Consider the following 72,089-nt stretch of genomic DNA (forward strand, 5'->3'; position numbering starts at 1 on the left):
CCGGGTGTATCCGCCACTGGTAGAATCAATCCTTTATAGTGACCTGGAGTAAAGTGATTATGTGATTTAAGGGTATTGCATGAATGGAAGATACTGCTTCTGTTCCAAGTGTAAAGATAATCATAGATGTTGGTTGGAACAGCAAATTCACGATGGGGTTAGCAATGCCATGTTTCGAAAAGAAATTGGAGTAGAATCAATCCTTTGCAGTGACCTTGAATAGAGTGATTATGTGATTTGAAGGCACTGTATAAATGGAAGACATTGCTTCTGTTCCAAGTGTGAAAAGCATCCTAGATGTTCATTAGGACCGGAAATTCGCGAACGGTTTGCTATGTCAGAGTTTGAAGATTTCAGTAGAATCTGTTATAGTGACCTTGGGTGAATGTACAACTTTGGGTGATTGCAGGAACGTAAAATACTGTTTTTGTGCCAAGTGTGAAGACCATCATGCATGCTGTTTTTGTGACTAAATCATTTTTAAAAGGAAAAACCAACTCACACTACGAATTCACAATATTCAGCGTGAGATTAACTAGGTCTCATTTCATGATCACGACCACTAAGAGAAATGAATGCACGCTATTGGTACATGATAAAGACTGTAAAATTTCACTCTTAGGTGACTAGTTGTACTAGTGTACAGTTGATAAAGAACAGCATATGTGATGCTTTCCTCTAAGAAATTAATCAAAGTGGAAGAACAGCATTTCATTTTGATCAAAATAACGTAATAGACATGATGTCACTTGCAATACTGGTCTTGCGGAGGAATTTACGCGCCTTTTGTAGTGTAACATTCACTGAAACAAACACCTGATTGCAACTAATAGATACAATCCCTCATGTGCACGTAATGAGCCCTATTTCATTCATTATGTCACTAACAGTTGCTATAAAAAAAGAAGAAAAAAATCACCCTACATATTATTTAAAAAAAATCTATCGTTCTACTCCTGATAAAACCAAAATATGGGAGAGGGGGAATCCGTAACTAGTAATTTCAACTTCATTGATTATTTCTCATGTAAAATGCAATAGTGGAAAGAAAACTTCACAGGTTTAATTGATGAATAAGCTTAATTTCACCGATTTTGTGATTGATAAAAATGCAACCCTGGAAAACACGCTTAAAGTATAATAAATTACTGAATTGTTACTTTTAACAAAACCCCCAACTGTCGAAGAAAGACTGTAATGAAAAAGCAGTGCAGTATCTATATGATTAACCACGCATCAATAGCCAAAAAGAAGCATAGGCTACAATTGAAATTTTAATTCCCTAATTATGTGTCAGGTGAGAGAAATTTTTTACCTGTTAAACGGAACCTTTGCACAATTCTAATGAATCAAAATGGACTCTTCACAAAGTTACGACTGACCGAATCGAGCCTGTCAAAAAATTATTTATTTACTATTGTATTAAAGTCAACTGACAAACAAAGCATATGACGTCAGGAATAGGAGAATGTGGTCACCAATAAATTGAGCGTGAGAGAAAAAAAAAGGCAAAAAAAAAAGTAATTATAATAATAATTTTTAAAAAACATCGAACATTTAGCTTCGAAATTTCACAAACTATCGATTTTTCGCAAAAGATTTTCGGAATTTAGTAAAATCAAATCGTGAAAAATCGTATACAGACCTCTGATAATTTCATTTGCGAATGCAGGTTTCGTTTTTGGAGCTCCCCCGGTGCATGTAAATCAGATACAATGACATAAAACGAAATTTATTACTTTTGATAAAAGTCAGTTTTTTATTTGACCTTCAGAAATCCCCTTATCGCTTTCAACTTCTTTCTCTCTCGTAAACTTAGCAACTTTGCAATTTTAACAGTACAACGAATTAAAGAAATAAATTTCCCAACAGAAATTGGCAACACGGGATTCATTATTTCTCGACAAGGTATCTCACTTCCTGCAAATAAAAATTCGGCAGAAATACGAAAGCGGCCATAACCGAGCTTAAACAGAAATGGTGGGAAAGATTGAATCGATAAATTTTTATGGTGTTCGGAAGGAAGTTATCCGAGTGCGCCCCTCCGATTCGTTTTCGCATTTTTTGTGCTTTCTGTGTTGGAGAGATATACGAGCAGATTCGTTCAAGGTCCGACCGTTACGAGCTGGGAAAAGAATTTCATGAAATTTCATTTTCTGCAAGATGTGAAAAATATTGAAGTAGCGGAACCTTTTTATATCCCGCGGAAAAGAGATTCCATTAAATCGACATTAAGGAGATATGCTGTTACGGTTGATAATAGAGAAGGTGAACTGCGCTAAGGCCCGATTTAAGGCGATTTGAGGCCTAAGATTTGGTAAGGTCATGTAGTAGATTTGGAAGAGCGAGTTCGTTTTCTCATGGTAGTCCTGGATTGAAGAAATGGAGAAAGAAAATAATAATAATAAAAAAAACTTCCAGCACCCATCACTCATTGGAATTTTTATGTCTTGAATTCAAATTATGCTTCATTCCCACGAATGGGGGTAGGGCTTTACCACTGAGAAGAGATAAAACGGAGGGAGTGAAGACTTTTATTCGTGAAGCCAAGATCCCAAGTCACGTGATATATTTTAAAGCAAAGCATTGGAAGGAATCAAATTTCTTTCGCTTGTTTCACGCAAAAGGTGCCAATCATTCATCGTTGTTGAGTCACGTGACTTGGAGTCTTTGGGTCAGCTTTTGCTTAGCCACTAATTCAACTTGCTCCCTCCATTTACTAATTCCTGCTCTTAGGACCTTACTCGTTAAATTTCCCATTTCTATAAATGAAAATTGAATGGAAATGACTTTGCACCCAGCATATTATGTCTGCTGATTTTCTGGAATAGGTAATACGAGGCATATCCATAAAAAAGATGATTAGGATGCGGTAATAAAGATAAAGATTTTATAGCCGAGATCCACCAGTACACTAATCATAAAAATTAGTTACAGCGTATAACGTTATGTGCTTTTATTTCTTATCAATCTTAAATGATCGGAATTAGTAATCTAAAAATTTTGTATTTAGATGAAGCTTTGCTTTTTAAGTTCATCTATGTTCATGTGTTTCCTGAAAAAACGTAGTTTTGTATCCCCCCCCCTTTCCTTTTCAATAGGGACTTCTTTTCCTAATTTAGACCTTGAATGAACGCAAACGGTTGTGAAAATCAACATCAACTTTGGTCAAGTGAGGATAATAGGCAATTTGTGATTGCTCAATAAAAGAAACACATTCTCACTCAACTACTATTTACATCACACACACGAGGAACATTACAATCTCTTAGGCTAAATATATCCTGTAAAATATTATCAATTATTTTAATCTTTTTTTTTCTGATTTCTGTGCTAAAAGAATATACGGGCAGATTCATTCGTTAAGAGCTAAGAAACGAATTTAATAAAATTTCTTTTCTGCAAAATATGAAAAATATTGCATTATTTTGTATCTTGGGAAAAAGAAATTCTATTAAACCACTCAACAGATACAAGCTGTTACAGTTAATAATTTTAAAGATGAATTACGCTAAGACTCGATTAAGTCGGCTTAAGATCTTCTAAGGTCTGTAAGGTGATGTAGTATTGAAAAAGAGCTTTTGCTGCTCATAGTAGTTCTGGAAAATAGGAAAAGAGGGAGAAACGAGTGATCTACCTTGTAAATTAACTATGAATTATTTTTTATTAAAAGGTATGTTTCTTAAAATTCAATTTGAATCTTCTTTAAGACAATCGTTAATTTTTCTGTTAGATTTTCAGTCAGCAACACAAAATATCCCTTGTATACGAAATACACAAACATAAATTACTTGAATACATCTTTTTAAAAAACTATCAGCAACAATTATAAATTTGTCTTCATGCAGTTAATAACAAATCTTTACTAATAATAAAGCGGAAAGTCTCTCTGTCTGGATGTCTGTAGGATGTCTGTGACGCGCATAGCGCATAGACCGTTCGGCCGATTTTCGTGAAATTTGGCACAACGTTATTTTGCAGCATGGGAGTGTGCACTTCGAAGCGATTTTTCGAAATTTTCCGGAGCAAAATTATCATAAGATGGACGAGTAAATTACAAAATTATTATGACGTGGAATGGGAGAGCGAATGAACATAGCCAATTGGCGAGAAATTCGTAATCCATTATTTGTAAATATCCAGGCGAACCGAATGACCTTTTAATTTTCAACTACGGGCAAAGCCGTGCGGATACCACTAGTTCCTTTCATAAATGGGATCATCCAGGCTCGTAAACCTTTACTTATACCTCACGCGCCCCAACTTTTTCTTCACCTTACACTGACCCCTTGAAGACCGGCATGGGCCCCTGGCAGTTCATGTGTACTACTTTGGAAACCACTGGTTTAAATAAGAGATAAAATGGAGGGCGGAAAGACATTCATTTGTGTAACACGTGACAGATTTCAAAGCAAAGCATTGGAAGAAATCTGGTTTCTTTCGCTAGTTTCACGCAAAATGTGGCAACCATTCGTCATTATTAAGTCACATGACTTGAGATCTTTGCCCAAGCTTTTGCTAAGCCAACTTGCTCCCTCCATTGGACTTGCTACCTCCATTTATAATTCCTGCTCTACGGTTTAAATAATGATATAGAAAAGGAGACTACTAGCGCGCGCGAGGCAAAGGAAACTATAAACAATCCTTGATTTGTCAAAGAGGGGGGTTGGGGGCTCTTGCTGGTGCATGTGGTTCTGGGAACTAGATTTGGAAATTTTGCACGTTGACAGTGAAATCAGGTGCATAAGTAAAGACAGAGCCCGATCATTCTGATATTGGACATGAGTCACATTTCTATTTCAGGCCCCGCCCCTCCCTCCGCGGAGGGGCCCAAAATATTTGAAGACACTGGCACACAAAATTCATTCTGTGCTCTCCCCACTCAATCCCCCCTTATGCTATTAAAGAAGTAATAAAATATTTCGATACTTGCGTATTAACACAGCTGTGCTAAATTTGGTGGTACCTCATATCATAATATAGTATAAAGAAACATTTAAAAAGTAGAAGAGATAATACATTTTAATTATATAAGATGGGGTTAAAATTTGCCCGTAAAAGTAAACATAAAAATTATGTATGATATAACTTTTAATAGTAAATACAGACTAAACTGGGAATGGGTTTTGGGATTTGGAAAAGATATCAAATTTTTAAGGGGAAATTTTATCAACAAATAAGAAATTTTTTCTTTGTCTAGGCATTTGCAAAAGTATCAATGATATCATTGTACTCTAGATTCTGAGAGAAATTATCATTTATTTTTAATTACTATGATAAATTAAGGGGATTTTGGGTCCCCTGAAATCTAAGAGGAGGGGCCCTGTGCCCCACGTGCCCCTGCGGTAATCAGGCTCTGAGTAAAGACATTATTATTATTGTTACTTTTATGTGATCACTGCAACCTTGAAAAGTGCATCACATGACAAAATCCAGTGGGGCAATGTTATTAAAATAGTTTATTAACTTCAACGGGAAATGGAAGTTTTTTAGAGGAGAAAAACTAACTCGTCCGCAATGTTTTGATTTCTCCCACACCAGAGTATCGAATCATCTAACGGCACAGATGGAAGAGTAGAGCGATCCCGTCGCACCAACAGAAACACGTGCGAGACGAAGAAAAAAAATCTTGAAGAGGAGAAAAAAAAATCTTGTGTGTCGTCTACGATTTTATTTATCCTCCTATCGCATACTTCCGGCCTTAACGTTAAGAAAAAAAAACGAGAAAGAAGAAAAAAAAGCCCTCCCCCCTCCCAGTCAGAGCCTTTAGTGAAAGTTCCTTGCTCCAAGATCCTCCAAGAAATCTTCGAGACGCCGCATCATGAATTGGGGTGGAAAATGTGTCCGTTTTTCCTCGAGAAAACTTTTTGATTGCGTGTAGGTGCTTTTGTTGTGTTCGATTTTGTTCTCTTCCTCCCTCTAACGGTTTCCACGGCCTCACTTTCCTGTTTTCGGTGGTCCTAGGAGGATGTGTGGGCCCTGTGAAAGTTGGGTACCGTTTGCTTTTAGTTTCGACCGGTTGTTTACCTCATAGTTTAAAAGTTGTTTACTGGTCCTTATTTACGATCTTGGCTGGTTACAGCGGACGTTAACCTCTATTAGAAACATGAGATTTTTTTTATTAGTATTTCAGACAACAGCCATAAATTATAAAGCTCTTGATTGTGACATTTGATGTTCCGACTGTTCGAATAACGGTTTTGGATCGTCTGGAAGTTAACATAACGTTGTATTCGATGGGTCTTTCCAAACAATTGGCCTTTCGATTATTCGATTTTTCAGACAAATAATCATAATCCTGGCAGTTTGGATGATATTCTTTGACCAAAACAAAAACCAGCCGAAAGTTTCAATCACAATTGGTTTTGGAAAATGCATTAGGGGCATGTGCCCACTTGATAATTTTATTTGTGTGACTACAGTTACATATGTACACTAACTTCATTTAATTGCTTATGATTTTTTTATAATGCTCAAAAATACATTAAAATGTATTTACTTGAAACTTGTTAAGCAGCGTGCTTTCTAATGCCATGAATCCCATGACTCGGTATTTTTTGCACTCACGCCTTTTTAAGCACTTTTATTATACTTGACCTGATTGTGACGGAGAAATCTGAGGTCTGGTTTTGCTTATATGTCTGCAACTAGACCACTTAAAGACTTCGGGATTTCACAAAATGATTTGATTAATCTTAAGCTACAACTTAACGCTGAAAAATTAAAATTTTAAAATAAAATTATTACTTCAGTTAGGATGGAAAACAGCAAATTTCATGTAATCTCCCTATTAAATGTTTACGTATAAAATTCATTGTTACAACTTTTGTTGCCTCGCAGCAGCAATGTTAAAAGCAATCATAATGAAAATTTTGAATCAAGACTTCTCTGAGGCAAGCATGACATTAGCAAGCACAAATCCTAGAGAGGAACAAGGATTAAATTTTAGTGATAACTGCTTAAGGTTTTACACACGTATATAGTTTTTTAAAACTTTTAGTAACGAACATTTATATGAAAAAAAAGGTGAAGTTTCGTGATGGTAAAATTATTCTATTTCTGAAATACATTTATACTGAAAAGAATAAAATAACAGAATGTTTTAAAAAAATACTAAGCACTTTTCATAATGCACTCTAAAGGACTAAATAACTTTTCTGGGTTCAGAAAGAACAATTTAAAAATTCCTGTAGTTTTCGAAAATTCCAAGAAAATGACACCACAAACGAGGAAAAATGCGGTTCTAGTCATTTCAAAGAAACTTTCCCAATAAGAAAAATATGCATGTTTCAACACTCAAAGTTATGTTTGAAAGCTAGGTAATGATAAGAGAGAGAGAAAGAAATTCTCTTCATGACTTGAGCCGTACTTTTCTTCGTTTGTGGTGTCATTTTCTTAAAATTTTCGAAAGCTACAGGAATTCTTAAATTATCCTTTCTGGACCCAGAAAAGTTATTTTGTCCTTTTGAGTGCATTATGAAAAGTGCTTAATATTTTTTTTTTTTAAATCTGTTATTCCACTTTAGTACCAGGTTTTCCTGTCCAGTTTAAAACAAATGATGCATTAATGCATTAAGACAAAAAAAAAAAAAAAAAAAAAAAAACCTCGAAATCGAAATGGATCTGAAAATCTATTGTTTTGTTATTAGGAGCCATTCATTAATTACGTAAGGATGATTTTGGCAAATTTTTACCCCACCCCCATTCAAGAGTACGTAAGATTTTTCAGATCTCTCCCCCGTATTCTTATGTAAGATTTCATTCGTCTTTCAGAATAATAAAATAACGCATTTTACATCACTGTTATCGTTATTAAATTCACTATACATTATTAAATTAATTTTAAAAACCTTTTTGTGTGAAGAAATATTTACAAAAAAGCTGGAATTTAAACGGAATGTTTTTTTGGCATTTTTTTTATATGAGGAGATACTAATTAAAAATAAAACATGCCATACATAGTGCGATTTTTCATTATATTTTACACTACTCATTCTTTTTAAAACAAGTAAAAAACAGCTAATCCTAATACGTTTTTTACCTTAAAGACGTTAGCAAAATATGATCCATGCCAAACCACTTGACCACGCGATTTCTAAGAAAACATTTGCTTGGAAAATATTACGTAAGAATGAGTTTGACCCCTTCTAAGTAAGGGTATGTTGGGAATTTTTCAGCCCCCCCCCCTCCCTCCCGGGACCCTTACGTAATTATTCAATTGTCCCTTATGATTAACTATATTTTTTAGAAATATTACTTTTTGATATCGACTATTTTTTCCCACTTACCATTTGCCTAGATTGCGACATCCAGATACAAATAGTATGTATTATTAACAGGTTATCAGGATGCCGGTATATGCCTGTTGTTCTGCCGTAGCCCCTGCTTGGAACGATATCTAATAACTTAGACTGCATATATGCACATATATGTTAAAATAAAAATTCAATATTTAGAGAAAAATTTTGGATAAGTTTGTGTAATATAATACATTTTCTCCCCCCCCCCATCTTTTTTTTTTTTTGATTAAATTAATTCTTGAAAAATCTAGAAAATTCCAAAACAACCACCAGTCCTTATCATCACACCTTCAGCGAAGATAATCCCTTTCCTGTTTAGAATCGGATATCCGGCCATCCGCAAAGCTGAGATAGGAAAGGAAACTAAGACGTCCGGGTACAAATCCAAGAAAAGAATTTGCGTCCTGCGCCATTCGTAAAAATCTTTATTTGGCTGATTACTCGAAATTCTTCAATTTTTATCCTAAATATATTTCAACCAAACTTTCTAGATTAGATTCCTGATTTTCTGCTGACATTTCTGCAGCATGTCCACGAAATACTGGTATCACTGGACAATCTTGATTAGTTAGGAATTTATACAATGGCTCTCGCACAAAAATATCCAAAATTGATTCCTTACAGTCAAATTTGCTTGTAATGTCATCTATAAGTATTGCGAGCAGAAAGAAATACATCAGCTGGGAAAAATAGGCATGCAAATATTTTTTTAATTAACCCTGAGAACAATGATAATTTGATGATATTTATACAAGATTAAAAAAAAAAAAAGTTGCATATTCTTTGAAAATTTATATTTGTCAGATTCTAAAAAGTAAGTCAATTGTCACAATTCGCTCGAAGAGTTTCATATTTTCATATTCCCACAATCATACCAACACGATGATTCATTTAAAATTAACACATGAATGTTAATTTTGTAAAACGTTATAAACAACGATGCGAGCGATTTGTAATCACCTAACTTGAGGATAAGGAGATCATTAAAAGTATAGGAAGTTAAATACAGTTTATTGAATGTGGTGTTACAGTGTTGCAAATAATAACTTAAAACGATTGGCGTCAAAATAAGAAACACTATAAAAATAAACTGAAAATATAACTGAATTAAAATATAACTGAAAACTAATATGTATAATTAATATGAGGAATTTTTAATATAGTATCTCATACGAAAGGTGACTAAAGAAATTAAGAACGTTTATTTTTGTTATACTATAAGCAGTTGGCAAAATGGAAAGTTCATTGCTTTTCATTTTTTCGTTTTCTGGCATGTGAATATGATTAATTCCGTATGCGACAAAGTGAGATTTTTAATGAGAAATGTTAAGTGATTACATACTGAAGCTATGCTACCAAAACATTTTTTTTTTCTTTCTCAGAACTGTATTATTAGCAATCTAAACATGAGAAAATATTGAACAAACGATTTAAAAATGCTAAAAACAAAATTAATTATTATGATAATTTTGGTTAAATATACATTATGTTTTCTTTAATAAATTAATATTGTGTTGCAAGCTTAATGCAACGAACACCAACAACAGGCACAAATTTGTAACAACAATTTTCAGTTTCTGTAGCAAATTAATTTTTTACTACTTTAGATTTTTTACAATCTGAAGTCAACTGAAAAGTCATTTATAAGTTGATCTTAGCGTATTTGAAAGAGTGAGAGAAGTTAGCGATTGCATTAAAATTTATCACACTAATGCTAACTATATACATTTTAATTCAGCTTTTGATCATTTTTATTTTACTTTCTAGAGTACCTCACACTACGCCCTGGATAGATACGCCAAAAGTAATGGATGGGGGTTCTCTTTTGTCCAGAAACCCCGCAGAGAAAGTGCCTCTCAAGTCGACGAGTTCTTCGAAGGGAGTGGTCACAGCCTGATAGAGCATATCTTGACCAGCAGTTCTTGTCAAAGTCTTCTACTGGAGGGTACGAAAAAATCCCAAGCTACTATGAATCAAAACGCCACAACAGTTGAAACATCTATGATGTCATCACCTGTTTACACAGATGCGCGGCCTCAGCAAGAGAACTATCCATGTGCTAACAGAACAGACCTCATGGATCATGTTTCTGTTCAAGAAGATTCCGCGCGGCAGCAAAATGTGCTCGGTTTCGCAGAAATCGGTGATTCCCAAGAAATATCTGGGTTTTTGGACAGTCTTACACCGCCTTACCAGAGCCCTGTCCCCATAAAGAATGAAATAAACATCATGTCCATGGACTCTGACGCATTTTCCAGTCCCTCCTCACAACAATTAACGTCACTGATGGACGTTAGTTTGCCAGATCAGGTTGTAGTCAAGAGAGAGATTGACGATAGGTTGTGTCAAACTTACAATAAGCCTGATTTTGAAGTCAACAAACTCTCCCCTACATTCGCCAAATCGTGCCAACAGTACGAAAACTGCAACAAGCAAGCTCAACAGTATGACAACTGTAACGTCAAAATGTCCCATGCACTCACAAACGTGTCTTCTTCCACAATACAGAACACTTATATGGGACACTTTGCAATGTCCAGGTTAATCATGCCTTTGACGCCGCCCAGTTCAGAACCTGGTAGTGACTCTGTCGATTCAGTGAACATAAGGACGACACCACCCCCACCGTACGCACCTGGTTCTTTACTACCAGCACTCGTTATAGATACCAGGGAAGGCATGGGACTAACGTCCAGGACTTATAACAGAAGAAATAACCCTGAACTGGAAAAGAGGAGAACTCATCGATGCGTATTCCCAGGTGTGTATCAAGAGAACCCCACCCCCCTACTAATTGTTTATTTTAGAGAGGATCGCAAAAAACAATCTTTACTCAACTGGAGACCTTATAATAATTTTGGCACTCCTGATTGGTCAGTTCACGCAAATGTGACAGCCATGTTTTTTCCCCATCCAACGTATTGAACAAATTGTGTTCCTCGGAAGTTCTAAGTTCATGTTTGAATGTTCCAAATTCCCTACCTCTCCTCGAATAATGTCTGGGAAACATGTTTTGTTTCGAAATGAAGCAATAATTAGAGCGTGCAAAACAAGACGGATGGTGTTTTCACGCGGTAGTCACACACACACGCACAATCAGCATTTTTCCAAATTTTTACATGATCTCTAGCAAAGTAAACGTTATTTACATGCGAGAGGATCACTTTAACCTCTGCAAATGGTTATACGAGTTAGAGTGTATTGATTTTTTCTTTTATAGTAAAATAAAGCAGAAACTTATTCCGTTAAAAACTTTAAACAAGCAACAAGAACGCTGCAACAATTTTATGACATATTTAACATCAATTTATGATAAAATAAATACAGATGAATGTTTAATACGGGAAGAATTCCTCCCTCGCCACCCCAAAAGAGGACCCAAAATGGCCTATACACTCACAAATGTGTCTTTTTCCACAATGCAGAACACTTACATGGGACACTATGCAATGTCCAGGTTAATCATGCCTTTAAAACCGCACAATTCAGAACATTGTAGTGATTCTGTCGATTCGGTGAACATAAGTACGGCACCACCCTCACCATACGCAATTGGGTCTTTATTACCAGCACTTGTTATTGACAATCACTAATAGATAAAGATAAAAATGACCTTATAAAGGGTTAAGAAAGAACAGTATAGTTCTCCGGTTCAAAACATTACCATAAATGCTTAATTAAATATTTTCAATATTTCAAAGCACTTAAGATATTTTTTTTCTTCTAAAACCAAGCTTAACCAAAAAATAATCACTAATAGATAAAGATAAAAATAGCCGTATAAAGGGTTAAGAAAGAACAATATAGTTCTGGTTCAAACCATTATTTATCATGAAATAAAAGATGGTTTATGAGCATGAAAATTTTATGAGGTTTAAGTTTTACTGCTCGTAAAAAGCGGTAATTTCAACCACTGACTGTTACCTCTTCAAGAATGTAATGAATGAATGTCCTCTTCAATGAAAAACGACAATGAATTTTTTCAACAGAGGAGAAAGATCAGAGCCTGATTAAACTCTGAAGTGAGGGAAACGCAGTTTCTTTTTAGGACTCCTACCCCCGCCACACCTTTTTGTTTAACGATTTTTTTTCTTCTGAATTCTGCGCACATTGAAACACAACTCTCTCTCTAAATAAGTCCAGAAAAATTTAGATTGAAGTTTATTCTCCTCCGACCCAGACTTACAACATATAGACATAGAGAATTTTCTGTAGTTGCATTGCTATTCCACGGTTATTTGTGGAATCAGATTCATCATGGTCTCGTTATGTAAGTTCAAATATTTGAGCTGTTTTCGACTGAAGTACTGGAGAAAAGCGTGGATGTCTTCCGGTTTAACAAAAAGTTACTAAAGCATTTTCTCTTGCCTTAGCAAAATATTCATTACGTTATTAAAAGCAGGAAGAATAAAAATATGTCCTGTAAAAAATGATCCAATACCGAAAAAATCCTTGAATGTTTAAAAAAAAAAATAATTTAAAAATAAAGGAAACATAAAACTAAAGTGTAGAAAAAGAATAAAGAGAGAAAAAAAGAACCCTGGAATAAAAAACATCGCCAAAAAATCTCAAAATATACTCTAAAACAGAACTGTTATCCAAATATATCCATAGTATGCAGATTATTTTGAGCCACTTCAAACTGCCATTAATAAATGGACTTAAGTGGATCGAATGAATTGATTTCTTAGGAACTCGAATTAAAAAACTAAATGTTATTTTTATTTATTTATTTATTTATTTATTTATTTTTTTTTTTTTTGTAATTTATTTATATTACTTTCTTTTATTAAACCGCGTAACACTAAATGTCGCTAATTTTGTTCCATACAGCTGAACATTGGTTCCCAGTATTAATGTAACGATACGAAATGTAAGTGAAAAATACCCACCTCCCTGTATATAAATTTATTAGGGTGCTTGCTCCCCTTGCACGCGGTGCACCTTAAGTTGGCTGCGTCATTCAGTCAGCTGCTTCGACGACTGCTTGACATTGGGCAGCGAGATTGGCTATGTCATGAAATTTAACTATAGACTTGGCAACCTTTTGAAATGGATACTAGGCAATAATCCAACCGGTGTCAGACCATAAAAGTTCCGGATGACAGATTCGAATGCAGTTTAATAATGTAGATATCAATTAATATGCCTCTGTTAATTAAAGATCTACCGAAACGTGACTAGGCAAAATTACTTCTCCTGAATATTTTGAATCCGAAAGTATCAGTCGGGATGTTGGACAGAGTAATTCGTCTGTGTGACTGTATGCATGTGTCATATAATTGAGTAACTATTGACAGCCAGTTAATTTCACGAATGACCAATGATGTAAATCTTTTAATACCTAAAGCAAATGCTTTGAATATGTTTCTTGATATTCTAACAACGTTTTTCACAGTAATAAAAAAAATAATTTCTCCCAAATTTCAACATTTTTGATATTTCCGAAAATATTTGCAGAGAATACCTATAGTATGATTTAAAAAATAATGTTCTATTCATTTTAAACTAAGCACCTGCAATTAGTATAAACTAACGAAAAAAATTCCTTTTTCTTATTCATTGTATCATTAAAGTTAACCATTTTCTGCATTAAAATATTTTTATTTTCTAATTTTTAAGGTTGTCAAAAAGTTTATACTAAAAGCTCTCATCTAAAAGCGCATGAAAGGATTCATACGGGTGAGTAATGTTTTCAACATATATATTTTCTTTAAAAAATATGTACAATAAAACCTGTAAAGTTGACCACCCTTGTAAGTTGACCACCTGTCTAAGTTGACCGCTTTTTTTTTCAGATACAGAATTAGATCTTATCATATAATTCAACCTCTATAAGTTGACCACCTGCTTAAGTTGACCACTAAAGTAGTGCACCGCTAGTGGTCAACTTACACAGGTTTCACTGTACTATTGTATATTTTGCATTTGGGAGACTTTTTTCTTCATTTCATTCATCAATGGTATTCATCAATGCCATTTTTACCTGTAAAATAGACTTCCTTTTTTTTTTTAATTAGTGTTTTTTTCCCCCACATTGATACTAAAACACACTGAAATCCTGCTACACCGAGCTTCAAGGGAAATCACATTTTGTTCGTTGTGTCAAGAATTTTCTTGTAATGTATTTGAAGTAATGTAATGGCAATTAAAATGAGTCTGAACATTTATTTCTTTAAAACAGACATTTCGTAGTATTGATATTCGCTATGATGAGACTTTACTGTCGAATAAACAAAGAAAATCTGCACACATTTTAATATTAATTTGATGGTTGTTTCGTCGTCGAATCCTATTTGAGTGAACTATTTTTTAGCATATCATTTGCATATTGTACATGCCATAGAATTCAGGGCTAAGTAAAAGTAAGACCCTAGGACCATAATAATTTGGAGGCCCCCTGAAGACACCATAGCGGAATGCAGTGGTTGATTTACAGGTTGATTTACTAGGCGCCCGTCAGATTGCATTTCTGGGGGACCGCTTTCTCTATCACAGAACTATGTTATTCATTAATCATGTGCGTTTATCAGTGACGCAGCGAAGGGGGGGGGGATTTGGGGATGAAACACACCCCAGAGTCATTGGTTCTAATATAAATGCAAATTCTTCTTCACTCCAAAAAGTATTTTTCATAAAAAAAAAAAAAAAAAACCCTCCAGAAGGTATTTTTGATCAAAACACCCCTCCAGAAGGAATTTTACCCCCCCCCCCCTTCAGAAAGTATTTCTGGCTGCACTAGTAGCATTTAGAAATGACATGGTAAATTCGCAACTGGTGGAATTAATAAAAGTTCTCATATAAGGAAGTTTTTTCTCTGATTAACAAATCATTATTTTAAAAATGCTTGTACTTCTTGTATTTTGTAATGCCATGCATAATTCTTTAAGTAATTTGGGGTCTCTTAGGAAGATGGGGCCCCAAGCCCAAATCAGGCCCTGATAGAATTCGTAAGTTTCGAAGAAAGAAACCGAGCGAAAAAATTAAAATCCGCATCGCTGTAAAGGAAGTTCCCTGCCGAGAGTGAAAGACGTCCAATTGTCCCGAATTTCAAGGTCAAGGGTAAAAATGGACCTTGGGCAATGGCATCCAACTTTCTTCTCGCAGCTTGACAAAAGGAATTCTGCATCCCCTCCGTGTAGGAGAATGTCCCCTTCGTACAAAAATAGTTGTCGAATTTCTTGCCCCAAACGTTTCAACGACGATGCATCGCATAATGATCAAAATTACATTGAACAGGAAAAACTGCAAAAAAAGTTATTTTTCAAATGAATGTTGTAAATCTGAAATCATATTTTAACTAAAAAATCGCCCGTCAAGGTATGACGGGTGAAAATTGCTTCTACGTTTGAACGAAAGAATTGCCTGCTTGGTGACATTTTGATTTTAACTCCATTAGATAGCGTTCATTGTTGACCCCTTTTTCATTTCTTTATTCTCCCAGGCTTACCAGTAAAAAAAGTCAAGTTACCGGACCCAGTTCAGCCTTATCGAAATACAGCATTTCTCTGCATGTCAAACATTGCCAAAAATATTATCAAATTTTCTGACCGTGTTTCATTGTTAATGATGTCAGGAGCGTTACTCGATCAGTGAATCCGCTATATTATATATGAGGATGACTTCAAGTTCAGTCAAGTCCCGATAATCTGAAATCATCAGGACTGACATCAGCTCGGATTACTGAAAACTCAGATTATGCAGGCAAAGTCGAAAAGAAACACCAATTATCATTATTATTTATGCAGTACGAAAAGAGCAAATGTAATCTTAATAAAAGAATATTGTTAAAAAATTCAAACACATTAACCCCTTGTTATACCGCGTTTGTTGGGAGACAACAAAAGAGCACGATATATCTGAAACACTATATAACCATAGTCATAAATAAAAGATTCAATTAACGTAATAATGACATGTGTATGTACAAAAATATTAGTTTGTTATCATATTGAAACGATTTTCTTATTAAAAATAAACGAAAATAAGTCTACAATGTAAAATAATTTGTATATTTTTGTTGTTACGTATACGAATCGAAAGTTGCGGCTTAAACTTCAACGAATTAAGTGCATAGAAATTATGCTAGTTTTGTTCATTGATTAAAAATAGAAGAAAATACTGAAGTATAACTGTATTATTATTATTGTTATTATTTTGTTAAATGTAAAGTAATAGTTTTTAAAAATATATACAGCTTATCAGGAGACAAAGGAAAAACGTGATATATCCAAATGAGCGAAGAAAAAAAAGGCTATGTATTTTAAAGGAGACAAAATGAAAAGGAAAAGCATATTCTAAATATCTAAATGAAATTATTTAAATATCTTTGGTATAAGAAATTCTTAAGTTGGATGTTATTCAAAGAATCATTCAATATTAACGTATCTAAGTTCAAAATAACAATACAGGGTACAGCAAAAAACTCAGACATAGATTGCATCATCGAATGGAAGTAAACTAATTTCTTTTTAATGAGTGTCTTTATTTATTTTTGTCTCTCACTTTATTAGAAACTAATTTACAATGTATCAGGGCCGGATTAAGCCAGCGCGGGGCCCGTAGCAAATATTTCCAATGGGGCCCCCGTTTTTGTATGATAGAGCACTTCTTCATGGAGACGGGAGTTGCACTTATAACACGCATGAATACATAAATGAGGATATAATTTTAGAGCTTTACGAAGGTTATGACCCCCTTATATTGCCCCTCGTCTTCCCGTTGCTACACGTTTTTAACATTTATTTTCAAAAAACGCAATTTTTGGACGATATAAAAGGGAGGGGGGTCCGGGGGTTACCACCGGAAAATTTTCGATATTTCAATTCTAAAAACTCAATTTGGAAGATTCGGAGGCCATTATTTGGAGAAACTGAAGTCAAAGAACGCGATTACATCCTATCTTAGGTAAGATCAAAGGAAAAAATTTGGGTTCACAGCGACCCTCTCTCCAGGCAGTTTTTTAAAATTGAAGCCTTAAATAAAACCGTAGATTATCTTTAATGATATTGTAGAGAGAGGGTATAGGGGTTCAAGGAGGTCCCATTGGAAAATTTTCAAATTTATTATCTAATATTAATCTAAAAATACAATTTTAAGCAAAAATTCTCGAAATTACATACAGTAAAACCTGTCTACAACGATACAGTTGGGACCTAAAAAAATATTGCTATAGACAAGTTATCGTTATAGACAGTTTGATTATTCATGCTAACATTTTTCTGGGACCAAGGACAATATCGTTATAGACAGGTTTATTGTTATAGACAGTATCGTTATATACAGGTTTCACTGTACTCTGAAAGGGTATTTTTTACGTTCTCTGGTGATTTTGGAGCGGAGTTCACGAAAGCCATCCCCTGGAAATTTCTCGAAAGTGAAGTTGTGAAAACGTGACGGACATTTTAGACTATCGTTAACAATGTTGGATGAGGAGAGGTACACTCCCATAGAATATTTTCGAAAGTATAGTCCAAAATACGCATTTGTTGGCTACCTTATTAGACGACGTTATAGGAAGGGATGGGACTCGTGATTACACCTATGGAAATTTTTTGAAACTTTCCAGAAAGCAGTTTTAGCTGGGTTTCGATTATGTTAAACAATTTTCTTCATGAATTTCAAGTTCGAATAAAAAAGTTTTCTGGTACCTTTGATAATGCAAAAAAAAAAAAGGGATAGATTCGGGGCATGGGCGGCAGCTTTCTAGTTCCCTCCCACTCAGAGGAAAAAATTAAAAATGATATTTAAATTCTTTCTTCTACACATAATTTTTTTAGTTCATCAAAAAAATAATGGTCTCTTAACAATTTATTTATTTCGCTCAGCCTAAGTGTGAAGTCTCAGAATCTTTTTCTTTTCTTCTATCATGATCTCTTAATTTTGTTCATTGTTGTTTACGGTGGCGGATCTACGGGCTCGTGTCGCGGGCGGAAAATTTTGAGGATGACAAATTGACATGAAGTTAAATAACCAAAGAGAGTTTAAGGATGACTAATAATTACCTTTTCAGGACTCCATTTTTGAAAACTTTAAGAAAAAAGCCACTTTCAAACAATATGGATAATAACCCTTCCCCTCTCTTGTCTAACATCTCCAAAAAGAGCTTTAAAATGTGGTTTTAGGATTTGTGCTTTAAGAGTTTTAGCATCCTCCTTCTCCTGCTATCAACAAAAATTGCTTAAATTTGAGTTTTTAGACCCGAAATTCCGGAGAAAGCCCTTGAACCATCTCGATTTCAAAATTTCCAAAAAAACCCGTATCCCCCCCCCCCCGATAACGTCTCCAGTGATAATCTAAAACCGCAATTTGAAACTTGAAATCAGAATTGTTTCTGGGGGAGTTCAGACCCTCATCCCTTTCTCTAATCTTCCCACATAGCTTGAAATTTTGTTTTCAGCTATACCATGGGTCGATCCCTCAAACCCTTTCCTCCCAAAGATAGCCTGAAATTGACTTCAGTTTTCAACACAATTTCAGGAAAGAACCCCTTCCCCTTTCCTCTATTGTTATCAAACAACCTAAATTTTTCTCTTTTTAGGCTTGAAGAACGAATCTAGAGAAAAACCCAATTCTCAGTTCTCCAAACATTGCCTAAAATTATAATTTTTAGGTCAGTTTTTAAAATATTCTGACTCACGGAGCTTTTTCTTCTTCTACTAAGAAAGATCAACTAAAATTGCGTTTTTAAGACTTCAATTGAGTGAAATTTCTGGAAAGCAATCCATCGAAAAAATAAGATTTTTAATTTACCTGAGCATTTAGAAAAGCTAGATCTTGATAAAAAGAGAAATATAGAGAGAAATTTAAACGGGTTCAAGTACGGAAAGTAGTTTTTTTTCCCTGGAATTTTTTCTCATGGCGCTGGGCCCGTAGCATTTGCTACTTCTGCTCTATGGCCAATCCAGCCCTGCAATGTATATCCTGGATTATTATATTGTTCTTCGGTTTTCTTACTATTTTAAGCATAAGACTTGCTATTATTTTAAAGTTGTTTAACCAAGAAGAACGACAGTTCGTTTGCTTGTTGTGCCTCAGAAAACAGTATTTGTTGCAGTATGCCATTTTAAATGTCTTGGAAATGATAGTCGACGTCTAGGAAGTATACAAAAACGAGCAGTGAACATTTCCGTAAATCGTTAGGCCATCCAAAAGTGAGTTCCAGAAATCCTTATGTTTCCACGGGAGAAGTTGTTCGTGAGATGGGAATTTGTGACTGATAAGTGTGACTAAGAGCAAAAACAGAGCACTGACAGAAGCTTTACGAGTTCCAAAAAGTTCAGTTATTCTGAAGAAAACAAATTTACATGACTTCAAACATGCCAGAAACGTTCGAGGCGGGCTGCAAGTCCGCGCTGGGAAGAGATACCTTTCACTGATTTTCCGTTCAACCAACGCATAACTCCCAGAACGATATGATTTGGTCTGTAAACACTCCAAGCACCTTAGAAAAAATAAAACATCGTCAAAATTCAAATCGATTGATTAAAGGTAAAAGACTTGCGGCCTTCGGCTTAAAGTTTCAATAAGCAGTTGCACATCTGTTGTATCACTGCAAAAGGCGGCCAGTAGGAAACTAATTAAATTTATTGATTGCTAAAGGTCTACTAATATTCTTCTTCTTTGTGCTTTGTTAATTTATTTATATTTAAAAAAAGTTACATGGAAAATTGCTTGTCCTGGTTTTTTCGACGCACCCTGGTTTAAAACAACCTTGAATTCTGAAAAGCTTGTGACTTTCTTTTGAAAATTAAAATCTATCATTGAAGCTTTTCAAAATTTAGATTATCGTTTTAAAGTCTCAATTACTTCGTAATCAGTATCTCCCCAGTAAGCAAAATATCTTGCCTCAGTATTGCATAAAGGTTGACATGCAAGAAAAATCATCTTGCATTAATGCTGCCTCAATATTGTTATGTTACTCCCTTTATGCTGTCAGCAGGCTGCCACAATATTGACTGACAAGGTGTATGCAGCATAATACCAGGAAAATATCAAGGTAGACTGCTTTTGTAATATTGCATACGTATTGATATGACAGGATAATATCAAGATGTTGTCATGATAGCATGAAATCAAGGTCTAGGCAAGATGATCTTGCTTTTGTAATCTTGCATACGTATTGATATGACAGGATAATATCAAGATGTTGTTATGACAGCATGAAATCAAGGTATAGGCAAGATGATCTTGCTTTTGTAATATTGCATACGTATTGATATGACAGGAAAATGTCAGGATACATTGACATGACAGTATGAAATCAGCACGTTTTCAAGGTGTTTTATCCATTTATTTATTTGTATTATTTTCACTTTAAACTCGAGAAGTTTCATTCTTTAATTATTTCTGTTATTCTTCAAGATAGTTTTCTAGCCTGAGAATATTTTCTTAAAGCTGACATCTGATCGGAAATTCATGCAAAGGTATTAATAGTACTCGCAATTTAATTTAAAAAATGAAAGTTTCTTCATTTTGCACGCGTAATGAACTTGACTTATTTTTTAAATTCATGCTTCTAATTGTATTATAAAGACATAAAATGCCTAGTTAGGAATAATTGCGGAAATTTTTATATAGCATATTTAAGAGTAAAGATAGCAAAATAATAAATAAATAAATAAATACAATAAAGTACATTTTCAAATGGATGTCAGCATTGAAAATATCCCATGGACAAAACATATGAATTTATCTTAAAGAATAACATAAATAACCATTGAATAAAATTAATCTTACGTGAGATTGAAGTGATAATACGAAATTCTGGGCTTCGTGTCCTTTGTTTCAAAGTCTAGGGAAGAAAAAAAGTTATTTTCGGCCATTTCTAACATTGATCGCACATCGTCTTCGATATGACTTGTTTTGTACTGTATTGATAAACAAATGCAGTTATCAGTCATTCATAAGTTTTTCCTAAAACAATACTATTCCACACTAATAACTAAGCAACCAACTTAACGAAGCCTAAAAGAATGCAACGCCACGTGCAACTCCTCTGAACCGACTGAATCAAAGGTCGAAGTAGGAAGATGTGCCAGCAATGCGAGGGACGCTGGGTCGAAAGAACTGTCCGCATGTGCAAGTATCAACGAAGGTCCATCTGTTCTATTGTGTACTAATTACCTTGACGGCGACAGCATGAAATCAATATCATCTTGACGGCGTCAACATGTGTGCAATGTTGTTATGCAAGCTTTATGTAGTATGAAACACATCAATATTGACGCCAGCAGTATAATATCAAGATTTGTCAAGGTTGATGCAAGAAATTTTGCTAGTAGGGTTACTTCACCTTCTGGTACAATCAGCGATGATTCATTAGAACTTGAGAAAAAGAAAAAACGACAAAAAGATAAGAATGAAGGACAGTTTTTAAAAAATTGGTATTTGACCATTTTTCCTAATACTCTCTTTGTTGAATTTAAATTAAGGTAAACGATTTATACACAAAAACACAGGTACCCCATCAAGAAACTGAGGTAACCTAAATCAAGCACTTTTTTGGGAGTTCTCTGCAATTAAATCTAACAATTTTAGCCGTTGGCTAAAATAAGTTCCAATTCAGGGTAACAAAAACATGTGCTTAAAACACGCGGGGCCCGATTAAGATATCAGGGTGACGTAGGCCAAACGCTTTTTCAGGGCCATTAAAGCCCACAATTTTAGTCATTAGCTGAAACCGGGGTTTTTCAATTTGAGAAGAACCCTAAAAAGCACCACGGCCTAGTTGGCCTAGCAGTAATCAGGCCCGTCCTACATAATAGGTGCCTTAGGCCATGGCCTTGTTGACCTATTCAGTAATCAGGACCTGCTTAAAACAGTCCTTATTTTCTGTTTTTTTATTTGTAAGATTTCTATACATTTCCAGTTTTTATGTATAAAAAAATAAAGCCTTAAAAATTATGGATGAAGTTAAAAAATATAAGGAAAGTACTAATATTTTTAAAAAAACTGCTAGGGATATTGACGACAAGAGCAGTGGAATGCGGATATTCAGCCAACTCGTTCCCAATACTAGCTCGCATCAGATTTGCGCATCTGTCAAGTTACCATTTCGAACAAATGAAGGGCTCGGAGGGGTGCCTCGGAACGTGGTCGAACAGAAAGAACATAATACAATGAATAGCAATGTGTATGAGAGGAGATGAAAGGGGTTTTGTTACACACGGTATCGCTTGGAAGGAAACGAAGTTTGAAAGGTCCATTCTTTTGACATTCTATATTATGTCCTGGAATTTATGTTCCTCTGGAGGTGCGCTGAAAAGAACGATGCTGTACGTGGACTACAGCAGTACTACTGCTTTTAGATTAATTTAATAAATTTAAGAATAAGTACCCAAAAGCTATTGAATAATATTCTTTTGATGAGAAGGTCTTGATTAATCAGCAAAATTTGTGCTTGTCTGTACACGCGTACAAAGAACTGGAAAATGTACCTAACGTAATAGAGTGATTCTCATGAAAATAGTTCAAATCATGTCGGAAATTTTTGAATTTTGAGAATCAATATTAATAACTTACGCCAATCAGTGGCGCAGGGGGAGGGGGGTGAAAACACCCCTCAGAGCCATTAGTTTTAACATAAATGCAAATTCCAATACAGTAGTTTATGCATATGACAGGGCTGTAATGATTTAAAAAAAAAACTCCTTCAGAAGGTATTTTTGATAAAAAAATCCTCTTCAGAAGGTATTTTTGATCGAAAAAAACCCGTTCAGAATATATTTTTCATCAAAAAAACCCTCCCGAAGGTATTTTTCATCAATCCCCCCCCCCCAGAAGGTATTTTTCATCAACAAATCCTCTCCAGAAGGTATTCCTGGCTGCGCTAGTGCTGTCGATTAATAATACATTTTCAAATTGTTCTCCATTCATTTGTATACAGTAAATTATCAATGGTTTGCACATAAGTAATATCTGTAGAGTTTTTAAATATTTTACTACTTCGTGTAGCAGAGTGGAGAAATAAGCCTTTAAAATATTGTTCCAATAACAAAGAAAATCACATTTACAGAACAAGCATAATAGGAACAATTCAAATTAACTATCAGGGAAAAAAAGAATAACACTCACTTTGTGGCTGTAACAGATTAAATGTTGGGAAATAAATCTAAAATAACTTTTGTATAGGTTATTTTTTTTTAAGTTGCAATTTAACTGATAATTTATATTGCTGCATTTTTAATCACGATTTTGAATCGCATTTTCAGGCTTAATCATTTGAAGCTAGGCCGGCTAATATTTTCCTTCAAGTTCCAAAAAAATAAATTAAAAAAAAAAAGGTTGAATAAATAAAATTTTAAAACCCTTCATAAATTACTTATGCACAAACCAGTGATAACTGATTATACACAATTAAATGGAGAATCAATAAAAAAAAAAGTATGATTAACTAATGGTAATTTTTAAAATTGATAAAAATGTCGAAAGTTGCAAATGATTTGCACTATTTTGATAAGAATGAGCCAATCACAGAAAAGATATAATTTTTGCTAAAATCACAAAACCAGTAAAGCATTAATATCCTGATGACTCATAAGAAGATCTAATGACAAAAGGAAATAGAAATAACAAATGAGATTCTTTCATTATGATTTAGACATACATAAACCTAATTTAGGAAAAAAAATCGTCTAAAATATTGCTGAAAAGTTTCGGAACTAACTGTGCAAAAAAATTCTAAGGACTGAGAGAAAAATTCAAACTTCTCGGAAACAAGTCTTAAAATATTAATTACAAAACCGCATAAATTAATTTCAAGATCTAAAGGAAAAATTATAATGTCTAATGGTGTAATCCAAAAATAATGGTAAAGAGAAACTAATGACTGAGAAAAATATCTTATTGGCTGCCTAATCATAATAGAAGTCTTAACTTGATGAAGTTTTCTAAGAAATAAACGAAAAATTTTGAATGTGATTTTGATGAATGAGAAGAAAATCCAAACGGCTGAAGCTTAATTCCGGATGATTAAAATAAAGGTAGCAACTAATAGTTGAAAAGGGAAACTTTTTAAAACTAAAACCAAAAGGAGTTTGAAACTTTGAACAGATATTTGAAAGGTGGGAGTGAGTCGAGAGACACATACGCGTAGTTGCTGCAAAATGCGTTTTGATTATTGTCAATAAAGTTTCTAATAACTGAGCGAATAACATCCCAATTAATAGGGCCTTTACAAAACAGTTAATTTCTAACTCTTGACAAGTGGGACCAGAGGCGTACACAGAAATTTTGGGGCACGACACAAATGACTTTTAGGTTTTGGGGACCCCTCAATATTGTTTACCCCTACGTCCCTACATACCCCTAATTTCAAAAATCTTGGGTCCTCTTCAGGCTTCAGCCAGCTTGGGCCAACAGGTGTTTCTTCTCCTCCCTTGTGCACGCCCCTGAGTGGAACACTTGCAATCTGATATTGGGTATTGGGATGAATCATGGATATCAATTAAGTAAAAATAAATTTTATAAGTTGCCATGCTAATAAAAAAGCAGGCCCAGTTGTTTTCCAAAGGTGTCCCACTGAATGTTCATACCATTCCTTCAGGATAGCCGAAGCAGCCATGAAAAGGACACGAACAAAAGATATTATGAAGAATCCCGCTCTTTTGTGTGTCGCCGGTGATAAACGAGCCCTAGATGATGTAAGACCGTCCTTGCCTGGTCCTCGAATAGAATGCAACAGATCATCCCCCTTTTGACCACAATGGGTACTTGATCTTAATGGCCCACCTGAAAAAGGGTTCTTCACTTGTCTTCTCACAATGTGTCTTGTCTCACTGTTGCTTCTTCCGCTTCTTTTGCGCCTGTCTGTGGGAAGCAGCGGGAAAAGATGCTCCTGTCAAGACGCATTCAATGGATGGGGGCCAAATGACTGGAGCCCAAGGAAAATCGGCTTTATATCTAAATGTTCCTTTTGCTGGTAAACATCATGAGTCAAAATGGCTTTTCGTAGTTATATGTAGCAGATTTAGTACACTGTCGTGCACTCAGGCCTGTCCTTACACATTTTTTCAGGAAGGACTCATTTACTTAATGTAAGGTAAACACACCAGAAGTGGTCAGTGTTTAACAGTGCTTCAGTAGCGGCCACTTCAAGGTTTATATTTGAAAAAATAGGATTCCACGTTTCCCAATGGATTCAAACGTGCAGGAGGGCATACCCTCCACATTTGATGCACTTTTGAACCCATTGGGAGGTCTGGAATCCTATTTTTTTTTCAAATATAAACCTTGAAGTGGCCGCTACTGAAGCACTGTCCCCTACTGGTGTGTTTTCCTTACAAATTGTATTGAAAAAACACACGCAAACACACACGTAAGTACATTAATTTCTCACTGCGATTTCCCTGACATCACTAAATGAAGGGTTTGAGTCTTATTTAGTATAGTATACTAACATACTGATGTAAATTGAGTTTGGTTGCACTGTTTCGATCGAAGAACAAGATAAGAACCACACACCTTTATAACCGAGGTCAAATGATTAAAGACACTTTAATAATCATTAAATAGTGATTTTTAATTAGTTTTTGCAAATCATTCGTGAAGAAAGGGGTCTCTTGTTTTGTCATAGAACTTCACCAGGTATACGTCACTATTACTGCTTCTTGACAGTAAACTTCTCCTCGTAAAGCTTCGCTTTCATTACAGCTTTCGATTTCAAAAACCCTGGACCCCACAGTACGCGGAATCCTTGGTTTTATATTTGAAGTACTTGTAAGAACTAGTTATATCCCTCCTTTACCATTCTAGCTGATCTCGTCCTCCTGAAAATTCAATCAATGGTATTTCAATTTGTAAAAGAAGGCAAAATGCTAAACATTTCGAAAACGAGAGGCGTTTAACACCAAAGTTATGCTACTTTTTGTTTCTGCTATTGCGTAGTATTGCTTATTATACTACATGTCAAGTAGTGTATTTTGTGACGTTGCTCTGATTTTTGTTTAATTTTTTCTTTTTTCTTCTTTTTTTCGTCTCATTTATTATTTTGATCGGGGTGCTGCTTTTTACGCTAAAACACTAGTGCATGTGTTGCTTTTAAACTTTTCTCGACAGTGATAATTTTATGTAAACCTTGATGTCATTTTTATTCTAGTACTACGTTTACTAAGTTTAGTTTGTAAGGGCTCTCCTGATAATGACTAAATTTTCAATGTGAAAAACCGTTTTTTGCACGTTTCTGTATTTTAATTCTGTTTTAGAATTCGACTTTTTCTTTCTTTTTTTTTTAATTTGTTTTTCCACATGAGGTGAAGGGGTGGGATTCAAGGAATCTTCCACGGTAATGTTTTCAAAAGTAAAGCTCAAAAATTCAAAAATTTTGACGAATTTTTCCAAAATTTTTTCTTCAATGTTGTTGGAAAGAGGGGGTTCAGAGAGTTGTCCCTGGAATACTTTTGGAATTAAGTGGTAAATTTACAGTTGTAGTCTATTTTTTGGGAAGGGGGAGGAATGTTTGGTGGTTTTCTCCCGGATTTTTTTTTTTGAATTTGCAAGCCTTGGAGGGTGAAGGGGGGGGGGGCGATTGCCCCTGCCTGTGGATCCACCTCTCTGTTTAGTAAATAAGCAAAGTTTTTTTTTCTTTCTTAATTAAAATGCTGAGAAAAGAAGGATCTACAGGCACATAAAATAATAATAATAATAATAATATTTTAAAAAAAAAGAAAAAAAATTGCCAAAAAGAGATAATTTTGACTGGCAAAATTGTGGACAATTGTTAAACGCTGCTAAAAATGATAGATTTCAAGCAATATAAAGGTATTTTTGTCCGAATTTTGCGCTTTAAACTTTTGGAGTTTTTTAATGTGAAAGCACTATTTTTCGCGAAAATGAAGATATTGGTGATTTTGCGATCAGAAAATTTTGCGGGTTTTATATGAACTAAACCGAGAGTAGATTGTATGATTGATAAAGTTGAAATCTTTCGCGAGGCTTAAATTTTCGCAATTACAACGGGCTCGCGAAGATGACAGCTTCGCGAAAATAGGTACTTTTACAGCACTTTACTAAAGTTTATTAGAAAAATGGAAAAGATTTTAAGAGGGATTCTCAGTAGGGAGAGGAGGTTGTAGCCGGAAAGGAAGCTTAAAATATTTACACACAAAAATAATCATTCATTTTCCGCTTACCTCTAATGCATTTCTTCCTGAAATGTCACAAAACGCTTTGGGGTTGTCTTTGACTCGCCATAATCAAAATAAGAATCGTTTCGCACACGATTCAAGAACAAAGCCTCAACTTGTCTCTTGCAGCAATGCACAAAAAAAAAAAAAAAAAAAAAAAAAAAAAAAAAACTGCACAGCTACAGAACCGTTTGCAAAATCCCTTTTTTAATTCGAAGATGTTAGCCGAAATTCTGTAGAAAATTTTATCATATGTGTGTGACTGCCCATGCCTCTTTTCCTTCGTATATTATAATCAACATTTTTGTGTAACCAGCTCTTGGTCTAACATAAGGAGAATCTACCACTTCTCCACGCTCCACGTTTCATTGCAAAGCGTTAATTTAAAAGGTAGCATTTAAAAATGATAATGATAATAATAATTATAATAATAATAATTTAGGTAAAATTTTCATTAAGTACTTATTAACTGCTATATTTCCCCCCAAAAGGTGTTATTGACGGAGAGTGTAAAGTGGTGTTAGTCACAAAACGCTGCGTTTCATATCTCGGTGAATATTGGTCGTACTAATTTCAAACTTTTTGTGTTGGAATTGTTTTTCAATGGAGAATATTTCCCTGAACATCAGTTAGAGGACCTGGGGCCAGTATAAAAATTTAATTTTTTTAACTCATTTTTATTTTCACTTCAAATGCTCAATATCTTAACTCTGCATCTTATTTTGAACATTTTTGCAATTGGAAGTATGCATCTAGGACTAACGGTTTTGCGAAAATAGAGGTCTTGCCCGGCAAAATGGAACACCCTCTATATACATATATGTGTGTGTGTGTGTTCATATTTGTGTATCAAACCTACAAGCTCCTTTATTTTACATTCATGTCACATGTCACCTTGTAAGAAAAAAACGGAAGTTCCTAATTCATGCCTCCATCCTTTTCCCAAGGAAAAAAATTGAGCCCCGATTTACGTTTTTTTTTCGTGGCAACCGCACCCACTAGACGCGACACGTGCCGGCATGTTGCAAAGTGGATCCGTCCCTTTCCTCCAGAGAACGTTCAGAGGCAAAAGAATGGGCAAACCGCTATCAATTTTACGGCTCTGAGGCAAGAAACACAAATCCGTCGCGACAACCATTCAGAGTCTTCCGGTTCTGAGCTTTGAGGTACGCTTGGTGCTGCTTTGTCGTTGGAAGATATGCAAATTACTGAACACTGGAACGGATCGTTTTAACATCTATTTTCATTCTCCTTATAAATGAGGCGTAATTTATCACCATCAACTTCCATTCAGGGTGCATGGAAGAATGTCTTTTCAAGCCGAAATAGGCCGTGTATGGAGTTTTCGGGACGAGGAAAAATTTCCTGTTTCCTGGCGGACACGGTGGTAAATTTCTCCAACAGTTTTTTTTTCATATGAGGTACCGCTAGTTCTTATTTTTTGCCCTTTTTTTGTGCTATAATTCTGATAAAACGTCTAAAAAAGAAAAATATTATCTCTTAAGGTACGGAGGAAAAATTTGCACCGTTTTTTTTTTCCGTTTCCACTTAGGGCCGGGATTAGGCAAACAGAATCCCATGTGTCCCTTTTTTTCCCCAGCTAATTTTTGAATAACAGTAAGGTAAACACATCGGTAGTGGTCAGTGCTTCAGAATGCTTCAGTAGTCGCCATTTCACGGTTTTTTGGAAAAACAGGATTCCAGGTTTCCCAATGAATTCAAACGTGCAGTAGGTAATCACTTTTAAATCCCTTGGAAGACCTGGAATCCTATTTTTTCAGATATAAACCTTGAAATGGTTTACTGAAGCACTGGCCACTACCGGTATGTATACCTTACACTTCTTTTTTGTACATCAACAAAAACTAATTATTATTTTGAACAATCTGTTGTCCTTAAACGACCGATAGATGTAAGATCTTTCCCAAAACATACTTTTTGAGGCATTTGATGTGAAGTTGTCAGTAATGCCTATTGTCGGCGTCTAATTTTTAGTTTTGTGAGAACTGTGACAGATTTACTTCGAATGGTATTCTGAAGGCTTAATTTTTCTGATGAGTTTTTTTTTTTTTTTCAAATATAGTCAATTAATTATATAATATAAATATAATATTCATGATCAATTTAAATTTTTAAGAAGCTGTAAAGTAAAGTTTTTTTGAAAAATGCAATCGAATTTTCAACTAAGATAGCAAACTAAATGCCCTGCAAGAGAAAGTGAAAATTTGCAAAGGAAAAGAATTTTTGCTATAAAAATTTTAATTTCTCAAGAAGTTACAATTGAATTGTCCCTCCTTCTCTTCCAAGACTATGCCTAAGAATTATGGATTTGTTTTTTCGCCTAGTATTTCTAATCATTCCACTTTTTTACTGCACATTCAAACCACTTTCACCCGTCGCGCTGTCCAACTTACAGAATTTCCATCAACCCTTTGGCCATGCCACCTAATCTTTGACATTGATGAATCAGTACCAGGAAACGTTAGGTTACTTCAGAACAGTGTTCGGTGGAAAAGATTAAAAAAAAAAAGGAACGCCACTTTTTCCCTCCACTTCATACTTTATTCACTTGCCGATTTTTTCAAATGCAGCTACGGACAAGCGAAAAAACTGAATTACCAAGAGACAATGATAAATTATGCTGGAAGCTGGAAGGCATTTGCAATTGTAGATTCGCAAAGAAAAAAATGGCTGGTTGCATCGAGTTAAACTGTCAGTGCTAAGTCACACTGAGGATTGGATGTCGGTTTCAAGTTTCGAAATTTCAGACTGTTATGTTCGATTCTGGCCTGATTATGAATGCTGCAGGTGCTAGCGAGTCTTTTTGTGAGCATGTCGAATCATTAATGAATGAATCTGATCTTCATGGCTTCTCAACTTATTAATTATATAGCTGAACTGAGGTCGATTACAATAAATTTGAATCGATCGAATACAGTCGAACTTGCTTATAATGAGCGCAAAGGTACTACGATATTTGCTCGTTATAAACAACTGCTCGTAAAAAACGGGTTCGTTGCAAAAAAAAAAAAAGTTATTTTTATATTTCCGTACAGTACCTAAGAAATTGGTTTTTTGCTTTGAACTGTCTTGTTCCATTTTTGTTGGTTCCGAAGAACGTGCACCCGAAAAACATCGTCATCTTTGTCCGTGGCTTCAAAGCAGTTAGAAGTTTCTCTGCACTTTAGAAGACATTGAGTATATCGATAGCTGTTGGATCGTTCTCAGGATTTATGTCTTATATATAACTTTCGGTTGGATTCAAAATGTTTATGGAATTTTTTAAAAAATAGGATAATTTTTTCTTTTCTGAAGTGGAAGCCAGAAGAAATTTTATGATATGCAAAAGTTTTGCTTGCTTTAAGTGAGGTTTGCTCGTTAAAAGCGGGTTATATTCCCATAGACTTGACATTTTACCTACCAAATCTGTTTGATGTCCTCGCTAAATCCAAGTTCTCGTTAAATCAGAGCTCGATATAAGCGAGTTCGACTGTTTTTATTTCTGAAAGGAGCATGTTTTCGGAGTATAAATATAGCTAAAGAAGATGATGATAAGTGCATAGCATTAAACCATAGACGGCAGATGCGCCAAAAAAGTGGGGATCACAGGAGATGCTGGGGGAGAGGTGAGATGCCCCCGCCCCCATTAAAAAAACATTTTCTTCCGAAAATGCGCTACATTATTGGATTTTAACGTCCCTTTTGACTAAATGACCGTCTCTAAACACAAATTCTAGACACGGCCTCCAAAATCGGGAACGATGACCACAGTAGACTCTTACGTTTCAATTCAAAACTCCATTTTAATTTTCATGAAATAATACCATGAGAAAAAATTATAACATTAACTCATTTGGTCCATTCTTCTTTCTTTAGACAGATGAATCGATCACTACAATTTTTTGATCGATCCTTTATTTTAAACTTAGAAAAGTGGAGGGGTAAGGTCTATTACTTTTGAAAGTGAGGGAGCAGTTGTGTCCTTGCCCACCGCACGAGTCGCCTATGATATAAACCAAAAACATATTTTGCCCTAATTTTACACCAGTCAAAACTTGATTTTTTTTTTCTCTCCCAAATGTTCACATTTGAACTGAGGCAAACATTTTGCTTAGAAGTCCTAGTCATTTATGGTTTATTCACTTTTTTAAATTTTTGGTCTTATACAAAAATCAAGGTAAAATTCTTGTTCCTCCAAAGTTTGCATATTTGTTCTCAGAATTTTTTTTTTTTGTATTCTTGGTCTGATTGAATGTTTTCAGTACCGACTTTTGCAAGTTTCGAATTCGGTTCATATGAAGGAACGAGGCAACCCCCCCCCCCCTCCTTCTATTAACTTGTGCAATTGAACTTGGACAGTATGTTTTTGTTTAAATAACATGCCTGCTTTCTCGTAGTATGATTGAAAAAGAAAAAGTCTAATGTAAAGAATATTTTGAAAGTAAGTGTTATGAAGTGGAAAAGAATGCGTCCGTCTCGGTCGGTATTTCTGTCCTTTCCTCTCTAGTAACTTTTGTGGGAAAAGTTTGATTCGGAAATTTTTTTTTGCTCAAAAGATCTCATCCGAGCTTCTCATACCTTTATTTCCTTTTCTAATTTGAAAAACTTTTTTTTCAATTTGGAAACAGGAAGAAACTTAACATTGAAAGTTTAAATCAGTTGTAAATTTAAATATTGGTATTGTCTTTCCTTTTCTTCTCACCACTCCTTACCAGTAAAGCCTTAGGATTAACATATGACTTTCACCACATGGTACGAGAGGTGGCTACCGATCGTTGGCATGAGAAAGCACCGGGAAAAGTTCATCGCGGGGCGTTAGCTCAGTTTGGAATAAACCCTTATGTAAATTTGTAAATCTAAATCTCACAGCTGCATTTCTGTCTAACAAAAAGTCAAACCTTCTAATTCATACATACGTTTTTTATATTGTTATTGTTGCAATTAATGGCACTTGGGATGCTCAAGTTCCTTTTTGCATAGAGTTTAGAGTGTAATGTTGGAACTAAGGCAGCCGGGCATGGTTCCTGTGAAACTGATGCACTTATAAGAGCAATGGCACCACTTTCGTCTTTGACTGATAAATAACAGCACCATCAGTCAGCACTTCCTCATTTTTGGTATAGTTCTGAAGGAGAGGGAAACCTTCCTCGAGCTTTGCGCCCATGGTTATTGCTATCGGCCAACCACAGGGTTTTCGGACCCACGGTTTTAACAAGCACGTATTCCACACGTACTCAGCTGAAACGTTGTTAACATACAAGTTCCGATTTGAAAACACAGGGTGGCGACAGATCAGGGAAATCAGGGAGATCAGGGAAAAGTCAGGGAACTTTATTAATCAGGGAAAAATCAGGGAAATATCAGGGAATTTTGAAAAAATAATAAAAATCAGGGAAAATTGATTTTATGAAGAAAAAAATTTTTTTTTTTTTTGCTTTACAAAATTAAGTACTATAATTCCCTACGCATTTTCCGCCAATTATCTGTTTAAAAAAATTAAAATTAATAAGGTGCGGTTTTATACTGCTGCATATTTGTGCATCTTTTTCCCTCAACGTCAAAGTATTGAATCTTACTTATTAACCACAGAATGAACTTCCTAAGATTGCTTCTGTGTCTGTTAGGTTGTTTATTTTACCTAGCTTGAAATTTCCTTTTACGCTTTCAATGCTACGTAAAATAAAAAACTATACAGGCAAAGAGGAAGTATTCATTAATGTCTTAGCTCCTTTGCCTTTATTCCATTGTCTCGAAGTAATTAAGTGCTGTAATCACGATTTCATGAAGAAATCTTTGGTTTTTGAATTAATACTATAAAAGCTTAAAAGTTATTACTTCTTAGGGTTTTTAATTTAATTGCTAAAATTGAACTTTCAATACAAAAAACTTTGTTTTTTGCCGTTATATTATTTGTTGTCATCGCAGATTATAAAGGTTTTCTTTTCTTCAGACTTAAGTAATTCTTTAATTTTATAACCAAGTTGTATTCATCTTTTATGTATTTTGAAATTAACTAATTGCTTTTTTTTTCTTTTTTTTTATCCTTGCATTTCAAAGTTGTTTGTTACAAAAGCAATCTAAGATTTTTTTTCGTTACGTACTAAAATCATTTGAAATAGAGTTAACTTGTGTACTTAAGTAAATATCTTTATTTTTTATTGTTAAAATGCTGTATTCATTCATTAAAACCTATGTTCTTGATTAGAGAAAAGCTCCCTATGAATGGATGTCAAATGGTTTCATCTGTTTTGCATAAATATGTCAATTAGTTATATAAGAATAATTACATTACTTCTATTCTTTCACTATTACTTGTTATTCTTGCAACAATTATTATACTGTTTGAAAACTTAGTTCAAAAAAATTTCAATTACTTTTTAGTTCTATCATAAAGACACATATATGTTTTTAAGAGTAATTTTAATAGTTTCTTAAAATTCTTATGCTAAGTGGTTTCTGGAAGTAAAGTTTATTTTTAAATTATCTATAATCTTTCCATTGTATAAAAATTTATTGTACTGTTTTGTGGATTTTTTTCCCCCTGAAAAAAAATTGTCTTTTTTTTAAAAATTATTTTATTAAAGTAGCATCTTTTTAAAATATAGGTAGGTATCTTTAGTTCAACAACTTTACACAACTTAAAACGTTTAAACTACTGCATTTTATACAAATATACAATGGATTTCAAGTAGAGCAAAGAAAGAAAACCATTATCATTGGTAACGTAAATCAGGGAAATTTGGTGAACTTAATCAGGGAAATCAGGGAAAAGTCAGGGAACTTTTTTCACAGTTCCTGTCGCCACCCTGAAACAAACTGATTTTGATTTTGGTATTCGTCGGTGGTAAATTTCAAACTTGATTTAATGAAAAGTTTGATCTAGTTCACGAATTTTCTTGGGTCAAATTTAAACGTAAAGGAATCTTAGCAAGTAAACATTTAAGAAGGATGAATAATGTCCTGTTTGTATCATAATTATTTGCCTGTTTGCTTAATCGTATTGTCTTTCTTTGACAGGGGAGAAGCCTTATCGTTGCTCCTGGGACAAGTGCGGCTGGAGATTTGCTCGTTCAGACGAACTCACGCGTCACTTTCGAAAACACACTGGAGACAAACCTTTCAAGTGTCGTGTCTGTGAACGATCTTTTGCAAGATCAGACCACCTGGCCTTGCACATGAGAAGACATGCGCCCAAGAGCAAATGAAAAGAACCGCAATTTTATCCTCATCTCATCATTCAAAGTTTTAGGAACCGTTTCGTGAAAAAACTGCAATTATAGCCTCATTTCATCACTAAAAGTTAAAGAAACAATCTTACAAAAAGAACTTCAGTTCTGTCTTCATCTCGTCATTTAAAACCGAAGAAACTGTCGGGAAGTTTCTTTTATTTTCAATAATGAAAGCATTGGAAAACACAAACTAAAATTTTGACTCTGTTTCAGAAAGAGGTTTTCGTCTTTTATTTTCATTCTTCTGGTATTGAAGACATCATTGTTTACTAAAAGGAACACTTTAAGTCACTTCTGGAATTCAAATCGTGTTGTGTTGCAACGAAAAACGGATCATCATCATCAAAATCATACTTTTCTGTAGCCAGTACATTAGTATTTTGATTTCAGTTATTTCTATTTTCATTCCATCAGTGATGTAAAGGTCTCAGATGAAGGCTTCCAATTAATTCTGCAATTCAACCATGGCCGTCCCTCGTTTTTTGAAAAACAAATCTTCGTCAAGTTCAACAATAAGGATCAGCTGTTTTTTGTTGACGTGTTTTATCACACAACAATTATTACTCTAATTTTCCTGATTTATTAAGCTTTAAAGAACTTAGTATCTGTTTCAAAAAAGTTTGCTTCAATTCCTTAACAATTTTTCTTGAATGTTCCTTTTATTCTGCTTTGGGAAGGCAAAAGACAATATCTGCAGAAAAGCGTTTTTGAGATATTTGAAGACCCACATTTTGGATTCCAAACTAACAATAGGATTGTTGGAATTTGAAGTTTTTTTTTTCGGGCTTCATTTTTAGCGGAAACCAGATAAGCAATCTTGTACAATAAAACTGAAGTAGAATAGATAAAAACAATGATAATGAAAAATTTGAAGAAAAAAGAAACATTTGCAAATCCTGCCCTTTACTATTCTACGGCAGTATTATTCAATAGGAATTTTCCTGTTAAGTATGCAGACCTTATTTATGTTCTTGTTATTATAATTTTTTTTGTACCATTTCTGAACAATTTCGTTCATAATACTAAAACACGACTTTAACTAGTTTCCTCCAAAAAAAGAAGTTTATGTTTTTCCTGCCTGGAATTGTACTTGAGCATCAGAAACATTTTTTGTTATTCCAAAGAAACATGTTTATTAAGGTCATAATGATATTGCTCATTGGTGAAAAGCTCATGTATTTTTTAAAATGTTTGCCATATATTACAACTCCTTGAGCCATGGTTTTCTTTTTATTGCTACTGAAAGTTGTTTTGCTCATTTATGAACAGTTCATTTAAAATGGAAGCAAAACATAACTAGATGTAAAGATAAGCTTTAGAATTAATAATGTATCAAATATTAGTTCTTTTTTTCCAAGAAACATACATTTTATTTAAACTAAGTGCCATATTTACTTTAAAGTGAAGTGCCAAGAAATTTATCACGTATCATATAAAAACATTCATGTGTTATTAAAACAAAACATATGGTTCTAAATAAAAAACTTGAGCCCTATAAATGTAAAATAAACAACATCTTAATGCACTTATTTATGTGCTTCGATGGATTAAAAAATCGTTTTCCAGTGCTCGTAATGTGGAATTATTGACAAAAGATGTGTCAGCTATTTCAAAAATTCAATACCTTGTAATTACCCTTTCAGCTCTTAGCAACTAAATTTATTTCAAATTTTTTAAACAGTAAAGATGAAGACTAATATAAGGTACGCACACCAGCAGTGGCCACTTCTTCAGTAGTCAGTAGTGGCCTCATGGTTTAAGGTGTCTAAGGACCTTTAACCTTCAAAATGTTCGATTTTCTGGAAATAATATATGTTATTCCTAATTTAATTCTGAACAATTTAATACCTTATTTATTACCATACGCAAAAAAACTTTTCAAGTTATCGAAAAACTGAGTTTACTTTCCCTATAGAGATTTATGTTAACAACAGCTGTTTAAACCTCCTTTTCTCAGGTTGCGTTTTCTCAATTTTCTTGTTTTGCGTGTATATTTCAGAAAGTTTCTTATATATTTCCGTAAAACTTTTGTGCACGTTTGTCTGCTTTATTTTTATGATCTAAACCTAAATTTATATATATATTTTAAATTATTTAATTTTTTTTGAAATTTTATAAGTTAATATCAAATTTTTCCAAACTTTTCGGGGAAAAAATATATTTTTTTAATATCAATTTTTATTTTTAGTTAAAATTTAGGTTCAGATCATAAAAATAAACCAGACAAGCATGCATGAAAAGTTTTACGGAAATACATAAGAAACTTTCTAAGATATCATGCGCGCAAAACGAGAAACCGGCACTTGAGAAAAAGAGGCTTAAACAGTTGCTGTAAACATAAATCTCCATGAGGAAAGGTTACGCATTTTTACGATAACTTGAAAAGTATTTTGCGTATGGTAATGAATAAGGTATAATATTGTTCAGAATTAAATTATGCATAACATATATTTTTTCCAGAAAATTGAAAATTTTGAAGGTTAAGGGTCCTTAGACCCCTTAAGACTCACTAGTAGTGGCCACAGTGAAGCATATTTTTTGACAGTGGGTCTAGAATATTAATCACCTCTCTTGAAACTCAATGAGCTTATCATAGCCCAACTCTTCCTTAATCGTCCCATTTTCTAAAAATGCCAGAATTTCAATTCATTCAGTTTTTTAATCCAATTTTTCACAAACCTCAAATTTGATCCATTAGCGGCCACTCCAAAATCTGAAAATTACAGTAGCGGCCACCTGACATTCTCCCATCCAAAGAATTTATATTACTTATTTTAAATTCAAATAACTGGTGAATAAAATTGATACAATATGATAGTCACATAAAGTACCAATATATTAATCACATTATTATTGTTCATTTCTTTCAATTTATGACTGTTGCCTTATAAAAATATTAAAAATAACTAATTTTATTATTTTTTGAAAAATTAAATTTTTAGCATATTTTTTCAAACTTTCAGCCTTGTGCTCGAACTGAAGATGTCAGCTTAGATTTTTTTCCCCTCCAATTGAGGATACAAAACTACAGCTTTTCAGAAGTAACGCGATTCCGGAATAAAAAAAAAAATTGATTTTTCGAACCACCCTAATGTATATGCTTTTGATTCTCATTGCCTCACATTTTTGTTGGAGGAATCAGCCTGAACCTATTTGTTGCTTAGTTACGCAATCGTACTCATTCAGCAGAACTTTCTGTAATTCTTGATGCCGAGAACCTTTTAAGGCCTACATCATTATTCTCCTCTGGTAACCCCATGCGGCCGGCATTATTTTCATGTCTGTTTGGAAGAAAGTAATTTGCTCACCACTGACTGCCTGTGATGGAGTTAGTGCCAAATCGAATGATGGATTGGGATGATTCTATTCCATCGATCATCAGGAGCCCCATGGGTGGCTTTGGTCTTTTTCGAGTGTTCTGAAATCCCCTTAACTCATTGCGTGTACTGAGTGAAAAGCAATCCAAAATCTCACACGTTCGATATAAAGAACAATTACTGAACACTAAAAACGAGAAAAGCATAATCGTGGACAAGTCACAGTTCTCAGGCAAAGACCTCTGCAAGAATTTTTAGGGCATAGCAAAAGTACGAGATAATATCCTCTTAATAACCATTTTTCATTGCATTTTTTTTTAGCTCACAGTAAGCATTCTTTAATTACTAGAAAATCGCCCGTCAAAGTATGACGGTTGAAAATTGCTTCAACATTTTAACAAAACAATTGTCTGTTAGGTGATATTTTGATAGTTGAAATTTTAACCCTAACTCCAGTGGACTAACCCTAAACTTCAGTAGATAGCGTTCATAGTTGACCGATTTTTTGTTTCTTCATTCCCCTGAAATGACACAGTCTTACCAGTAAAACAGTTAAATTACCGGATTGATTTCAGCCTTGTCACAATAAAAACTTTTCCTTGCATGTTAAACGTTACCAAAACACATTATCAAACTATTACGCCGTGGCGCGAATTTCATTGTTGAAACACACTGGTTACTCGATCATCGGCTATTATTTCTATGAGGATGTTGAATGTCAATAAAACTGAAGTCCCTAAGTCGTATAAATCTCATAGCACAGATCACGTCTCCTGCATGACATAGCTGTTTCTGTGTGTCTAATGGTTCCCGTGGTGTCCAAGTTGTCTACTGTGCTTCTAACGATTATCGTCAAATTTTTCAAGCATGAAATTTACGAACATAATGTATAACTTAACATTGTGCATCTGATGATTATCGCCATATTCGTCAAGAAGCATGAAATTAAGGAACATTGTGCATAATCTAAAATTGTCTGATGTGCATCTGACGATCATCGTGATAGTTGTCAAGCTTAAAATTTACGAATATAATGTATAACTTAAAATTGTGCATCTGACGATTATCGCGATATTCGTCAACAAGCGTGAAATTAAGAAGCATAGTGTATCACTTGCAATTGTCTGATTTATATCTGACGATTATCGTGATATTTTTCAAATATGATGTTTATATTTATGAACATAATGTATCACCTAAGGTCCAGTTGACATTACTTAACAAACAAGTACAATAAAATAGCTATTAAATGAACATTTTATTAAAAGTTCATTTTACTTCGTTGAAAGCTTCACAAAGCGCACTTCATATTCCTCGCACATTTTACTGTATAAAACAGTAATCTTACTGCAGCCATATCATGTGCAAACGCAATATTCTTATTAATCTATTTCGGCCAGAAAGAAAAGTCCCTAACAATGCTTAAAATTTTGTCGTAACAGTTGAGAGAGAGGCATATTTTGTGTATTTAAGAATATTTTTATACTGAGATATCTACGAATGTATATATTTTATTTATAGAATATCATGTTATAAATGGGTATGGATGTAATGTGATATGCAAGTGAATATTTAAATTATGTTATACACACATTTTTCATTTTGTAAAAATAAAGATATTTTGTAAATTTTTTTACTCAGTTTTACTTATTTTATTCACCCTCTGTTCCAACCATCACGTCCTGCTTCTCAATTAGCAGGGTTACACGCGACGCTTGGGGGTTGAGACATCATAATGAAGACACATTTCAATGACACAAAGGGTTCAAGGTATATTTTAAATCAAATTTTGTCAAAATAATAAATATTTTTATATCATAGTTTAGGATCACAAAATACTATAATGAAAAATTTTTAAATTTAATCGGAAGAAACTTTTAATAATACAAAGAAGGGTTTTAAAACTTTTTTTTTGTATGAAATGATAACACTACACTATCTACTTCAGAAAAAATCTCACGTGGACACCACTTGACTTCCTTAAATAAAATACCGTAAGAAAAAATAGGAACGATTGTTAATGAATGCTTACAATGTATGGAAAAAAGAATGGATGAATTATGAACAGAAATTCAATCTTTTGAAGGTTCAGGAGATAACAAAATTAAAATTCGCTTGGAGTTTCTTTAAAAAAAAAGAAAAAAATGTTTTACTGCAATTATTCTTATTTATTGTTTTTGAAAAACTTCGAAGAAACAATTTTTTTATGTAGTATTTTATTTAAAAAAAATAAATGAATTAGTTAAATAATAAACAAATAACATATAGATAAAGAAATACAATGAAATAAAATGACACTTGAAGATGACACAGTGAAAGATTTTGTATTAGCACAATTATGCATCAAAGAAAAGAACGAAGACAAAAACCGAAAGGGATGCTATTGATAAAACCGCGCCAGTATATTTTTCCGAAAAATGATTGACGATTGTGTCGAAATTTGTGCCGACTCCCAAATGGATGTAGAACTGCGTATTCGTCAGACGAAACAAACTAACTTTTAGATTTAGTGATATGGGGTTTGGTCTCAATTTTATTAATAAGTAAACTACTCTTAGATAGCCGAACGGAATCATTTTCATTCGATTAATTTTCTGAATTCTAAATACAAAACTCTAATAGACTAAACCGAATCTGAAAATGTGTACGTCAAGGAACTCTAACAGCTCCTTGTGTCACATCTCACTTAGTTGACAACAAAGTTTCTGTACATTTGTGTAGTTGCAGGTCTTGAGATAATAATGTGATAGAGTTCCGACAAAAACACATTGTTAACACACAACGCGAGCACATATAAAATATACAGGGTGTTAACCTGCAAGACCTTTATTTTCGCAACCGTTAGTCCTAGATGTATACTTCCAATGGCAAAAATGTTCAAAATCTGATGCAGAGTTAAGTTATCGAAAGTTTGAAGCAAAAATAAAAATGAGTCAAAAAATACAAAATTTAACTTTTTATACAGGCCCCAGGTCCTGTAACTAATATTTAAGGAAATAATCTCCATTGAAAAGTTATTCCAACACAAAAAGTTTGAAATTAGTATGACCAATATTCACCGAGATATGAAACGCAGCGTTTTGTGACTTACACCACTTTTCGCTCGCTGTCAATAACACCTTTTGGGGGGAAATATAGCAGTTAACGAGGGTTTAAAACTATATGTGTGCATAGGGGGTGGATTTTCAAATTGATTGTGGCTTTGTAGTGTGTTTTTGCGCAACATGGCATAGCACTTGCATTTATCTTTGAACAGTAATGAAAACTTTGTTTTTTTACTTCGACAACCTGTCATTCTTCTGAAAGAGCGATAAGTTTGAATCTCATCTACTGTATGGTCCCTTAAAACTTTGAAATGGAATATCTCCTTGAGTTTTGGTCGCACAAATGTCAAGTTTTTTTGTGTCAGTAATAGTTTTCAATGGAGATTATTTCCCTAAATTTAAGTTGGGGAACCTGGGGCCAGTATAAAAAGTTAAATTTTGTATTTTTTGACTCATTTTATTTTTACTTCAAACTTTCGCTAGCTTAACTCTGCCTCTGATTTTGAACATTTTTGCAATTGGAAGTATACATCTAGGACTAACGGTTTCGAAAATAAAGGTCTCGCAGGTTAAAACGGAACACCCTGTATACATGCAGAGTAACTCGCAGATTAATGCAACATCGAATGAGAAGGCATAATTAGCTCTGTATTGTGTTGCTAACTTATTTTGTGAAATAAAAAGTAGAAAACTGATTATACTCTCTCCAGAAGAGGGCAGCATTGAATCTTCTATGGTTTCTTTGCAAGTCATATATACTTACTATATTAGCACAAGAAGTTTGTTTAACACTAAAAAGTTTGTTACTTAAAATTATTTAGTGGTCCAACGTTAAATGGTTCGAAGTTTCCCTAAATGACTATTTCAAAATTCCAAGAAAACTTTAGCTCAGTCATTCATCAAACGAATGAGCTGACAAAGAATATTTCGGTTTAATTGATGTTATTGACAATCATCCAACAGACTCGCAGCAGAAATACTAATAAGTATCAAGCAGAACAACCCAACGTAAAACTTCCCCACGCGTGTCAGGTGAGTTCTGTGCTATAGATCTCGTTGGAACGCGTGGTTGGTTTTGTGAAAGGAACCTAATGAGGTCTTGACCCTTCACCAAAAATAACCCACACATTGTCAATATAATGTAGTCTCACAAATTAAAAACTTGAATATTTGCATTTTTTTTTTTACTATTATTAGTGCCAGACTGGCAATAATTAGGCATAAATTAGATAAGGCATAAAACACGGTGAAAGATTAAGACGTTATGAACATGATAGTTATCAACCTTGAAAACATACTATGCTTTTTTTTTTACTAGAAATCAAGCCCTGATTGCAGCAAATATTTAAAATTCAAAGCTCATTGTAAAGTTTAATTTGTTATTGTTTGCACAATTTTCCGAAATCAATATAAGATTTTGAGAGACTTGATGACTGAAGGGCTTCGATTTGTTTTCTGAGAAATCATGCATTGATTGTAGTAAATACTTCAAACTCAAAGTTTTTAGCAAAGTCTAATTTGTAATTGCTTGCATACATTAAAAATAAATGTAAGATTTTGAAAGACCTGAAGGCTACTAGGACTCAATCGATGGCAATTTTTGGCCGATGCAGGTTGTTGGCTGATGGTTCAAAGACGGCCGATGGAAAAACTTAACTAAGGATGGTAGAAATATAGGTTTCAAACATTTTTTTAAAGAACAAAAAAGTGTTCAGTACGTTGTAGAAATCGATGACAAGTCATATTAAAAAAAAAATTAATGAATAAATACATTTGATAGCTCAAGCCTCTGACACATTTATATTTCTTATTTTCTTGATAAAATGTTATGTCGAAAATCACAGCAAAGTAGAGAAAAATGCATGGGCCGCGGGTCGCAGAAATATCTTTCTAATAGAAGAAAAGAAAAAAGAGAAAGAGAGGGATTTATGAAAGATTGTAATGAAGAGTCACAACATTACACTAGTAGTTAAAAGCTCGAAGGGTAAAAACCAAAGTTAAACAACTTTAACTAGAGATTCATTGTGTTTCAATGAATAAAAATATAAGGAAGATCTAAAATATTACTATTGAAAGACATAATTTTTAAATGTTTTTAGAAAAGAAAAACTTTAGGAAGTTTAACCATTTCACCACAAACTTTTTATCTAAACTAAATAAAAATAAGGCCGTTGTCAAGGAGGGCCCAGAGAAGCAGTTACTGAACTCAATCCTTTTCTAAGTGGTGATTTTTTTGGTGATGACTTTTTGGTCGATCGTTATACAAACCCAGAAATTGGCGGTTCCCGCCCTGTTCTTATAATTGAGCTTTTGCTGCATGGAGTAAGCTAAAATCAGGAAAATACCGAGGTTTTTTTTTTACTTCTGTTCGAAAAGAAAAAAATTCGGAAATTTTGTCCTACGATATTGGTTGATTCCCCGAATTTTAGCCTCGTTTTCAGCTCTAAATTGTTCGACTGACATGCTAATACGTACTGTAATTGTTTCAATTTAAGAACAAAAAAGTCGAAAACTATCATCAACGTGAGTGTTTGGTAAGTGGCTGCAATGTTGTGAAATTTTGGTTGTGATCCGAAACTCGGTATATTTCCGAAGTCCAAAACTGGTGTTGATTCCGTTGCTGTCCGATTTCGGGCCCTATGCTGTACTTTCTGTTAGTTATGCAGTAAAAAATAGATAAATAAAAAATTGATTTTTTTTTCTCTTTTTTTTTTCCTGAAAAACATCGGCGATACATCGGCATTTAGATGTTTTTCAAGGCCGATGGGCCGATGTTTCATCCAAGTTAGCATCGGCCGCCGATTCCGATGGCTGGATTTTTGAACTATCGGCGCCGATGCACCAGCCGCATTGGTCGAGTCTCGTAAGTTACAAGGAATTTTGAAAGGCACACTCTCCAAAATCAACATGAAATTTTGGAGAGACTTATTTTTTGATGAGTATGAGGACTCCAAGAACTTTCTTATGTTACAAATCAAACCCTGACACTTGACGAAACTTTAAAAATCAAAGCTTATAGAAATGTTTTATTTTTTGTTGTTTGCATACAATTTAAAGGCAATAAAATTTCAATTGAGATATTTGGTCAATATTACAGAAATAGAAAACGTCGAATTCATCACTGAGGTTATAAAAAATGTAAGCCGAAGCAACTACTTTAAGTATACAGATGAATTATTGTCAAATTTCTGTGAATTATAATTAGTGATTGCAATACCGGTATGCCGGTAAACCGAATACCGGTATTTAGAGCAATTTTTGTAATTTCGTAATACCGGTATTTGCTGAGGTAAAATACTGGTATTTTCGCTATTAGCTGAAAATAAATAGTTTCAATTAAAGAATTTTTAACTTAACTTATTAAATATCTACTTGTATTTCAAATGTACATTTGTTTTTCCATGATACAGAACCAAAATTAAATCTATTAATGTAAAAATTTGGCTTCAAAAGCACGAACTAATAGAATAAAACAAAAGTATGGAAAGATTGCAAAATGGTATTGTCATTTCTAGATGGTGAGACGATTCGCATTTTCCTGCATTTTTGTCCACCATGTTTTTATTAATTCCATTTCCCTGATCACTCACTTTCCCTTTCATAAAAGTAAATTTAGAGTAATTTTGAATGCATTTGCCCTATGAAGTTTATTTCAAACCATCTATTGCAGTAATACTTCATGGTTTCATTTTTAATGATTTCTGTCAATTCTACTAAGTTTTAACAAACACTTTTCTTGTTGTCATAACAAATGGTAATTGATTGACACCAGTATTGGTTTGCTGTCCTGTCTCGCTATTTGGCTTTATATTTGGCAAGATATCATTTAGAAATTATATAGTGTCTTGAAAATTTTCTTTGAAGTAAAGCATAATCAATTGAAACATATTTTCAGATATTTACATAATTATAATTGTAAAGCATTTTGAAAAAAAAAGCGAAAACGAATAAGAGAAACTAACAAGGTCACATTTTGTCTAGTTTAACGCAAATTTCATACCAAAGGGCTTAGAAAAAGCAAACACAAACCGCTCCTGCTCAAGAGAAAATGATATTAATATTAGAAAAGTATAGTCTCTCTGCACAACTAGTTATAAAAAAAAATAATGATAATACACACAATACAAAAGAAAACACACACACACAAAAGGATTTATCCAAAAAATGATTCGCAAGAGACTGAATTATTTGAAAATGAAGGATTTCTGGGCAATTAGAGGTGTATCGCGCATTGTTAACAGTGCCATCGACCTGTGTGAATTCAGAAAGAGTATTTTCAACTGTAGGAAAGTTGAGCACTAAAAGGAATTCCAGGCTTAGAGACAAATCAATAGATGCATTCTGTTCTATTATTGCTTTTTTTTATTATGACATTGTTCCTTAATTTTATATTTGTTCACAATATGTTTTCTACAAAAACTGTATTATTTATGAAAATTATGAAATGTGGCAATGAAACAACATGTTTTCAAGCATTTTTTTTTGGGAAATTTCAAATACCGGTTCTAAGCATTTTTTTTGGAAAATTTCAAATATCGGTATTAATACCAGTATCGCGTTTTTCAAAATACCGAATACCGGTATTGAATTTTTTGACCCGGTATTGCAATCCCTAATTATAATCAAAGAGTAAAAAATGAAGAGAGTTTTCTTTACATTCAGTTGAAAATGTGTATAATTCTGTGAATAAAAAATTTCAATGTTATTACTAAGAATAATCGTCCAATCGAAATATAGGATGTTTAAAAAGTCTCTATACTTCTTAAAAATATAAATTATTTGCAGCTAATAGAAAGATGTCAACAGACGTGGATTAACATTAGAAAAGGTGCAGGAGGACTTCAACCGCTAATTTAGAAAACAAGCCCCTGTCAGAGAGAGCATAAAAATTTAACGAACTAATTCAGGGAACTAGTAGCTTAAAAGATGAAAAATATTGAACACCTCTCCCAATTTGGCCTTATTTTTTACAATTATTTAAACGGAACTTTCCTTTACAGATGGATTGATTGATGTTTTCCGAGGATTTGGCTCCACTATCACCAGACCTAACTTCACTAAACTTTTAGTTTGGGTTTGCGTTAACTCCAACATGTATCAAGTGAATAATGGCAGCATTGAGCAGTTAAAGCAGAGCGTTGTGACTGTAGTAGGCAAATTGCACAAACAAGTGTCTGTAGCAGCAAGTCTGTAGCACGACGGTGGCAACTATGCCTAGATACGTACTAGGATTAGCTATATTAAATTGTACTAATTTTATGTTCTATTATATTGTACTTTCGTATAGATATCTAATGTGTCCCATTAACACGCGTTTAATCAAAATGTATAGAGAATTTGCATACACCTTCAATTGCAAATTTTTCTTTTAAGGTTAAGTTTGGTTCCCCATTTTGAGCTATGGATAAGTGAAGAGAACTTTAAAAATGTCTTATTTTTTCCTCAACATTAGGAACATTTCCAAGATTAACCTTAAGAACTCAATTTCCAGTTCTTTTTTTGGAGCTAATTAAGATATTTCACCCGCCAAAGCGATTCCGATTCAATTGCTAATCAACCGGACCTTTCGACCCCTGGTTAATTAACAGAGGAATCTCTTCTCGTAAAACGTGATGCGTTGATTAATAACTCCCATTAACCACATGGGAGAATCACTCTGTGAGGGTTTTCGGAACGTGCGAGGGAGGCAGCTTACTAACAGGATGAGCGATTGGGGTTCAAAGGGTTCATCCTTTCTCAATTTCCGCCAATGAATAAAAGACACGGATATCATCAGGTCATTCAAGGCAGGCTGTTGAGTAACTGAAATGGCACTGTCCAATATGTACAAGAGTCTGGAAGTTTTGAAAAATGAATGAAAAAGTTATGAATTCAAATCTATAATTTATCAATGAGAACCAAGAATAATCAATAGTTCCTACCCACGGTGTGGCAGCGGTCCATTTGACTTTTCGTCTGCGGGTATTTCGATTCTGATTTCAGTGTTAGTAATGCTATAGAAAATTGTTTTATTTATTAATCACTGTAATTTATAAATTGGGGAACATGGGTCAAAGTGAAATATCGGAGCAAAATGAAATGGTGAAATATTTTCTCTGCTTTTAGCTCCACCTATCTGGTATTATTTTAACTACGTAGTACCATATGTAGTCTATTCCAATCAGGAAAAAACTACGGCAGAAGATTAAAGCATTTGGTAATACAGGCAAATTAAGAAAAATGATACTCATATTGTAATATTTTGCTGTAAGTCAAAAATTATTTTTGTTTCTATAAAATGATAAAGTTCTTGTTAATAACACTTTAAATATTAGTTGAGACCTAGTAATATTCAATGCAGTATTAATTTAGTTGATATTAAGCTTATTTTTTTTTAAAATAAATTGTACAATTAGTCAAGTACATACGCGGCAAAGTGAATGGGGCAAAGATAAATAGTTTGTTTCAAAACTCACTCTATCATTTAATATAAATCACTTACGTTTCCATCTTTTAGTAATTCGTTTTATTAATTCGCATTCCTTCATTTAGTATAATTCAGTTATATTTATTTATACATTCCCTTTTTTCTAATTCATTCATTCTTTTACTTGCTCATATATTTTTCTTCATATATTAATTGATTTATTCATTTAATTATTCATTTATCGTTTCATTATCTTTTCATTTATTCATTCAACATTTTATTTACTGATTCTTTTAATCAAAAATATGTTTTACAATCGAATGGAAAATATTATATTAGAAAAATATTTTATTTTTCACTTTGCCCCATAAAAAATAAAAGTGAAAAATTGCCATCTGTTTTTTTGAAGACTCTAGTTTACTGCCAAAAATAAAAAACACTGTTTCAACGCAAGTTTTCTTATAAAATACAATGTTCTTTCTTTGTAATTTTCAAAACAAATTTCCAATTTGTTCCTTTTGAAAAAACTCTGTCATCTTAATCATTTCACTTTGCCCCACATTCCTCTACTTAATAAACATTTTGAACACGTGCAGGGCTTATATAGCATTACAATTAAGTGAAAAATGCCGAAAAAAAAGGGATAAGGTGGACCGGGGAACGTTTATGAGGATTTTTTTTCAATGAATTTTCTGAATTTTATGCTTTAACTTAGGAAATTTTAGACATTGTGGTTTTATTAAGCAGTTAATGGAGTCAAAATTAGTATATTCAGTTGTTGCCAGACAGTTCGTTCAGTTTGTGTTTTTAACCGTTAAAAAAATTATTTTTGAGACCAAGTCGGTTGCGTAAACTTGCCCCGGACACGGGGCACGTTCATGCATATTTATTTTGACACCTAACGTGGTTCTGTTAGTATTTAGTAAAAGCTGAACCGGCATGAAGACAGCACTTAATGATTGTAAGCTATATGATACGAATTCGTAAATCAATCAAAAATTAAATGGTGATTTTCAAAGCTAAATGGATTGAAAATACTAAAAAGATTTGTGGCAGTTCGGAGTGAAACAAGCGTCAGGGCGCGTTTAGAAGTAAGACACAGTCAGAACGTGCGTAAAGGTGCTCAGAAGTCAGCGCGTAAACTTGCCCAATTGCCAAGTTTGGATTTCTTTTTAACGTGCAAAATAATTTAATAACGTTTCAGCTCAAACGAATACTATTCGCAAAAAAAAAAAAAAAAAAAAAAAAAAAAAAAAAAAAAAAAAAAGTGAAATTCTGATAATTTTTTATATATTTGTTCTTTCTTAACTAAGTATTATTTATTCACAATATGCTTCAAAACGTTCAGCTCTAAATTTACTCGACTTGGTAAAACACAGATTATTCTTTCTGCATGCTAGACCAAAGCTCGACTGATGCTCAAAAACTTGTGAGGATATTTGCTAGCGAGCAGCATCAATATTTCATGACTGTTGGCTCTCCAGTAATAATTCGTTTTGAAAAAAGGGCAAACGAGATCCGGTCTACCCTAAATACAAAGAGAATGTGAGTTTTTACTTATTTTATGATGAGGAACCAAAATGTTTAAAATTAAGAAAATACAATTAATATAAAGAGAGTACATATTTCGTACTAAATGAATCGTTCATCGTTCTTTAACAACATTTCTAAGTAAAAACTTTCAAGAGACCACGTTTTTTTTTTTTAAATTAGTTTATAAGCCGAAAAAATGCGTGTTTATAAGACGGCAGAGAATCAAATTTTCGTATGTTACAGTACCTTCGGGTATGGGTTAGTTCCCACAAGTGACGTCATGTGAGTTGAGTAACGATACTCAGTCAGCTGGCAAATATTCAGAAACAATAAATGCGATGATGAAGGGAGTATACCGGAGTTACGAAAGATTGTTATAATAGAAACTCTATAAACATGTATTTAAAAAGCATTATTGAACTTGTTCTGCTCAGTTAGTTTGGGTGGGACAAGCTGTTCAATCGTAATCAAAAGCAAAAAGGAATGACAGAAATTATGTTGCTAATAAAGTCAGCAAGTTAATTTCAAGACTGAAGCTAAGTCTTCACAGATTTGTGGTTTTTGAAGTTTTGTAACTTTTCAAATAATTCTGGGGTTTCTATTCTTCAATTCATCATTTTAAAAACTTTTTAGAACGCTTTTATTTTACTGACTCTATCTTGGGTGAGCGTGTCGGTTGGAAGGATAAGTTTTTTAATCGGGGCCAAAAGCCAAAATGAATAATAGCAAACTATATGGTTAATGGTTGATTATAATTTTAACAAATTAATTTTCAGGCAGAACCTAGCAACGATAGAGTTGAGGAAAATGCAATTTTGAACCCTTACAGACTTGGAAAATAATCCAAGTTTTCTAGTTTCCTAGAGTCAAGTCAAACATAAAATATTTTTAAAAACTTTTTTAATACTTTGTCTTAAGTGGTGCTATTCCAAAAATGCATTACGATTGCGATGCCCCCCCCCCCCAAACCTGCAAATTCGCCTCTGCTCAAGATTCTAGAAGCACTTATGAGTTTTTGTGATGATTTGCTCTCATCCCTACTCTCCAGACTTTGCACCACCCGATTTCCGTTCATTTAGATCGCCATACTACAAAAAGCATGAAAATTTAACTAATCTTCAAAATACAGTCTCTAGATATTTTTCTTCAAAGTGAATTGATTTCTATGCAAAAAAATTGATAAAGAGGGAAATTATGTCATTGTTTGCTAATAAAAACTTGATTAAAATTTATTTGTTCGGAAAATAAAACTATTTCCTGCAGGTCCTTAAAATACATCGTTATCATACAGTAGAAGCTTTTAGTTTTGATGAAGGATGTACAATACATCAGATCTATGAACGATTTCAGTTATGTCTGTAGGGTAGATTACATTTAGAATCTGTGGAAAATCAGTTTGGATTTCAGTTATATCTGTAGGGTGGATTGCATTTAGAACCTGTGGACAATCAGTGTAGATTTCAGTAATATCTGTGGGGTAGATTACAGTTATAGTATCTGTAAAATCTATGGGGATTTTACAAAGTCTACTGAATTTAAGAGAAAATTGGGTGCTGAAACCATTTGAAAGTATTTTTAGTCTTAAAATTCCAGAGAATGTCTACTCAATTTAAGGAGTTTATGAAATTGAAAGAATTTCGAGAGTCTACACTACAGACGATGTTTACTGTATATCAGAAGATTGTCTGTAGAATCTATCGAAAGCATTTTGAGAGTCTAACAAACAGTGCCTACGGAATTTAAGATGATTGTCTGGCGAGTCTAGAAATTTGTAATAGACTTATTGAATAACATGGATAAAACACAGGACATTTTGCTAAACCAAAATAGAATTTCGAAAGAATGCATAAATTTTATCAGTGATGTGATAAGAAATGTTCATCAGTTAGTGAAGACTGTACAGAGTGCAAATGAAAATGAAATGTTTACTTTACGTGATATGTTATCAACAAATAACAACGTTAAACTGGGCTAATTGCAATTAGAATTGCAGACACTTATCTTGAGAACAGAAGGACCCCCTTTTTTCAATGTAAAAAATAAAAAGAGAAAACTTATGGATCAAAAGACATCCGAGCTGTTATCCTATGTCTTTTCATCCATAACTTTTTTGAGGAGAAAGCTTGTAATGATGGTTTTTTGATTGCTACTCAGCAAGAATTTTGCGGTCGGTTCTAATTTGGCCGACATGATCATGTTCCAGACAGAAAAAATTCAAGTTTGGCTATCAAACTTCAGAGCCACAGGTACTGCACTGAAAATAAAAACGCTTGGCCGACCTAAATAGAAAATGCGGCACATGTGAGAGCGTTCATCCAGGAATCTCCAAGGCGTTTACGACTTAAACAGGTAACAACCCAGCATTCAGATTCGGCGATTAGGACTGAAAAAGAGGGAGGGGATGGGGAGAAAAACGACCAGCTATAGGACTTTTAGCAGCAAAAAAAAAAAAAAAAAAAAACTAGTATGTTGTGGCCATCACGAAACTTTCTTCTATATTTTTCCTTTTTCTGATCCCTCCCCATGCTTGACGAGGAAGTAATATTCCTGACAAAAACAAAATTACACATGCAAAAACTTGACGACCATCCCAATGTCTGAATTATTGTAAAAGCAAAGCAAAGAGCGAAAATTGAAAGTTATTTTAAAAGCCTTGCTTGAATTAATTACAAATATTTTATTTATTAACAAACATAAGACGGCAACAGTTAAAAATTTTAAATCGAGATAATAATTTCCGATCATTTCCGTACAATTAAAATCACGAGAAATACGCAGACGACAATCTATTACGATTTATCTTTCTTATTGTTGAATTAATAAAGCTATTTTTATTCGCAAAAAAAAAAAAAAAAAAAAAAAAAAAAAATCAACACCTCTTGGAGCGATTATCGTCCAAATTGAACCAAAATCTGTTTACGTATGGAATCACATATATTCCAAATTTCAACCAGAACGTAGCATTACTTCTTGAGATAGGGCACTCACAATGGAAAAAAAGAACGGGCGATTGCGCTACCCCCTTTTTAGCTGTTGACACAAAAAATAAAATCAGCTCTTATACTCACTAAGCTCTACTTGTCAAAAAATTTTTGTTTGATTCCGTTCGTTATTTCTTGAGATACAGCAGTCACAATTGACGACATAAAACGTTCTATAGCTCAACCCCCGTTTGAGTTATTGACACCAAAATTGAATCAGCACCTGTTCCTGTTAATGGCAACGTATGGACCGAATTTTGTTTGATTCCGCCAGTTACTTCCTGAGGAATAGCAAGCACGCGTAACTCAAAAAACGTCCCATTGCTCCACCCCCCCCCCCCTTGGAGGAATTCGCGCCAAAAACCAATGGGCACAAGTTCACATAGCGGCACATATGTGTACCAAATTTCGTTCGATTTCATGAGGTAGTTTTTGCTGTAGAGCGGCCACAAAAAACTGGTCACACACAGACGTGACACACATACACACACACACACACATACACACATACAGACAGACATTTTCCAAAAATAGTCGAAATGGACTCAGCACACCTCAAAACGTTCGAATCCGTCAAAATTCGAAATTCGAAAATTTGCACGAATCCAATACTTTCTTCTATATATTAGATATAGAAGAAAGTAAAAAAGGAGAGAGAGAGAAACAAGTACAAAATTTTGCTAGGGCTGGGTTTGAGAGCAGATGAGTGATAACTGATGTAAATCTAGCAACTTAACGAACGTTTTTATTAAGATTTTGATAAATTTAGTACACACTAACTTTCCCCGAAAAAACACTTAGACATTAATTAAATTTACATTATTTACCCGAAAGTATTTTGAGACGTCACAAACACTTGGTAATGATTTCATTGAACAATTATTGAACAATAAGTAAAGCAATTGATTTGCTGATATCTAAACAATGAATATATAAAGTAAAAGTTACTGCTTGTGCTAAATAATGTTTTGTAAACAGATATACAAAGTAAAACAAAAACATAATTATGTTCTAAAAATTTTGACGGTTCTGCTTTTTTAAAAATTTTCAGTTTCGACTCCTAAATTGAACAACAAAGTAAGAAAAAAAGATGAAAGCCAACCTAAAAAGTTATCTTTAAACGCATTTTACTCAAATTTGAAAATATCCACTTTCTTCCCTTTGCTTCTCACGCCTCATATGGTCCCAATCCCCAAGATAAAAAACATATTTAGCAAACTTGAACATTTCAGTTTATCTACCCTATTTTAAAGCACAGAAGAACAAACAATCAGAATTCTACTCATACATTACAATTATGAAAAAATAAATAAATAAATAAATGCACCCAAAAAACAACCCTTTCACAAATGGCGCACAACGCGGGGCTATTGGCCTGTCGCCTCGCATCAGAAACTAAGTCGAAACGGAAACTGAAGCGCAGCTTTTAACCTTTCACCCTTTTCGAATGACTATAAGCCTCAGAGAATGATGCATTTTTCTCTTTTACTTTCTACAAGCAGTGGCGAATGCTGTCTGTCTGTCATTTCGAGAAATGACACAACCAAGACAGCGAATGGAAGGGCGGTTTGTGTCAGAAGGAAAATAAAAAAGTCATGTGCAACTAAGGTGGTCCACTCGCGTCCGGCAGAGAATACGAGAACTTGGCATCAGTAGAAGTTCGAATCATTGAAGTAATTATAATCATGCAACTGCATTTTAATTAAACCGTGAAGCTTAATGCATGCTTAGAGAAGGAGACGTTTCTTATTTCCTGCAGCAAGTAATGGATTTTACACACAAAAAGCACAAGGAGAGCTGTGTGCATATTTACACACACACACACACACACACACGGGCGTATTAAGAGTGGGACAAGGGAGGACAGCTGTCCCCCTTCAAAACAAAAATATTATTAAAAAAATTGAATAAAATTGAAACAAAACAAAATAAATAAAATAAAATAAAATAAATAAATAAATAAACAAAAATATTAGTTGCCAGCTAATTATTATTAACTAGTGAATCGCCCGTCAAAGTATGACGGGAGAAAACTGTTTCCGCATTTGAAAGAAGCAATGGCCTGTTTGGTGAGATTTTAATAGTTGAAATTTTAACCCTAACTACATGGGAGTAACCCTAAACTACAGTACATAATATTTTGTAGTAAGTAACCTCCTTAAGCCATCGCTAAGGCAGAAATACTTAAAATAAACCGCCAGCTCAGTTATTCCATCCGAGGACTGCAGGTTTGTTTGGCTCTCTTGGCTCCCTTATGAGGTTTTTCGCTTCCAGCTCATGTGATTCCTATTCCGGGCTGATGAGTGCTAAAAGCACGAAACTGCAGTCCTCGGATGGAATAACTGAGCTTTGGCAGTGTATTTTAAGTACCGTACATATTGTTCATTGTTGACCTCTTGTTCATTGCTTCATTCTCCTAAAATGGCAGTCTTACCAGTAAAACAGCTAAGTTACCCGATCCAGTTCAACTTTGTCACAATAAAGCCATTCCCTGAGTTTTAAACATTACCAAAACACATTATCAAATTATCATGCCGTGGCGCGAGTTGGGGACGTCAGGAGCATTACTCTATCAGTGAATTCGCTAATTTACATATGAGGATTTAGAGTGGCTTAAATTAAGGTATTTTTTTTAATTATCAAGCTGAAAATGTAAACAGTAAAGTAGGTAATTAACGTTAAATAGAACTATTTGCTCTCCTGCAATAATTAAATCTCCCACATAGTACTCAAAAATATGGATTTTTTTTCCAATTTTAAGTTCCCTTTTTCATTTTAAATACATTATTTTTGTATTATTCATTTGCAAATGTTGATTTGAAAATATGTTCGCTAATATTTTTTGAACTTGATATTTATTCAAATTTATACGTAATTTTTTAAAAGATAAATAGAAAAAATCAATTTTTTGAAGAAAATTATAAATTTTAGAAACCCTGCAGGAAAGCTAAGTATCTTTTAATTTGGATAAAGGTTTTTGTGGTGCATGTAGAACTATAGGGGCAACGTTTTATCAACATGAAATTTCGAACTTCCAGCAAAAAGTTTTTTTTTTTCGTTTTCAATACGGCCTAATACACAAAAACTGATTCACTCTTTCAGACGCAAGTCAACACGGGTTGCCGTTGCTAAAATTATATGAAACTTTTTTTACAATTGTTTTGACATAAAAAGAAAAATGTAAGAGGGTGTGCAACTTAAAACATCGACTTTAATTTATTTTTTGGGGGGGGGGGGAAACACTAATATGAAAATATGTATACGTATAAAGGAAAGATTTAACATTATTCTTTAATTAAAATGAACAGCAAAAAAGACTTTCAACTTCCCGTTTCTTTCCTACATTAGTTTTTGATAACAGCAGGGGGGGCCCATCCCCCCAAACTCAATGGCGTAAATTCTCCCCCCCCCCTCCAATTTTCTCAACCTTTTTTTCCTTTTTTATTTTTCAGTTTTCGTTTTTATTTCATTAATTTTTTTAAATATATTTTTTTAAATTCATTTTTAACTAGCAAAAATACCCGGCGTTGCCTGGGTCAGTAATAATTGTGAGAAAAAATCGCTACTTCCTTTTGTTTTCTGTTTTAACTGAAAGAACTCAAAACACACCGCTTTGACGTCATTAAAAATTGAGCTTCATCCTTACCCATAAAAGTAAAAAAGCAATAAGTATAAAGAACGAAAGAGTATTCATTTAGAAACGAAAGCGCTAAGTGAAGCATGTAAAAATTTGAAGAATTTCCAAAATATATCTAACAAAAACAAAGATCACTAAAAAAAAACTGTGCGCTTTATTTACTTAAATAGAACACAGACACACACAGAAAAAAAAAAAAAAAAAAAAAAAAAAGAAAAAAATGCTCTCTACTATGTTTACCTAAGTGTGCAAAAAGTGAGTTTCCAAATGTTTAAATGACTTTAGACTCATGTTTGCTCCGGAGAAGCCTTGATTCAAAATTTACATTATGATTACTTTTAATGTTGCTGTTGTTAGGCAAAGAATTTTCGAAACAATGGGTTTAATCTTTAATCATTTGATGTGGAAATTACATGACATTTACTGTTTTCGATCACGACGTTCTTAAACTAAGTTTTTTAGCAATAAATTATAGCCTAAGTTGTTCCCCGATTATGTAGCTATCTATGGTGAAAAAATGTTTAAAATCCCTCCAGTAGTTCTGAAGTTTACCCCGGACATCCGGACAGAGATTAGCCCTTTATGTATAAAGATTATTCTTATTCTTATTATTTTATAAGAACAGTTCTGTGCTACGCCAGTAACATACACAAACACAAACTAAATAAATGAAATAAAATATAAACAGAATAAAATAAATTAAAATAAATAATTTAAATTAAAAACAATTCAATAAATAAAATTAAATACATACATATATTTTAAATAAAAAATAAGTAAAATGGAAAAAATCCCCTCCCTCCCCCAAATTTTGATGGTGCAACTTGCACCATAACCCTCCCCCCTTCCCTGTGGGCACCCCTGGATAACAGGTTTCAATCGAAACTTGGAACGCTCTCCGATATTTTAAATCTGATTCGTTCGATTCTTCGCTCCTGCTAGCATTCTTTTAAAACAATAATTATTCCAAAAAATCGCCCGAAATACATTTCTTAAAAAGGGGTGCGTACCTATCGCGTGACCTTCCAGGGTCACCAGACTAGTATTTCAATCTAGCCTGCCCTCTCATCTCAATTAAAATCGTGACAAACCAAACTTTTATTACTTCCTTGAATACAACAAGTGGCCGCTCTTAACTGAGCCCATCTTTAGCATTATTAAATACCTTCGTGTATACGGATAAAAAAAAAAAAAAAAGATAACGCGCGTAATCGAAAGGCATCCCACGTAAGGAACGTTTATATCTTTTAGAATGAATTTTCTCTGCCATTTTTTTATTTTGCAAAAAGGCTACGAATTATCGAAAGATATTCTTCTAGTGCATATCCTCATATAAATAATAGCCGATGATCGAGTAACCCGCGTGTTTCAACAATGCAACTCGAGCCACAGCATGCTAATTTGATAATGTGTTTTTGTAGTGTTCAACATGCAAGGAAAGCAGGGTCGGCTCTAGTAGGTCTAGGTCTGCCGCCCTAGGCGATATTCACAAGTAACCCCTCCCCCACCCCGAATAATGATAATAATATAAAATAATAATATATTGATAAAATAAAAATAATAGTAAAGTGATTAAAATTAAGGTGAGTTTCTAGTCAAATTTCAAACATGGTTTTGCATATGCAAGCACCGGTACACACTTTAAATTATCTTTTTTAACATTAAAGAAGTGCACCATAAGACACTGAAACAATTCAAAAGACTTTTAACCACGCAATTTGTCGACTCTAAAATTAAATTGGGTTTGTAGTTAAATTCCGAACTGTGTTTTGTATATCCAAGGCGCTGAAACAGACATTCATACTTATATAAATATATAATATTAAAGTATAAAATAAATAAAATATTATTATATAAAAAAGTATCAATTTCGAAATTGCCGCCCTGGGCGGCCCTTCCAGGAGCCGGGCCTGAGGGAAAGGCTTTATTGTAACAAGGCTGAACTCGATTCGGCAACATAACAGTTTTACTGATTGACATTGAGGATGTCATTTCAGGGAAATGAAGAAACGAAAAAATGGTTGAAAATTAGCGCTATCCACTGGAGTTTAGGTTTAATCCACTGGAGTCAGAGTTAAAATTTCAACTATCGAAACATTATCAAAAAGGCAATGGCTTCGTCCAAATGTAGAAGAGTAGAAGCAATTTTCACCCGTCATACCATGACGGGCGATTTTCTAGTTTATAATAGTTTGCCAAATAATATTTAAAAAAAAAAAAAAAAAATCTCATTTGTCCGACTGTTATTGCATGGGGGCAGGAACAAATTGAGCATAATTGATTTGGAATTATTAAAGGATGGAGTCAAAAGTGTTTTTCTATTTTAGGTAAAAATAGGTTACTTTTTTTTTGCTACAAGTAATTATCATGCAAAAAGCTTTGGAGCGAAAATAGTGGCAGGGATACATTTAAATAAGACACAGTAAGAACCATTGCGAAGATGCTCCGACGTTCAATGCGTAAACTTGCCCCGTCGCCAAGTTTGGATATATTTTTAACGTGCAAAAAAATTTAATAACATTTCAGTTGTTCATGCAAATGCAATTCTCAATTTAGAAAAAAAAAAAATCTGCTAATTTTTATATATTTGTTTATTTTTATCTAAGTATTATTTATTCACAAAGAGCTTCAAAACGTTCAACAAAAAATTTACTCAACTTGATAGAAAACAGATTATTCTTTCTGCATGCTGTACCGAAGCTCGACTGATACTCAAAAACTTGTGAGAATATTTGCTAGGAAGTAGCATCAAAATCTATTATGACTGTTGGCTCTCCAGTTATGATTCGTTTTGAAAAAAAAAAGCACTGAGTAAACGTGCCCAATGCGTAAACCTGCCCCGGTCTTCCCTACTGCCTTCAGAAATTATTTTCATTCAAAAATGGCCTAATGTTCGAGTTAGCATTTTTTATATTGTACTGTTAAGCGGAGACGGCAGATCATTAAATACTGAGTCTTGGAACACGGAAGCAGACACCGCAACCTCGTCTATAAGTATTAGCTAAATATATCGAAGTGATTATTTGACAAAACATACTGCACAATAACCGCGCTTTTATGGCAGAAATAAAAATTAATTTTAGGAAATTTTAGCTAGCACCATAGCAATGTGTAGAAAATAATTCAACTTCCGGTTCGTTACAAAACATTTAATTTCTTTTACGAGGAAAACCGGAAAGGAAATACAAAAACTGACCAGACATTACGACTCGATCATAACCTATGTCAATACCCAACTTTAATGCACCTTAAACATCTGATAACCGCTTCAAATCTTTGACTTTAGTAACCTTTCTGCTTTTATTTCCTCCAAACTCGGAACGCGCGTTCGCCCCACAGAGGTCGCTGCAGGTCACAGGTCACCATCTGTGTTACAATGTGGCCTCTCTGTGATTTAAATCTCTTTTTTTGTGATCGCAGACGATCTAAATCGATATTTAAAGGGTATGATTGAGTATATTGGAAGCGAAATGTGAACAGTATTTAGGAAAAGATATACACTGAACGGCAATTTAACAGATGTTGACTATTTTACGTTCAGCCGACTCCATTTAACGCATTCTGCAATTTCCTGAATGTAAATTGAGGTATAAAATAATAGGTGGTGATATAATTTCCACCGAAGATTTTCAATTTCGTTTAGTTGCTTGTTATTTAAGGAAATATCTCACGCGTGCATACTTTACTTCTGACGAAGCAAAACGTTATTCGCAACTCTAGAGCTCGAATACGCTACCTTGCAGTGATTAACACTGATTAACAGAAAAAAGTAAAACATTCCATTCCACGTGTTTTCTTTGGGATAAATTACAGGCTTCAGACAGTTTATGCTGTAATGTAATTTCAGAAGAATAGAAAAGGAAGCTTCCCATAAATACGATGAAAAATTACTGTCATTCAACTAAGCGTCGAAGCAAGTTATAAGTTACGACATTTGTTCGTTTTACCTTTTTCATCCGCCATTAGACAGCAGCTGCAGCGTCGCCTACGGTTTATTGGAGTTGCGAACAGAATAAGTATTAATTGTAGAATTTCTATTTATTAACAACAAAACACATTGAATATACCGAGTATATTCAAGAGTAGATTCTATGACAAAAACATTTGTTTTTTATTCACAGTTGTGAAAAAATACATTTTCAATGTTTGTATTAAGTAAAGAGAAAATAAGAATTTCCTTTGATATTGAACTCGCTTATAACGAGCGCAAAGGGACTGCGATATTTGCTCATTTTACCGAGTGCTCGTAAAAAAATAGTTTGAAAAAATCATGAAAATCCATACAAACTTTATTATTATTATTATTATTATTATTATTATTATTATTATTATTATTATTATTATTATTATTATCATCATCATCATTATTATCATCATCATCATCATTATTATTATCATTGTTTTTATTATTGTTGTTATTTGTTGTTATTATTATTGTTAATGTTGCTGTTGTTATTATTATTATTATTATTATTATTATTATTATTATTATTATTATTATTATTATTATTATCATTATCATTATTATCATTATCATTATTATCATCATCATCATCATCATTATTATTTTTATTATTTTTATCATCGTTATTATTATCATTGTTTTTATTATTGTTGTTATTTGTTGTTATTATTATTGTTATTATTATTATTATTATTATTATTATTATTATTGTTATTGATATTATTGTTAATGTTGCTGTGGTTGTTGTTATTGTTATTATTATCTTTATTATTATTGTTGTTATTGCTATTGTTATTGTTGTTATTATTATTATTATTGTTGTTGTTGTTGTTGTTAAATGCCTTATTGTCTTATTATAACTTTCTAGTGCACCAAAAAAAAAATCAAGAAAGGGTCATTTCACGGTAATTTAGACATTTATGTAGAGTCCATAACATGACCTTTTTTTGCCTTAACTTTTTAATTTACTGTTTGATTGGTTTTTATTTTTAGCATTTCATACCAACACACCAACTCAAATCGAAATAGGTTGCAAATCAAAAGTAAGTTAAAATGTTATGGCTAAAAAAGGTCACGTTACTCTACATGAATGCCGAAAATACCGTGGAATGACCCTAAAGATTTTCTGAACATCAAAAACCATTGATGTTGAAGGTGGTTCAGTTTCAAATTCTTCACATTAGTCTTTATCGTTGCCGCTTTCGTTATTTTGTTTCATCTGAATTTGCTTGAATTTATTCTACAGTATCTCGGGAGGAATACCTCGGAAGTGATAACCTTTTGGCGTCAGCAAATATTCATTATTCAAATATTTCTCTATTTCACGAATAATTTGAACAAAAAAAAAAAAAAAAGAAAGAAAGGACCGTCATCGCTTGTTCTCAGGATGCTATGACTCATCACTAACTTTCGGTTGACTTCGGAAAGTTAAAGGAATTTTCCCAAGAAAGGATCAACTTTGCTGAATTATTTTATGAATCACAAAAATATTGCTCGCTTTAAGCGGGGTTTGCTCGTTCAAAGCGAGTTATGCTCCCATAGGTTTAACATTGTACCAGTCAAATCTTCCTGATTTCCTTGCTAAATCCGGGTTCTCGTTAAATCTTTATTAGCGAGTTTGACTGTATCTCGAAAACTGAGTTTTGTGGATGCAGTGGTTTACCTACCCACTTTATTACAAGCAAGTCACGTACTCGTAGTGAACTTATCAGATATTTTTTTTTCATCTCGATAATCTTTGCTCTATAGGAGATTACTCCGTACTAATAAAAGTTAAAATTTTCCCCAATTTTCAGTCAATATTTCCATTTTTTTTTTTGTTAATATAATACAAAGAACATGATAAATTAAACATTTGAAAAGTTATATCACAATAATACACGGATCAATCATTAAAAAATAAATGACCTATGAAATACGCTCGACAGATTTCAAATAATAAGCTTTTTCTTTATCTTTTTCAAATTTATATTTGAATGCTAAATGTTATGCCTTGAAATAAAAAAGAAAGAAAGAAAGAAAAGCGAAACCACATACAGAAAATGAAATCTTTGAAACTGAGAAAGAAAAGTCATTGAGTAATGATATGACGAGTTAGGGCAATTATACAACAAGCCCTGCTGTCATTTTGGTATTGATGACTACAGCCAGTCAATCTATTACTTAAAAACTTAAAACTTCATTCACTTATGGTTCATTGATCTCGAAATTACAATTAATTTTTAAGTAATCGATTGCCGTCATTGAATGTTAAACTAAACAATAGATAATTTTTATTATGCTAGAGATCCTGAAACTTTAATACCATTTAACGTTAAACATACACATAATAAGAATAATAATAATAATAATAATGGTAGTAAAGATATGATAATAATAATAATAATAATATAAATATAATAATAATAATAATAATAATAATAATAATAATAATAATAATAATAATAATAATAATAATAATAATAATAATAATAATAATGATAAAAATAATAATAGTAAAAATAATAACAATAAAGATAATGATGATATTAATAAGTATTAATATTTTTTTTATCTTTATTATTATTAATGTTAATAATAGTAAGATGTTAATGGTAGTGACATCGGTAACAACAACAATACTAATAATAATAATAATGATAAAAATAATAATAATAGTAACCATAACTTAGTCAAAAACAGCTAATCATTAAGTAAAACCACTATAAATATTACTAAAATAACAATGTTACTAAAAGAAATAGATCCAAAATTCGAAATAATAGTATCATATGAGACAAAATTAGTTAATAAACGACAAAATTTTAGAAATATTTTTAAAGATACAATCCTAAAAAGAATACGAGTGAAACCGCGGACAATCTTAACAAAAAAATTGGGAATGTCTTTAAAATCAAAAGCGATTTCCCATTTCTGGAAAATGTCGTTTATTGGCTCACTTTCCTTGTGGGGAGTTCTGATCCCAATTTTCATGGATCAAAACTCTTACCACTCACTACAGGATTCAAAACCACAGCTGTGTTGTTACATTGAAATCATAACAAAAAAAAAAAAAACAAAAAAAAAAAACGTTTATTTCAACAAGGTAAATGGCCAGTTTGTCGTATATTATTTCTCAAGTGTATATGTGTGTTTTTGTGGGTATGACATGACTTACCTAGTAGAGGAATGTGGGCCAAAAGAAAGAGCGGTGCAAAGTTAACTGGAAAAATATTTACTCTGCTTTTAGCGCCACCTATCTAGTAATATTTTAAATATGTAGTGGAAGCTTAGTCTATTCCAGTCAAAGAAAAAAAAAAACCCTCTGAAAATCATAGAATATGGTAATGCAAGCAATTTTCAAGAATTGTTACTCATATTGTAATATTTGTTACAAGTTGAAAAATATTTTTGGTATTATTAAATGATAAAGTTCTTACAATTAACATTTAAAATATTAATTGAGACCTTCTATAATTAGGTGCAGAATTTATTTAGTTAATACTAAGCTATTTTGTTTTTTAAATATTTTGTACAATTAGACAAGTACACGCGGAGCAAAGTGGATGGGGGCAAAGGGAAATAGTTAATTTTGTTTCATTGTTCACTCATTTATTAAATTTCTTACGTATTCTTTATTAATTGCTTTATTAAAATACCTTAATTTAATAATTCACTGATATATTTATTCATTCATTCACTTATTTCCTCTCATTTCTTTGTCCTCATAGATTAACAAATGAACTTATTTAATGATTCGTTTATATTTTTTTTTTTCAGTATCTTTTCGTTTATTCAGTCAACCTTTTATTTACTGATACATTTGATAAAACTATTTTTTATAATCGAATAGAAAATAGTTCATTACAAAAATATTTCCTTTTTCACTTTTCTTCACTAAAAAAAAAGGAAAAAATACCACTTTTTTTTGATAACGAAAGTTTACTGCCAAAAATGAAAAATACTATTTCAATGCAAGTTGAATTTTAAAATAAAATGTTCTTTGTTTGAGTCTAGTAATTTTCAAAACAATTTTTCAATTTGTTCATTTTGAAAAATATCAGTCATCTTAACTATTTCACATTCTCCTACTTCATCAAATTTCAAACGTTAGACGTCATTTGAAGACTTATACCCCACTATTGCCAAACTATAAACGAAAAATTAACATTTGGATTTCTTTTAAATTACTTTTAAAAACAGGATTTTTGAATTTGTGCTGTCGAACGCGAATGTTTCGCACGAGTCAGCTAGTACAACCTTAGATGAAATGTTTAAATATTTTTTATCTGACAAACACAAAACTGACGAAGAACATCTTTAAAAAGAGCAAAATAAGTTAAAACAAAATAACAAAATAAATAAATGCACGTGTTTTGTGGTTACAATAAACTCCTTTAGAATACAAAAAAAAAAAAAGAGCTTATGAATGTAAAGACATTTTGATTAAGTATTTTGTCCATTGAATTAGTTCAATGATTTTGTCGAATGTCTTTTAATCAATAAGCTCATATCTTTTTGTATGGAAAAAAGAGTTCTTTGTACATTTGCATTTTTGTTTTGAATTTTGCTAATTTTATGCTTTTTAAACATTTTTTGTAAGCGCAAAACATGTTTGTGTGTGTGTGTGTGAGCAATTTTTTTTACTGTTGTAAATTGTATGCTTTTTTAACATCGTTGTATTTAATTTCTAAAACTGTGTGCAGCAACTCTCCTGTTTGGCACTTGGGGTTTTGTTCTTTTATTTCACTTTATACAAATGTAAGTTTTATTAGCACTTGTATCGATGAAATATACCCATAGGAAATCATTTAAAACTAATAAATGTAAAGGGCTTTTTTTAATATAAAAATTGGAGATGTTCCTGTAAGAACTCTCGAAATAAATGAAGTTATGTTGGATTTGACGACATTGATAATGATGTCAATCAATGCGAAGCAGAGGTTAAAGAAGATTTACTGCTTTATTTGAACGATCTGGAGTCAAACATTGATGAACTTTGCAAACAAAAACAAACATACCGTTTACAATGAAAATTGTCTGACAGTTTTCAATAATTATATCGAATTAGTAAAATTTTTTGTAATGAATTGTCCATTGAAATAGAATTTCTTGTTTTTAAACTAAAGTATCTCTTCTTAGTTAAAATTTAACCAAACACAATTTAATAAAGCTAAAGTTTTTTTTTTTTTTGGGGGGGGGGGATGGGCGTATGCAATGATACACAAAAAGGGGTACGTAGGCTGAGAAAGGACGAGAATCACTGCTCTAAAAGAGAGTGCTTAGCACAGTCTCAAAGGGGGCTCTTTCTTTCCTCTTTCTCCATTAGAAGAGGAGCATATTAATTAAACGTTTTTCTTTTGTTTGGATCTCCGTTTTCACTCACTTTTTTGGCAGAAAAACTGAACAGGAACCTTTCGTCGAAGACCAGCAAGTCTTGGGTCTTGTAAATATCGATAACGATGTCGACCACATTTGTATTTAAACAATATATATATGTTTAAACAATGCATACAGGTGATTCCCTGCATTGTTTTGTGAATGCTTACTAAAAAGTCTAATATTGAATCTTGAAAATTAAACTTGACCTAGATCAAAGACACAAAGCGGGGTTTTCATACGAAGCTATGTATTGTTCAATGTCAGAAGATTACGAAACATCAGATTATTTCCGAGCAACGTTCCGAGATTCACTGGTTTCCTGTGAAAAACAAGTATATTTGAGATAAAGTTTAATAAAATGCTGTAATGTTCGTGAATGCAGACTTATAAGCGTTGTGAAAGACATTTTTAGCAACCAGTTTGAAAATATACTCAGCTTCTTTATTAAGTGTTTCGCCTTCCAGCTGAGTTACGTCCATTGAATTCGATGGTTATTGCTCGTCCAGATTGACTGAGCACCAGTCGAGGGTGAAGCGCAGTCTCTGGATATTGGTAGCTTTGGCAAGAAATGCAGGATGCAGGTAAGTAAAATGTTCGATATTTTCTTGCAATTCTGGCTCATCGTTGGTCATTTTTGTCCTGATAAAACAGGAAGTTGTCAAACTATTATTATAAACATACCAACGTTTTAAATGACAAAAGATCAAATAAACTTTGTGCTACAGTATGGTTAAATTGAAAACCAACGTAAATAATGCTCAAATGAACGCGAAAATACAGCAAATAGCTATTCAAGGCTACAATGGAGCCTCTTCATCAGTGCAAAAAAGCTCAACACTTAACCAGAAAATCACGAGAGTCAGTTCTCTCGCGACTTTCTGGTTGTGTGTGAAGAGGCTCCATTGTAGCCTTGAAAATAGCTATATGCTGTATTTTCGTGTTCATTTGTGCATTATTTATGTTGATTTTTCAATTTAACCATACTAACGTTTTCTTTGAAAGTTTCAGATTTATTCTGAAAACGTTAATGGGTTTTATTTCGAAGGTTTCTGAATTCCTCAGAAAGATTCCAAGTTAATTTCAGTTAGTGCTACTGACTTTTAGTAGTGCACTTTCCCGTTTTTTTTTTTTTTTTTTTTTAATTTTTATTATTATTTTTAAATTTTTCGTGAGATATATTACTGGCAGAAATTAGTAACATTATTTTTAGGCCCATTTTCCAGGAATATTTCTGAATTCTTTTTAGTGTTGTGATGAGAAAGATAATGTAGTTTTCGGAACTGTACTTTGTTGCGACTGTACACAGCATCAAACACAATAGCGTAAGGAAAGATTTATCCACTTTTCTTTTTATTTAGAAAAGAAACAGTATTTTTCCAGTGTTTTATCGCTAGTTGAAAATCTGAAGAATTTTCGCTTTAGTTCTATTGATTAAAATAATTGCCCTTTATAATTTCCCCCTTTACTATTACAAAGATAAAAATAGATTTAAAATAATAATAAACAAATTACCCAAAACTTCGGAGAAAAAGACTTTTCGAAAATTTTTGCTGGCACCATCGCTAAGACGTAAGACAACACGCCCGCCCGCAGAGAGATACCAATACTTTGTAGTAGAAACTTAAATCAGAAAAAATGCTACTGGACACATTCAGTTTTTATTCAAACTATTTCATTTACGAAACCAGAAACGTATGCACTAGCTAAATCCAATTTCACTTCTTGACTAAAATTTAACATTAGAAAAACGTCAACTTCCAACAAGCATTTACCAAACTTTCTCTTACCCGATTTAGTGATTTGTAGCTATGGAAGATGTATGGTCTCACCTGTGGAATGCTCTATTCAGGACAATGGCGACACTTTGTCACGGGTGATAAAAGGCCTCTTTCATGATGCAACAAAGAGACCCGCAGCATGGCGCCGTTTGATTTTTTTCAATCCTTTCCAGCACAAGCTACAACCATTCGCGTTGCTGAATTATAGGGGGTACCGCATCCAGTCATAAATAAGAATTCTCTTTAAAGATTCTGTTCACCTTGTGTTTATTCCAATCACAGCAATTGTCGACAATTTGTCTTCGCATTCTTCTTAATCAAGCAATGGACGGAAATGGATTGCTCTTTAAAGGTGCTCCTTTGTTCAGTTTTGGAGCCTTATATGAACTGAATATGAACTATGGAAGAAGGTTGGGGACACTGATACAAAGTGAAAGTAAAGAGTATGAGACCCTAATCCCGAAATCCGAAAGACCCAAAATCCGGAATTTTTTCACATAAATAAAAATAATTTTCACATAAAAAGAAAGATATTAAAATTGTTAACGTTAAGCAGTTACTTGTTGAAAACTCAGTATTTTCAGTTTTTTTGAACGTTTTTTCAATGCCACGTGTAATGCGTAAATATGCGTTTTGCTGTAATTGTGCAGCAATCTTTTAACATCCACTTTCAGGTCACGATAATTCTTTTTTTCTTTTCTTAAGTATGCAATACAAAGTCCTTTGAACAGATGAATAAAAGTACAAAATTATTTTTCGTAAAATTATTTTTTATTTATTGCTCCGACCGTCATACTGCAAAAAATAAAAAGCAACATCCGCAGACAAATTACAGATCGTTGCTGCAAATTATCTCCAAATTTTGTTTCAGCATAATGAAGTATACTTTCATTCAGATTGATCAAAAAATAAAACAAATTTAGTGCATACTTGAGCGAAACTTGGAAAAACGTGACAAATATCGCACGACAGGAGTTTCACTATTTTTTAAGACAGATTCAAAATTCGGAAAATTCCGAAATCCAAAGAGGTTGCGGTCCCGCGCATTCCGAATTTGGGGTCCCATACTGTATTAGTTCACAATCTCTCTCTCTCCATACATATCTTTTTCAAATGTTGCAATTCAATTTCCACCTACTTCCTGTGATCGGATTCTTTTGAAATTTCGCATGCTACCTCAGACTCGATGACAATGCAATATTATACAATAAAATTAATTTATCAACTGTTAATTATTATTCTAAATTTCAATCACCATTTTCGCATAAATCCTCTATTATGAAGAAAAATGCTCTCCAAAATTAAAATGAAATATTTATAGAAATCCATGATTTTTCTGCATCAGAAAAAAATTGTTCCAATGTTCCAAGGTAATTGGAGCGAAAATTATAATTGTTTTTAACTAATTTCGTGCCAAAATGTAGATGAGCCTTCAATTGGAAATTCGTTGTTGATTTCAGTCATCCTTGAACAATGCTTTTATTAAAAAGTATCTTCGATTTTTAAAACAATACTAGCTGCGTCGCCCGGATTTGCACTGTCTACCTCGAAAATAAAAGTTAAGTCAAAGACTCATGTCCAAGAATCAGGCTTGAACAAAAAAGAAATAGTATATTTTTGCGGCATTGCGGAAAAATAAACGAAAACGAGACATCTTAAATCCCCCATTACAGGAAAAAATTCAAAACAAAATCCAGAATTTTATTTGTTCAAATTCGAGAAAAAAAATGGCAACACATCTTTTTTCTCAGTGATTTTCTTCACGCTACAAACTTTAATAAAAGCATTGTTACGGATAGTTGAGATGAAGCACTGAAAAATAATTTGAATGGAGGAAAGTCTTTGAAAAATAGGGATTTTATTTCGAAATCTAAGTGTCATAATTAACAGTTTTTAACTGATATCTCCGCTAATTATTATCGGAGGATTATGTTAAATAACCAAACATAAGGATGGGAAAATTACGAATCTTTCGATACCTGGTTCAATGGTCAGTTCACTGGCGTTCGGGAGAAGTAACTCAAACATAGATACATTCATAGGTACATACATACATACATACGTTCAGTTTTAAATTATATAAGATAAATATGGTTTCTACACACGAGGCAAACTTGACCAAAATAGGAACTTTAATAATTCCCGCTAAACACTTCACAGAACAGTTATACATGAGAAATCATAAAACTTTTTAAATACAAGGATTTGATTCGGTGTTTTACGCTAATGCAAATCTCTTGAAAATTGAAATTTGGAGTTACGTCCTTTTTTTTTTTTTTTTTTTTTGCAGGAAGCTCAATTTCAAATTGAGATTGTTTCGTGATGTGAAGGAGAAAAAATTTGCTGTAAAGTTAATTTCATGGTTAGCACTTTCTTATTTTGTAAAATAATTATTTTAAGAAAACAAATCGTAGCAATATTGGTCTGGAAAACATACTCAATTTTTCGCAGTTTTCACCACCTGGTTGAATATTATTTTTCTCTTTCTCCGCACTTTTTTACATTTTTTTAAAGTGAAAATGTCAATTATTATTAAGTTTCAAAAATCAAAATAGTGCGCGTCTTTTCTTTTCCTGCTAGCTTCCATTTCATCTTTCGAAAGTTGCATGGAATTGATCACTATTATGTTCTTGAATGTTTTTGTACATTGCTCACCTCCAGAATTAATTTCACACCTTTGAAAAATAACAATTAGTATTTTTGCGTCTTGAAAAAACCTCTTGTTCTCTAGTCACGAGTTAGTTACTTGGCTTAGAGCATTCCAGAGAACAATTATTGACATCTCAACAATAATACTCATTTTTAGGTGCTGCAGCACTGACGGTACTGTACACGGTGCTGTAGTTTGGGGTAGTAGACTCTGAAAAATATTGATGAAAGACAGGGGTGCCCACCTAGGAGGGGGGGGGATCATGGCCCAGACTGCGTCGCTGAAATTTTTGAGGGCGGGGAGTGTCTTGAGGGATAATTTTCACTTTTTTGCGGGAGGGGGTTCTTGTTTTTTTGGGGGGGGGAGTTAGGGGGACATCGCGCTATTTAGAGGGGTGCGCCATTGCTCTTAAGGGGGTGAACACGCTTGTGAAAGGTGTTTGTTAGAGCTCATAGAGATGCAACTAACTCTTCTCTTAAACTTTGCCATTGCTCTTAAGGGGGTGAACACGCTTGTGAAAGGTGTTTGTCAGAGCCCACAGAGATACAACTAACCCTTCTCTTAAACTTTGTGCTCAATTCCCCAACACAGACTTAGATTTTTTTGATTCTTCTAAATTTTGCAATACTTTATTTAGTCAAAAAGCAATTTTAAAAAACAATTTAATAGCCTTGCTAAAATCTTTCTCGAACTATTTTTTTACTTGGCTACTCCGAACTTAAAAAAATAAAATTTCAGCTTTGAAAAGATCTTAATTAACTAATTTTAAAAATGCTATTTACTTCTAAGGAAATGAGATTGAAATTAAAATCATTCATCATACCCATGAGACGCGCTATAATACCACAATCCATCACGGCACAAAAACTTAATCTATCGGTTTGGAATTTCTTTTCTTTTCTGGCGTACCTTTTTATTTTTCACAACTTACAGTGAGACGTTTAAGTGCACCGATACGCACGACTTTCTGTACAATCTCCTTCTCCCCACGAACGAAAGAGTTAAAATGGCTGCTGTAGTGATCCTAACGCTGTCTTAATTAGAGTTATACTGCGCGATAATTCACCAAGTCGTGATTGGTCGAGAGAAAAAGAAAACGAAAGTTGGAAAACGGTAGCTCATTTCGATTTCGGCGTGAAAAAGTTTGAAAACGATTTTATTACCTGCACGCAGTTCGTGCATTATTACGGAGCTTTGAGTATTTCTTGCTTCCCTTCTTCTTTTGTCAGTTTTTAGCATTCAGGTTAATTTAAATGGAAATTTAAACTCTCAAGATTAAAATGTTTCTGAATATATTGTTTGATACCCCAGAGCTAAACCCCGGCATTTTTTTTTTCGAAAAAACACCAGTACTCGGGTTTTAAGATTTTTCAAGAAAATTAAAACAAAAACAGCCATCACTGGGCTTTTGTAGTGTTTTCAGGAATAAGTCAGGTTTTTTTTTTCCTGGAAAAATGAGTTTTTTTTAGTAAGAACACAGGCATACGTAATTTATTTTCAAAAAAAAAAAAAAAAATGCATGTTTAGCAGAAAAAGGGTAAAATGTCTAACATTGATGATATTTTTTTAGAAAGAATGCCTGAACGGTTTTGAACTTGTTTTGCCCAAATGTTACGTTACGTTGCCTACCAAGTTTTGCCTCAATTGAACGTGCATTTTCTACTTTCAGAAAAATGTGGACGAAGGTAAAAAATTGTCTTAGGTTGAAGAACTCGTAAAAATCCAGCGTTTTCTAAATTTATGTTGTATATAGTTTAAAACCTACATTTCTAAGAAAATAGGTTGATTTTGTTTTGTGTTTGTGGTATGTTTTTCGCCATTATTTAGTCAAAAATACACTAAATAGTTATGAAACTAATGAGCTTGATCAAAAATCAGGGTATTCTCCTTGCAAAAGATATTCTAATCTTTCTCAGTAATAGTGTAGTGTAGAGACTTTATTTTCCAGTCAAAAGAACGCGCGTCCATTTTAAACATTTTATGTTTCATATACTAATACTGTTCTGTGTATGGAAAATGAAGAGTTTATAAACGAAAACTCAACAAGAAAAAGTTTGACTGCCTAAAATTAGCAACTTCTAACTTAGTTAAAAAAAAAAACAACTCCCTATTTTTTCTTAGACTTGAATTACCTGTTCTTTTACTTCTTTGTATAGCATACAAATAATAAACATTTTTTTAGCCTGTTAAAAATGTTGTTCATGCACTTTTCTGCCCCTGTTTGCTATTCAAAATTTTAAAATATTGCAAATTTCGTATGATAATTGTTTGATTATTTGATGAGTCGAAAAATAAATGACAAGTAAGCTTAAGAGTTGAAAGTATTTTGTTTAATTTATTTGACTAAAACTTCTTAAAAATTTGCGGGGAAAGAAAAAGAAAGAAAAAATACACTGAATTCCAACAAAACTGCATCCAATACGGCCAATCCTGATAAAAACGACTGAAATTAGAATATTAGTTATTTTTTAATGCTTGTTAGTTTGGTTTTCAACCATTTAAAAAAATTTTTTTTAATGGGATTTGGACTAGAACATGTATTTTTACCACCTTAGGTAAAAATACATGTTGGAGCTATGCATCACAATTGTAAGCAGCGACATAACACGGCATTATGATTAATACTGTAGTACTTAAGCAAGAGCTGAAAATAAATCATTTGGGGCTGGCATTATGATTTTTCTTCATTAACGAGTTGCGCAGCTGCAATGAAAATGTTGTAAGAAAATGTAAAAGTCTGTTAACAGCTCAACTTAAACATGTCC

The 72,089-nt window shown here is 33.2% G+C and overlaps 1 protein-coding gene across 1 annotated transcript; it reads left to right on the forward strand.

Moving 5' to 3' along the window:
- The first annotated feature begins 10,336 nt into the window (after positions 1 to 10,336).
- LOC129224404 (Krueppel-like factor 5) lies at positions 10,337 to 34,629 on the forward strand. Its single transcript, XM_054858853.1, has 4 exons — positions 10,337 to 10,628; positions 10,752 to 11,061; positions 13,923 to 13,982; positions 34,442 to 34,629. The coding sequence occupies exons 1-4, from the start codon at positions 10,377 to 10,379 to the stop codon at positions 34,627 to 34,629; spliced, it is 810 nt and encodes a 269-aa protein (XP_054714828.1). The 5' UTR covers positions 10,337 to 10,376.
- Positions 34,630 to 72,089: the final 37,460 nt, after the last annotated feature.

This window comes from Uloborus diversus, chromosome 6, assembly GCF_026930045.1.
Source record: "Uloborus diversus isolate 005 chromosome 6, Udiv.v.3.1, whole genome shotgun sequence".
NCBI classification, from domain to species: Eukaryota; Metazoa; Arthropoda; class Arachnida; order Araneae; family Uloboridae; genus Uloborus; species Uloborus diversus.

Coding starts and splice junctions, on each gene's coding strand:
- LOC129224404 (XM_054858853.1), top strand. CDS start 10,377: ATGGATCATGTTTCTGTTCAAGAAGATTCCGCGCGGCAGCAAAATGTG. Junction 11,062..13,922: donor TCATCGATGCGTATTCCCAG/GTGTGTATCAAG, acceptor CTAATTTTTAAG/GTTGTCAAAAAGTTTATACT. Junction 13,983..34,441: donor GCATGAAAGGATTCATACGG/GTGAGTAATGTT, acceptor TTTCTTTGACAG/GGGAGAAGCCTTATCGTTGC.